Source organism: Schistocerca americana, chromosome 2, assembly GCF_021461395.2.
Source record: "Schistocerca americana isolate TAMUIC-IGC-003095 chromosome 2, iqSchAmer2.1, whole genome shotgun sequence".
Lineage (NCBI taxonomy): Eukaryota > Metazoa > Arthropoda > Insecta > Orthoptera > Acrididae > Schistocerca > Schistocerca americana.
The window spans coordinates 773,391,210-773,463,298 of NC_060120.1; the positions used below are offsets into that span (position 1 = coordinate 773,391,210).

Sequence of the window (72,089 nt, forward strand, 5' to 3'; positions counted from 1 at the left end):
TTTAAATTTGTTTATTCACATTTATGCACAAACCTTCAATCCCCTTTAAAGTACTCTCCACTTGCACTAAACACACTAGTCTAACCTTTTAATCCAGTTTTCAGAACATTGTTTGAACTCCTCTTTTGTGATGCTTGACAGCACCTCAGTAAATTTTATTTTCCACCTCAGTGAAATGCTTTCCTTTCATGTCTTTTCATTCTAGGAAGCAAACAGTTGTGCAGGGCAAGGTTGGGTGAGTATGGGGGGTGAGGGACAGGGGTCCTACCAGTTTTGGTCAATAATTATCATACAGACTATGCGAGCAGGGGCACTGTCATAATCGAAATTAAACAGTCAGCCGACTGCCATAAATCAGGCCATTTCCATCACACATTGTTGCACTATCTTTTCAAAACTTAAAAGTAGAAAGCCAGGTTAACTGATGGACCCTGCAGAACAGACTGAATGGATGAAACGAATCAGTATTGTCTTAATGTTTGATTTCACCTGACAAGCTTTTTTGGAGCAAGGCAAATTTTTAAGTCTTCCACTGGCTTGACTGTTGCTTTGATTTAGGATCTTAAGTGTAGCACTAAGTTTCATCACCTGGGACAATTTTTGAAAAATGTTTGAATCATTTCAGGACTATTCTTTCAAAGCACAGTGTGCTTCCATGAAACGTTGTCTTTGTTCAGCAGTCCGCGATCATGGCACAAATTTGGCACCCACCCTTTCCACTTGCATTTGCAAATCTTCTATCACAATTCACTACACTGAACTCTAAGTCACTCCCAACAGCTCCACAACTCCTTCCATCATCATCATCATCATCATCATCATCATCATCATCATCATCATCATCATCATGTCTTAACTGATGATTGCATAAATGTCTTCAACATTTCCATGTGCTCAGGCTGTGGAAGGACGAACAGGAGGAGATTTATTCAACAATTGACATTTCATTTCACTATTTTTGAAACTGAAAATAACATTTGAGTTTTCCCCATAACATCATACTTGTATGCTGCTTTTAACATTTTAAGAGCTCCTGTTCCAATTTTTCTGAACAGAGAGCAGGACTTCAACACCACACGCTGTTCACAAAAATCAGCCATTGCAAAAACAACAATTACACAAAACAGTTGTCACTATGAATGCTGCCAAAACTAGTCCTGAACTCCATCAGTGATGGCACTCTGTTCACTGTGTCTAGAATGTTTTCTCCATGCACTACTAGCAGCAAAATGCAGCACTACAAAAGCTCTGCACACCACCAAAAAATTAGTTCAGTTTCTTTTGGGTGCGTCCTTACATATGGTATCACTACAATTTTATGTAGTTACATTATGTATGTAGTTAATCAATGTAATATCATGTGTACTTTTATACTGCACTTTTTTTAACCAACTAAAGCAATTAAAGAATTTACATCATCATTTGACTGAAAAACTTTAAACACTAAAGTTGTGTGTCTGCATATGTCCTCTACCAATAACATGACAAATACGGGGAAAAAAGTTTGATCTCAATCAAGTTAATGTCTAGTTCCCTGGGAAGTCAGTGCTCTTTTTGAGGAACACTATTAGCAAGTAGAGAATCAGCATCTGGAGTTGACTGCAGAATGATTCTACAGCCGTCAATTTACACTTTGCTTAAGGTCCATGAAAATAAAATACAAGAAATTAAGAAGCATTCAACAGTTATTTTTTTCCTCGCTCTACTTGCTAGTGTAACAGGGAAGGTAATTACTAGTAGCAGTACAGGATACCCACTGCCAAGCTCACAAAGGTACCAAATACCACAAAGGCTCCTCCAGTAACACCACACTGTTTCTTTCATTCATATTTACAGAAATGAGTTACTTTTATTCTACATTTGCTATATCCTTATTTTCATATTAATGTTTAAAAAATCTAATATTGAAAGAGATGTGTCATGGATGTGTGCACTACAGTAATTTATTTAAATGAAAATTATCCCTGGAGATATAGTAAACAGTGAAGTAAACAGTTTGTGACAGGCAAGAAAAATGAGCAAAAATAACAATGAGTGAATGATTTAATTATATTTATAATTATGTGATCTCTAAAAATTCTCATAATAATAAATAAACAGTCAAGATTTTTCATTACATGTGTGTGACTAGCATGTTACATAATTTTCATACACGAAATACGTTTTTCTGTAAATAGAATTTGATATCAAGACTTGAGATGGCATGATTACATTGAAGTTACACATTATATAAAAAAGAAAAAAGTTAATAAGGAAAATATTACTTTTCATGTAACAAAAAGTTATTTATTATAATCAATGTGACAGACAAAACATTAGAATATTTTAACAATCAAAATGTGCAATAAACTTTTTAATATCTAGTTACACTGATTATTTTCTTAAAATATACATCAATACTATCAAATAGAAAACATTTTTTTTCAAAAATTTGACAGTAATTTAGTATGAGATTTTTTGAAAATATTACAGCAAGGCCAAGGTGGATGGAGATGAGTAATTGCAATTTAATGCAAAAACAATATGGTTCCTTTGTCCAGAACAGATCACAATAGTTGCTGCCATGGAACAAGCCCCTATATCACTTAAAATACAATCAACATTATAGTGAATTATTTCTCAGATGGCTACAGATGAATCAGTATGGAAAACAATTTAAGTTTTAACAACTTAAGGAGATGGTTATCAGAGAGAAAGTGACAGCATCATAAATGTGGGTGAGAGATGACCAACACCAGAAGGCAGGAAGTAGCACAAATGAGTGGAAAAAAATTTGTTGTTGCACTACTATATATGTGAAGATAATACCTGAAATATCAATCTGTCTAGTAGTCTTCCTTACTGCACACATTTCAGCTATTAATGATGAACAACAGATGTTTCTCATTTTAAGTGTGTTGTATTATGTAGTAAATCTTGCAGAAAAAGAATTATCTGAATGACACTGTTACGCAGAGAACTGACTGTTCAAAATTTTAAATTTTCAGTTACAGGCACAGCCTTGAATATGAAAGCTTCCATTAATTACATATTCAGTAGTTTACATGCAAAGCAGTGTAACAGAAACATAAGCTGTCATTACAACACAGCCAAGCCATCGTTTTCTCACAAAAAGCATTCAAGTTAAATAATGCTGAACTCTAGTGCTGTGACAACACATGAAAGTCACTTCCAATTATTAATTAGCATGCCTCCTAAACGTTCTACACAATAGAGTTAGCAATATGGTTATTTTCCCAAGTTGGAGAGTTGATCCTTTCTTTTCATGAAAAAACTTTAAAGTGATTGCTGAATACAACTTGTAAACGACATCTTATTTCAATAAGCATGCCTCTGAAGTTCTCGTAACACCTGGAGTGGACAGTTTAGTCAAACAGTTTATTATGAAATGTTATAGGCAAAAGATACCATTAAATATTGTATTATAAAAATATGTATAGCTACATTTAATGTAATAATTAATAAGTAACCATAACTTCAGTCTGCAGTAAAGCTGTACCAATCCACAATATACCCATTGCATTTTAAGCTGAACTGAATTAACCATTCCACATCAAGAGGTAAGACGCCTAACTAAACCCAGTTTTTGCAGCCAAACAAGTTATTCCTCTAGGAGAGTGGCTTCTCTTCTGGTATGGTTGGTGTTGTAGCAGGTGTTGAAGCACCGTTACTGGGTCTTCGGTTTGCCTCTGCCTCTCTCAGAGCCTCATCAAAACTCTGAGTTGAGTTGGAGCGTGAAGTCACCACTTTTGTCTGTAAATGAATATTGAAAAGTTTCTCACTTCATTCCATCTTATCGAATACTCTGGCAAATTACTATGGAATTTACTTGTTTTAAATACAAACAACAGTTAAATATTTTAAAGAATATAGTTTGTATGCTGCTGTTCAGTAGGATCTCATTAGACACTTTTGCACCAACCTTCACATTCTCATATGCTGACCCAACCTTCTCTTCTAAAGAGCGAAAAGAATCTGAATTTTTCAGCTGCCCAATTTTTGTTGTTACACTGGAGCCTAAACCACCTAGAAGAGTAGTAGTTTTTTCAGCTGTAGTTTTAATCACAGATTCAGTCTTCTGATACCTAAAAGCAAAAGAATGAAGAACAGCCAATGACCAAACATGCATTATGAAGCTAAGTTCATCATAACTACTTGCTATGCATGGAGGCAAATGTAACAAATCATAAAACACACACACACACACACACACACACACACACACACACACACACACACATACACACACAGTTACTTGTTGAGAAGTTATCTTCGTTTATCAATGTGAATTAAATTTTATAGTAAATTATTTAGACATTCTGAATTTCAACAAAGAAAAAATTTATTGATAACTGGACTGAAATGATATGTAACTAATCTTTAAAGAAAAATTAGTATTACCTATCTTCTCACAGGATAAACTATTAGAGTAAAAGGTAGAATAATTTAGATAGCTAAGTATAATTACAATTTTTTACGCTGCACCTGAAGTAAACGCTTTAAAAATGAAGCATTCACTTAACACAGAAGTAGCACTAATGTCATGTCTACAAGCACATAAAGCAAACATTAGAAACACAAAACTGAAGGAATTTCATGTATGAAAGTAAATCAGATTGTTTCATAGCTACACTTAATGGTAAAGTTTGTGGACTGAGATTCCAACAACATGAAATAGTACAGAAGAGGTGAGGAACCATGCACTGTAGGTATACATTTTTCGATAACAAATTTTCAGCACTGAGAGATATAGGAATTTAGAATGACATTATGAAGACATCAAACAATGAAGAAGGGTAAATTGCTGTACTCATCTAAACTGGTTGTCATTAAAGAGCCATCATAAAAACTCAATGTGAATCACACTGGGCTTTCATAGCAAGTCTCTAGGTGATGGCAGCAATCTAAGGAGGCAGGGTGAGGGAACACTGGCTACTCTGGCAAGGATACATTACATGACAAACACCCGCAACAGAGGAAACATCAAATATTGAGGAAAATGACAAGTGACTGAAGGAACAGGACATCAAGAGCCACCAAAATGTCACAACTTATGTCTCTGTAACAGCAAATTGTTGACTGCTTAAACTGCAATAGCAATGATGAAGGATAAATCAACCTAAAACATGAGGCAATAAACACACCTAGTAACTAAAATTAATTATCAGTGAATGTCCCTACAGATAAAGCTCAACAGTTACCATGAAGTGAGCTTATGAGATACTACATGAGAATATCTTATTAATATTTGTAGTCAACAGATAATGTATTACCAAGCCACTTGGATCATAAGTTGCACATTGAAATACGTACAAAAGTGCTTCGAGTAATCTCTCCGAAATATTAATGGGGTTTCCTCCCATTTAAATCATCTTTAACTGTTTACAGTCTCATACACAACTTTTTCTATGAAATAAACACTTTATATCTAAAAACAAAGAAGATGTGACTTACCAAACGAAAGTGCTGGCAGGTTGATAGACACACAAACAAACATAAACATACACACAAAATTCCAGCTTTCGCAACCATCGGCTGCTTCGTCAGGAAAGAGGGAAGGAGAGGGAAAGACGAAAGGACGTGGGTTTAAGGGAGAGGGTAAGGAGTCATTCAAATCCCGGGAGCGGAAAGACTTACCTTACGGGGAAAAAAGGACAGGTATACACTCGCATACACACACATATCCCTGGGATGTGTGTGTGTGTGTGTGTGTGTGTGTGTGTGTGTGTGTGTGTGTGTGTGTGGGCGCGCGCGCGCAAGTGTATACCTGTCCTTTTTTCTCCCCTAAGGTAAGTCTTTCCGCTCCTGGGATTGGAATGACTCCTTACCCTCTCCCTTAAAACCCACATCCTTTCGTCTTTCCCTCTCATTCCCTCCTTCCTGACAAAGCAGCCGATGGTTGCGAAAGCTAGAATTTTGTGTGAATGTTTATGTTTGTTTGTGTGTCTATCAACCTACCAGCGCTTTCGTTTGGTAAGTCACATCTTCTTTGTTTTTAGATATATTTCTCCCACGTGGAATGTTTCCCTCTATTATATTCAAATAAACACTTTATATACACAGAACACGGATAGGCATGGATGAAGGTACGTGTAGCGACAAATTCCAAATCAAAATTGATAAGTTTTGAATCAGGAATTATGCCATCAGTCTCTTGAAACATAAAAACAAATTGATTTCAATAGGTATTATTTCTCAGTTCAAAACTAATTCAGTTTCCAACTGATCACATTACAGCAAACAACTAAAAATAGGAAAGTGTGCATCATGAAAGTAGCATTTACAGTACTTACAATGGTGCTTCTGTAACAGCCCTGCTGAACTTCCCTAGTTTGTCTTCAACATTCTGATAACTGTTACGATAAAAATAAAAATAAGCAAGTAAGGAGTGCAGAACACAAAACTGAATGTGTGTCCATAATCTATGTGGTATTTTCTTTGAAATGTTATTTTCATTCCTTACTAATATTTACCTCTATTTTAACAAAGTTCCCTCAATGTATAAGACAGGAGGACAGGTGACCACTTGCCTGCAAATCAATAGCAATTTTGAGCTTTCACTCATCTTACAGCTTTGGTGTGTGCAAATACATCCAAAAGATGCAAGAAAGCAAAAAGCTAGTAAAGTTATCTCGTCTAAGGTTGCACCACCTACCATTCATCTGCAGATGGGTGGTAACAAGTCTGTATTCTTTCTGTTTCCATCATAATATTACCATCAGTCTTATTTAAAAGAAAACAGTCTTAATGACAAGTATGACAATCAGGTTCTGGATATTCTACTTACAAATAGAAAGTATTTCACAACACAGGCGGTGGAGGTACCAAAAAAATGTCATGTTTCTTTATTATGGTACCATCTGAAATACATGAAGTGTATTTTGGGACAGTAAGCATAATTCTTTGTTGCGTCACATTAATTTAAAAAGTCTAGAAAGTCAGCCAAGGAAAAAAATTGATTGATCTTGGTTTTCTTCTTTCTCTTTTTTCCCCCTAGCATTTATCCTCTCTAGCACACGGTCTGCTTTTTGGGAATTTAGCAGTATTATTTAACTATGTGATCAGATGGACTTCCTAATGTCCCAACTGTCAGTGCAACCTAAGGGATCAGTAGTGCACTCCATCAGTCTGTGAATCATGTAAATTTTGTTCTCTGTGTAAGTTAACTGTTTGTGTATCGTATTCTCTGAGGCAGAAGCTAGTGACCAGCCCAGAATTTGCCTAAATGAAACTTGGAAACAGCTGAAAACCACCCTCAGGCTGGCCCAGGTAGCATCCCACCACATTAATCCATTGCACACATTCTGTATGGAAGTGGCCTACCTTCCTGTCTCAGAAGGTAGCACACTGCACATTATGCTGAATGAACTGATCTTTAATGTTTGTTTTAGTAATGAATATTTAGTGTTTTTTATTTTTTGACTATGGCCAGATGAACAAAGTAATTTGAATTTCAGATTACGCTCTGAACACATTTCTAGGTAATTAGGCCACACGAGTGCACAGAATGACAAAAATTTCCCTACTGGCCACATTGCTCTAGGTATCCATATACAACTGTTTATGTCTCAACCACTACATCCATTACTGCTGTACACAATTGCAAGCCGAGAGAGTATGCCGTGTGGCTTTCTTTAATAAGATAAACAAAGGCACTTGAATTTAAGTCAGAGAAATAAGGGAGATTCAGAATCCTTATCCACTGTCCAGACACAAACGTGACCACCTGTCAAAATACTAACCTTTTCCAGCGTGGGGCACTGTGAGACATGTAGGAAGAGTGTCAATGATATTCCGGAAGGTACCAGTAGGGATGTGGAGCCATGATGAGTCCAGTACTGTGGCCAGCTGTGCTAAGTTTCTTGGATAGGATCCATGGCATGAATAGTCTGAGGTTGTCCCACAGATTCTCAACCATTTTTCTCAATTCCATAAATTTTACCAACAGCCATATACAAAACTTCCTGGCAGATTAAAACTGTGTGCCCGACCGAGACTCGAACTCGGGACCTTTGCCTTTCGCGGGCAAGTGCTCTACCAACTGAGCTACCGAAGCACGACTCACGCCCAGTACTCACAGCTTTACTTCTGCCAGTACCTCGTCTCCTACCTTCCAAACTTTACAGAAGCTCTCCTGCGAACCTTGCAGAACTAGCACTCCTGAAAGAAAGGATATTGCGGAAACATGGCTTAGCCACAGCCTGGGGGATGTTTCCAGAATGAGATTTTCACTCTGCAGCGGAGTGTGCGCAGAAGTAAAGCTGTGAGTACCGGGCGTGAGTCGTGCTTCGGTAGCTCAGTTGGTAGAGCACTTGCACGCGAAAGGCAAAGGTCCCGAGTTCGAGTCTCGGTCGGGCACACAGTTTTGATCTGCCAGGAAGTTTCACATTAGCGCACACAGAAGTAAAGCTGTGAGTACTGGGCGTGAGTCGTGCTTCGGTAGCTCAGTTGGTAGAGCACTTGCCCGCGAAAGGCAAAGGTCCCGAGTTCGAGTCTCGGTCGGGCACACAGTTTTAATCTGCCAGGAAGTTTCATATTAGTGCACACTCCGCTGCAGAGTGAAAATCTCATTCTGGAGCCATATACACTTTAGGTTATTTTATTTTATATTGAACACTACCAGTTTCAGCAATTCATTTTGCCATCTTGAGGCCACATATGCCTTTATCGTACCAAAAACCTTATTGTATGATGCCATAAGACTGGAACCATGAATCCGAATCGTTATGCAACTGATTCATAAGAAAGGGCGACACTGGTTCAACTGGTAGCATTCGATATAAAATAAAATAACCTAAAGTATATGGCTGTTGGTAAAGTTTATTGAATTTTGAAGTGTGTATCAGCCGGTGTCCCCTGGCCATAACAGACCAACAGAAACTGGAGCTATGCAACACATTGCATTGTCCTGATGTCCAATGTCATCAAGTCAAGGAAAAACAAAATGCATGTGGAAGTGGACATGGTCCTTAAGAATAGATGTATACTATTGTTGATCCACTGTGCCTTCCAGAATTACAGGATCACCCATGGAATCCCCCAGAACATGAAACTTCCTCCTCTGGCCTGGACCCTTCCACCAACAGTTGCAGGGTGTTAGCTTTCATATGTTTTGTGCTAGACACTCCAACAGTCGTATGTCTGATGGAGTGTAAAACATGCTCCATCTGGAAAGGTCACCTGTTGCTACTCAGTGGACATCCAAATTAACAGCAGTCAGCATTGGCGCACCAGCCAGGTGCGTGCTTGCAGAGGTCAACGTGCGGTAACATTCATTCACTGAATGGTTGCTGAGGAGATACTGTTGGCGGCCCCACGGTTCACCTGGGTGGTCAGTTGCTGAACGGTTGAACATCTATTTCCCCACACATGTCTCCGCAGCCATCATTCACCCCTGTCACCTATGGCCTGTGGTGCACCACAGCTGCTTTGGCATCGGTTTTGCATGGCACCATTTTGCCGTGCACAGTATACTTTAACCATGGCGGCATGCCAACAATTTACAAACATAGCTGTTCCGGAAATGCTCCCACCCTTGGCCCAAAAGCCAATGATCGTGCTGTTCTGAACATAAGAAATCGTTCCATTTCTGCATTACAACAATGACTGCACTGTTTCCCACATCCTCTGACATGCTTTATGTACCCTCCACTGCTAGTGCTGCCATCTGCTGCTGTGAGCGGTTATGGCATATTTATGTCTAATGGAGCCAGTGGCCATATTAATGTGATTGGAGTGTGTAGAACCTCTAATTATCAAAACTCATTCAAGACACCACATTTGTCCCATAGGAAGAATGTGACTACAGCAGCATACAAATAAGAAACGTATATAATTATCAACTGATCACTTCAGTGTGGATGCACACCGTTCTCAAACTCTTAATGGAAATCTGTGAAATGCTGTGAGTAATAAGAATAATAGGCAAGGGGCATTACATTAGTAGTGTGTGCCTAAGTTGAGAATTTGGGCTTGATAGGAAGCTTGCTAGTGTAGCCATGCAGCTGCGATGACCACTTTCCCAATTGATTTTAATCAATGCCTATTGGCAACTAATACCATTAATTTCTTTGTGTCTTACTAAGACAAGAGTGACAAACATGCAATTCATTCCATTACTCCATTAATAAATTATTATACAATGCTTCTTTCATCATATGACTTTTCCTGAAAAATTAATGTGTAGTGCAGATTTTGCATGTGACTGTACATGTTACCAGCAATGGAAAAAGGAAATTCAGTACCAGAGAGAAGATGTATAAAAGTAATCTACAGATGACTTGGAACATTTGTCAAATGCAATACTGTGAATCACAATAACTTCACCATTATGGACTGCACAGTTGCATAAATTACTTTCACTAAAATTCTCAGTCAGGTAAACAAGAAGCGTAGGATATCACTCTGAGAAAACAAGTTTATAGCATTGTCACTGTAGATGATATTCTACGCAATTTACACTTTCATGATCTTGGCTTGTAATAATAAAAACTACTGCTGCAACCACTACATAAGAACCATATTTTATTAGTGTATAAATTCTTGAGACATCAACTAAGTCATTGCTGCTAATAATCAAGACTCAACCTAGTTATAATTAAGGAGAACAACCTACTAAAATGTCAGAGATTACTGAAAAACTTAGTCATTATGCAAGGGAGGCGAAAGGGTGGGGGGTGGGGATGGGGGGCTGTCAAGAGTCCTGACAGCTGTGGTGACGAAAGCAATTCAGAAATTATTTGGAGACAAGCTACTAATTTCTACAATAACAAGAGTTTTATGGTTACTGTCAAATTATACATGCCTAGGAAATACAATTTTTAAAAATAATGAAAGTTACAATCATTAAAGAGAACAAGTGATTAAAGTAGATTGGCTAGGGGGGTCGCAAACAGTATGCTGAGGAGAGAAAACAGCAAATATCTATGGCAACTTTGTTTTTCTTACATCACTTCCTTGCAGCCATTTTCCCCAATATGAAAAAAAGAGGGGGACAAGTATAATAAGTATGCTGTTTGCTTTTATTTACATGAAATGATATTATTTGGACCCGTTTCATTAGTAAAAATTAAAGTTATCTGCAGTCTTTGGTTTCACCTGTGCTATGATCGTAATCATCATCATCATCATCATCATCACCACCACCATCACCATCACGTAAGTTTATGGCCTGCACTGCGTACAGATTAAGTTTCTGATTGTTGTTTCCCTGCTTACCTTTTGCTAATATAAACCTTGACTAATTCCACATCCCCCAAAAAGCTATTGCTCATAAGCTAGTGTAAGTGCTGTTTTCACACACTGATCCGCTGTTTCCCTTATTTTACATATTTCTCCATTCATAATTTCCATTCTTGTTTTACGTGATAATTTGAAACAACCCCAAAACTTCCTTCGCTACAGTTTATTTTGAAGTCTTTCCCATCATTAAAAAAAAGTGAGTCGCGTTACTCTTTTTCATTTTCTCAAAACCAGAAAGTAGTAGTTATTTTCATCATTCACCTTTATGAGAAAACTAGCTAACTCGGCAACGCTTCCCATCTGCTAAATATGCATGGCAATTGGATGCTCAGTATATTCTGTAATATACCTGGGAATTCTGCAGGGGACAAATTTCTGCTCCTTCACCATTTTCAAATTATAATAAATCATATAGAATCTGAATAAAAAGACTCCTTTGTTTGGGTTTTTAAGTCCCTGTTTTTAATTTTTTGTATATGATACAAAACTTCATAATATACAACATATTTCATTTTTTGAATACTGTGTGGTAAGAGTATGAAATGATTTTTTGCACCACCAGTTCAGTTCATGAAAGAGCAACATACAAGTGACTATGCAAAAATTTGTCTAATTGTTTAAATGCCCCACTATTACAGTTAACACTGACTGTGAACAAGAATTCAAAACAGTATATCTAATATAGGTTATTGTTATGTATTAACTGTTGTTTAAAAAATATTTAGCACATGCCCCAATATTGTATAGTTTTAATTTTTGGGATACTGTGTGTCAGGAGTTGGTTAAAGATCAGATATAACTGACAATGGTAAAACACTGATCATAAATAAACTCCAGCGTGTTTGAATGTTGGATCTTGAGCTTTCTTTATTGTTACTGCAAACGAAACCTGGAGGGGTAAACTGGTTGGGACATCAATATACAGAGTATGAGAGAGACTTCTCTACCTGCTGGCTCTGTGAGGAGAGCACCTTCAATGACATCATTACTTTGCATAGTTTTAATCTGGGAATGGGTAGCGTTACAAAGTTTTGGATGATTCAGATTGCGTAGTAGTATTCTTTTCAAAAACCCGTAAGGTACAAATACAACATTATTAACATATAGGTTTTCTGTTAAAACTGGCAAAGGAAGAGATCAAAACAGCACATAGTTGTGTACATAATTTTTATTTAGAATTTTATATACAGAAAAGCAAAATGTACGGTGGAAAAATTTGTCTAATGGTTTATACACTCTGCTATTGTAGTTACAACAACTGTGAACAAGAAAATACACTTTCAAAGCATAGTGCAGCATTTTCTTTCTTGCAGTTGGTTTTAACAGAAAACTTATACACTGTTTTTTTAAAAGAACAATATAGCCTATGTCCGTCCGAATGTTTATTAGAGTATTGTGTCAGAATTTGAAGTAAATCAGTCACGAACATTGAGATTTTTTGAGACAATATTTCCTTTTTATATATTAATATGGATTAAAGATCATTGCAGTCTTTAAAGAAAAAACTTGAGAGAAATTGCTTCTTCCTTCTGTATAAAATAGTATCTATAAATAATTCCTTTTACAGTCCCCTTGTGCTACTTAGGAACGATACCATGTACACACATCAAAAAAGAGTCTTTCTCGGTTCCAAGAGTTCCGGAACACGTACAGAAAATTGGAATAGAGAGCAACATAAATGTCATTTCCGCCCTTTTTAATGTTCATGAAAATCACAAATTGCATGTTGTACCACCATACAGCAAGACCTTCTGAGATAGTGGTCCAGATTGCTGTACACACCAGTGCCTCTGACACCCAGTAAGACATCCTCTTGCATTGATGCATGCCTGTATATGTCGTGGCATACTATCCACTAGTTCATCAAGGCACCGTTGGGCCTGATTGTCTCACTCTTAACGGCAATTCAGCGTATATCCCACATAGTGGTTGGTGGGTCACATCGTCCATGAACAGCACTTTTCAATCTATCCCAGGCATATTCAATAGGGTTCATGTCTGGAGAACAAGCTGGCCACTCTGTTCGAGCGATGTCGTTATCTTGAAGAAGTCATTCACAAGATGTGCACAATGAGGGCGTGAATTGCTGTCCATGAAGACAAATGCTTCACCAACATGCTGCTGATATGGTTGCACTATCGGTTGGAGGATGGTACTCATGTATCGTACAGCCATTACGGTGCCTTCCAAGACCACCAGCGGCATACGTTGGCCCCACATAATGCCACCCCAAAACAGCAGGGGACCTCCACCTTGCTGCACTCACTGTACAGTGTGTCTAAGGCGTTCAGGCTGACCAGGTTGCCTCCAAACACGTCTCTGACGATTGTCTGGTGGAAGGCATATGCGACACTCATAGGAGAAGAACGTGATTCCAATCCTTAGCGGTCCATTAGGCATGTTGCTGGGCCAATCTGTACCAGACTGCACGGTGTTGTGGTTGCAAAGATGGACCTTGCCATGGATGTAGGGAGTGAAGTTGCGCATCATTCAGCCTATTGCACACAGTTTGAGTCCTAACAAAATGTCCTGTGGCTGCACGAAAAGCATTATTCAATATGGCGGGGGTGCCGTCAGGGTTAACCCGTAGGTAGCGGTCATCTACTGCAGTAGTAGCCCGTGGGCAGCCTGAGCGAGGCATGGAATCGACAGTTCCTGTCTCTCTGTATCTCCTCCATGTCCAAACAACATTGCTTTGGTTCACTCCGAGATGCCTGGACACTTCCCTTGCTGAGAGCCCTTTCAGGCACAAAGTAACAATGTGGACATGATCAAACCGCGGTGTTGACCCTCTAGGCATGGTTGAACTACAGACAACACGAGCTGCATACCTCCTTTCTGGTGGAATGACCGACTGATTGGCTGTCGGACCCCTTCCGTCTAATAGGCGCTGTTCATGCATGGTTGTTTACTACATCTTTGGGAGTGCTTAGTGACATCTCTGAACAGTCAAAGGGATTGTGTCTGTGATACAATATCCACAGTCAACATCTATCTTCAAAAGAACTGGGAACCGGGGTGATGCAAAACCTTTTTTTTAATGTATGTACTACAGAACTTGCTTCATGCAACAACAACAAAATACAAAGTACAAACTGATTTACACACTTGCTTCAACTCTAAGGCAGTCACACTATGAATGGACCCAGTGCACTGCTTTCACACACACACACACACACACACACACACACACACACACACACACACACACACACACTGCCCCTCCCTATCATTTCCGTAGATTCTACACTGAAAATTATGTTAGGAAATGGCAATGATAGGTCAACAATTCATATGTTATTGATCAATGAACCAACAAGGCACACCCAAGTATAGTACATGAAAAAGCTGTAAGAAACAGGATTCTTCTGAAATTTGCAGTACAGTTTAACAGCAGGAAGCCCTTTATCCCTCCACACCATCACATTTTGCCTCAGCAATTGTGCAAGCCAAATTTACCGAAAGAAACTGACACTGAGCAAATACTTAAAAGTCCTCAATGAAAAGCATAGATTATGAACACACAAGCAAGAAAAACTAAACTACACTAATTTAAAAAGCAAATATGAGCAATAAAAAGGAAGAAAATAACACTGCTTAAGTGCTAAAGGTGAATAAGTGACCGCTACAAGTGTCATAGAACGTTATGTTTCTCTTCGTTTTTCTTGTGATCGTATTTATGTACACTGTTAATTACAGATGTCAGTTGCTTTTGCTGGGTACTCCCATGCAAAATTACAACCATCAGTAAATGGTATCATTGTTACCTAACTGAACAGCAAACTACCAGCTGTCTATCTCAAAAACAGTTATACCCATTGTAAATTGAAAATCGTGTATAAACATAACACATACAACTTTCCTTACATGAAAAAATGCAGTGGTCCTTAAACAATTCATAGGTTTACCATTAGTGGTTACAACACGTTGCCATGAATTCCCGATCTCATGTGTTACAGACAAATTAAGTCTATTGTTTATCGAAAGGCCTACTGCCCAATTGTTAAGAGGTTTTCATACAAGTGCCATTTTTAAAAAAAATTACCTTCTTTGTTCTGTTTCTTATTAAAGAAGGAATATCCTGATCTAAAGTTTGGGACTTGGACTCTACTCTTATCAGTAACAATCTATCAATAATTTCACCTCCTGCGAGTGTGATTTTGTTCCTTATTTTTTTAATAATGTCTTCAATGATATTTTTATTTAGGTACAGAAATATAATTACAGCAGTTATGGAGAAGACTATGATTTTTGGGTTAGGTAATTTAAAATGATGGCATTATTAACACAAAATGATAATCCCGCAATGAAATACAAGTACAAAGTATGGTGTCATCTCAGATTAAAAAGACCTGCAGACAAATTTCTTAAAAGATAAGAAATGCATTTCAATTGTCTGTAACCCTTGCTGGAGGGTGACAGGCAGCACCATAAGAAGACACAGCAAATTTGAGTTTGTCTTCTTAAATCTGAAGGACGACTTTACATGAAACCACAGTAAAATTTCCCATTTTTTATTCACCCTCTATTCACCCAGTCATTAGTAAGTACTGGTTCACTTGATGAGAACTGGCATATCATATACACTTTATGTCCCATCCCAAATTTTCCAACAATTAATACTGAGAAATCTACTAAATAAGGTACTCAATCCTGAATCTTTACACAACACAGACTGCAGTTTTGTGCTCATATGTGGATCAATAGGCATGACAAAATACTTCATGATTCGTAAAGCACTTTAGAATTCAGGCTAGCTGATTACATTAAATTTCAGTGATAAGGCAGCTTTCCACCTGATCATGACTGTCAGTAATCAGAACTTACAGATTTGAGGCATGTTCTGCACAATGAGGGGGCTCTTTTTTTCTTATCATAGCCCACTACTAAGTATACATGGTAGCCATTCAGCTTATAACGTCTAATACAGCAGTTTAATACGACCATGTTCCCACCCGCATGTTTACCAATAGTGGAGTAGTACTGGACCAGTCACGTAGGAGATTAGGATTTTATTCTCCTCCATCACTGCTAGTTTTAACACCTCTGCCTATGTTGCTAAGTCACCTTTCTTGTAAACCCACAGTAAATGAAGTCTGAAAATGTGCATCTCCTACACAACATATCTGATACTGTGTAATATGGGAACCCCACATGGAGAGATGTGGACCACTAGTTGGACATGAGTAGGTAACATGGTATGGCACATATCAACCAAAATTTACTGAAAATAAGTTTAATTTGTGGTTCTGTACCATTACAGTTTTTTGTACATCAGTTCAATAAAGAATTATCATGCTTTACTTTTTGGCTCCCTCTTTCTGAATAATACTGTACATAAATAAGCCACATTTAGATTAAATATGCTGAAGCAATGGTTAGTGAACAGTTCTAAAAATGAACTTCCGTCTTTACATTACCTTATAAAATGCGTCTATTAATAATGCGTCTATTAATAATGAGAAAAATATTAAAGTTTACCAGATATGTTTGGAATTTGAAATAGACTGTACACAACATTCATTTGTTAAGAAGGCCTTTTCCTTGGCAGTAATTATTTGTAAACTTTATGAACTCACTACCTAAAGTTATAGAATTGGAAACACAAAGGAAGCTAACATAAATTAAGGGTATTGCCCTTAATTATGATTCTAATAATTAAGTAATTCTGTAGTAACTAATCAATCATGCATCTATTTATGATATGATATATATTGAAGTAGCATCTATTGGCAGTCACCTAAGATACTCAAGCACATGCTCTACAGAATATTTACAAAGACAAAGGCAGTGTATAGCCTGTACTAGAGTGCATGAGAATTAATAATCTGCTACTAAACTACAATTCAAAGTTTAAAAAGTGTATCTGTCATCATAAAATAATCAGTAAATAGGTACACCAGCAAATTGTGAACAAATTAGTCATTTTCAACCTGTATACTCACATATTTGATTCCTTCACATTTCGAATGCTCTGTGACATATCATCTTGAAATTCCTTCCACACACTTATCCCAAGTTTACGTTTAAGTTCTTGAGAATGTTTTATTTTTGATGCCAAGACATGGCGGAGAGTCTGAATTTCCTCTTCAACCTGGAAATGAAGAACGTCACTAACATTTTCAAATAATTTTTCTACCTCACTAAAGGAGATTATGTACTTGCACATTTTTCACCTAGATCGCCTGAACACTAAATTGGACACAGAAATTTTTTATAATCCTAGGCATCAATATATTCATAAAAGGCTCACTATTTAGGTATAAGGACTTATTCGTGCATAAATACATTGTTGTATTGTCTCAATCTGTGACTTCATTCGATTGATAGGAATAAATAATCAGATTGATACAAGTGTTTTAAATTGTATTTGTACTCTGTATTCTTGCTTTTCATTATTTAATCACACTGCATTTCAGAATCTATGATCCACCTTCAGGTGGTATTCAGATTCTTTTAATGTTTAATGTACTTTAGTTTCTAATGACATAACCGAATTATCCTTTTATATAGAACAAAAATTCTGCCATTCAAATGTAACAGTGAATTTTGAAAAACATCACACATCATGATTTTTAAGCCTGCCAGCAGCTGGCAATCCTGCAAATGGCAGGGTATGTGCTGGATTTCTTGTCTGAAACACTGTTGTTCCAGCTTCAATTTTAAGCACTTGTCAGTCAAGAAAACTTTTCACCACATTTGCTTTTGTTTGACAGCTAGACATCTGACATTTATGGAGGAATTTTTTAACTAAACATCATAGCATTCAGAACTAACAACCTCGAGTTATGGTATTGTATGATCTTGTCTTCTGGGATATTCTGATAGTGTTATTTGGTGGTGAAAGTTGTTTTTAATGCATACGTACGAACAAACAAAAAATTACTAACTAGTTTCAGGTAACTTTTCTCACCTTCGGATGGGCCAACAAATTGTGTGTATTGAAGTTCATGGCTAGCACATGCATGATTTTTGGGAGCTTCACAATTCCACACAAAATGACTCATTTATTAACATTGTTTATTTGGCTTCTGACAAATATCTGTTATTTGTCCTCTTAAAAGGTACAACCACTGACATCTTTTTATGCAATGTCCTCTGTTGTAAATCACATTGTCAGTAGTTCTCATTTTAATGCATGTTTATACAAGTTATTTAAACTTGAGTCACGGCCCTTCTACAAGCTGAACAGTAATCTTTCCAAGTGTGTGGCATATACTGCTAACCAACCCAAAAGAAAAGTAACATCATCCACTAGCCTTATTAGAATATCACAGGGTTTTACTTGACATCATACTGGGAGCTACCTTCCCGTGATCTGACAATTATCTGTAATTTGTCCTCTTAAAAGGTACAACCATTGACATATTTTTATGAAATACATTTCATTAAAACACACAATACAAAATTAATAAAAATCACCAGTTTAACAATGGGCTTTCTGGTACACTAAAGGCAAAAATTTTGATGGAAATAATATGAAGAGAGGAATAGAATGGTAAACAACAGTATGGAAGTGCAGATTTATCAAAAATAATTATTTGGTAGAAAAATAAACTCTTTGTAAATCACAGCACTTGTGCAGAAATTCTACTATCAGTACCCTGTTTCTTTCTGACTTTGTGCATGTCAACAGTATGTAGTTAATTTTACCTTCTGCAGACATTGTGTGGTCACACTATGAGGTTGGATTGATTTGAATGCAGCGATGGTGTGGTAAATTATAACAACACAAAACAACAGACTTTCAATAGTTGGTGTGCTGACTAGATGTATATAATCACTTTGTGGGGAGAGGGCCAAGTATTTGTACATATAGTTATAAAGTGCTTATGCTACGAGGATTTTTGTGGTCAGGTGACACAAGGTTTGAAATATGTGGAGCATGATCTGCTATACTATTTTGGTAAATCAAGATGACGATTTGGGTTTTGTGATCAGATGGTTTTTTGAAGTAAGTGTTTCTGTATGTAAGAATTTGCCTGCCAGTAGCTGTCTCTGAATATATAATGGCATTTCTGTAGCTTCAATTAAGACGGCATTTGTGGAGGTTGAGACCACAGCATCCAATCACTGACAAATACATCTAAACTTAAGTATGTATAATTTCCACAGGCTATCCTTGCACCCACTGTGGACTGCCAAAAATCTTAGTCCATACTGTATGGAATCTTGTAGAATCAGTGGTGGTAGGGTGCAAGACAAACCAAACCTGGGAGACCAGATGATATTTGATGCCTTTTCAAGATCGATAATTTTGGTCTTCATGTAAGGAACCCATGAAAACTATGAATCAAAAACAATTACTAAATATAAGGACTTCTCTGACACTAGGCATCAGTGATGTAGCAGTATCTTCAGGAAGGCATGTGTATCATCAGGAAGGCATGGATATGAAGGCTTAGAAAACCCAATAAGATAAGATTTATCTGTCAAAGCTTACAAGTCGTTAACTCATCGCCAGCTTTTCACTGATGCAGCGACTACATAGTGTTAAAGACTCTGGATCGTTCCTTGTAGCAGAACAGTTTAGCCACTGCAAAGGAAAAATCAAATCTTATTTTCCATAATCACACAGTCAATTTTGCAAATATCTTTTTCCATGAAGCCTAATAACATTAGTTTGTGTAGTAAAATGTCCACATTTACTTGGTCATATGCTCCTTTGATATCCAGGAACATACCTTGCTAACTCTCTCAAAGAGACACATGATTGCAACTGTCAGATGACAAAAGGACAATATTGTCAATTGCACCTTTTCCCTTCTGAAACCAACCTGAGAAGAGGCTGAGACATTCTGCAATTCCAGCCAACACCCTAGTCCTTCATTTCCCTAATTGTTCCAGTCTTTTAGCAAGACAAGAGGAAGATGCAACAATTGGTATGAAATTGCTGTACCATTATCTTTTCCCTTTTTCGAAAGTGAATAATCATTCGAGTTGTTAGACTTCCTACATTGATTATGTTTGCAAAAGGTGGAATAAATGTTTAAAGGTATTTCATACCATCAAAGCTGGAAGGTATTCCAATGCCAGCGAAGCCATCTGTTGATGAGTAAATACTCCCTCAAATTCCTCTAAAGTAAAGGCAGAAGTTAAAGAGTCTTCAAAATGTGGATGTCTGGATGGTAAAGGAAACAATTTACTAAGTACTGAAGAGTGATATAATTGAAAATGTTTCGAGACAAGCTGTTTCTCCATTACGAGTGTTAACAGAATGTTTGTTTTTAAACACATTTATCTTGTTCCATAACTGTGATACTAATTTTCCTAGTTAATATCTGTTTAATATTTTTTCTCAAATAACTTACTATTTAACTTGTATGGTTATAAAGGAAAAATTACCACACTGAAAGCTAAAAAACACCAAGATTTGTTAGTAATTATGTGTCTGTGATCTTTACATTTTAGTAATTAACGTAATTTCCTGAAAGAATGTCCAGAATGTGGGACTTAACACACTTTTTAACTGTAAAGAAACATCTGGTACCCTCACAGTACATGAACACAGATGTGCCTACACACTGGTTTTAATTAAGTAGTGTCTTTAGAAACAGTAGCAATATGACTTCCAGGTCCATTTCATTATTCACAACATTTTCTTTCTATAGTGCATTGCACAATTTGCATTTTGTCCTTTATTTTATAAAGAAATAAGGAAAAAAATACATTTCACTTTCTTCCAAAGGAGAGAAACTCAGATTATTATTTACATTCAAATGCAATTGCTGTGCTGCTAAGAGAACACACCTTATTGAGAGCAGCACTCTTGTGTCATCAACAAAAAATCTCCCGTGTATCTTTCTCCCAGTACCTTTTGAAGGGTCTCTGCTTCTGAATACAAATATTCATTTTGTCTCACTGATGTATCACCAGCATTTCCACTCCAACATTGACACTACTACTGCGGAACAGCTTCCAATAGCACGTTGAGTACTTCAATGATGTGAACTGCCTCACTGTCTCCCAATCAGAGACCAGCATGCTTCCGGTATTATATCAGCAGCACAGCTACTCCAATATGTGACTGTTTTCTGTTTGATAGTGGGCCACATAATACATTACATATTTTTTCACTGTATCAACACTCAGCAAAAATTTTATTTGACTCAATAAATAAACTAATTCTTCTTTTGAGCAATTTTCTTATAGCTCACCTTGGGTTCATCAAACCCTCAAGTTGCCCAATGAAGCTACTGATAACCTTCAATGTTTTCCTTTCAGGATACTGATTTTATATGGTTTTTGTCTTTAAATGTTAATTTTGAGCACTACACTCATAATAATTTGACTGAGTTGTTGGACAACTGTGGCAGTCAAAACTAACCGAAGATATTTTGAATACAGAATACTGACAACACATTTCATTCTCCTCACAGTTTAACGACTTTAACACCTCCCCACATAGTGGAACATACTTCTGGTGAAATATCAGCTTATCTAACTCATTCTTCTGTTCTGTTGATCTCATCTCCAGGCTGGCTGTAATGATGCCATGTAATATCTGAACTGGCTGAAAATTACACCCGACTAGCAGAACTGCATGTTTTGATATGTTCATAATTCAGCTTTTTTCTCTTATGATGATCTCATTATGCTTTATGATGCACCTCTAACTATCTGAAGAAATATCCTGTTAACAATGAGGTCATTAGACATACTGCAATCATGTTTTGTCTAGTGTGGTAAATACTAAACTGCTTCTGTTGAAGCTTACTTGTACATTAGAGAGAGATACCTTTACAAGCTCCTGCTGCCATTCCTGTTTCTGTCTCTCTTGTTCCTCAGGACTCAAACCCTGAAGTTCATTGATACCAGAATCGGGTGAGACGTCCGTAGGGGCCTCCTCAGCTGTAAACAGAAGAGGATATTTTAAATCATCTTACTTGTAAAGATTTTAGCTGTCACTCATGTAAAATTATTCAGGCATCAAAATGCCTGCAAATATTCCTGCCCTGTTCTACAACAACAACCATTTACAGGTAATAAAAATAAAAAGGTGTAACATTATTCTACTTTTTTTTGTATCTGCTCTTTAAATCTCCCGCTGAAGGAGATACAGTTAAGAAATCAGCTTTTCCAAGTGAAAATTAAAGAAGACTGCCAGTGCTGAACTGTCTGTAAAACAAAGGGAAATGTGCTACTGTAACCTTTCCACAGGTCACTTACTTCTGACAGTTCATACAATTGTTTCATTATATCAGATGCTATTAAGATAATGCAAAAAATACCAGCACAAAACACTAATGCGGAGCGAATATTGTAACCGCTCAAGGGAAACTTTGCTATTATTTATAGAAGCTATATGAGCTGTAATTAGTGCACGTGAATACAATATTTATGCATGCACATGAGGAGGAATATTTATCTCAACTTCATCGATCTACCTTGAATTACATAAATGTAAAGAAACCCTACATGTTTCCTACACAGCATAAAGGTATTATTATTAGACATATAAGAGACACTGTGAAACTGATGGCAAAAATCAACATGTTCAGCCTAGTGCTATAAACAAATCTTAAGTTTCAATAAATTTGTGACTGCTTACTGGCAGAAATCTTATCTATAGTCATGTAGTCATTGCACGACTGATTTTTCATTTGATCATCTCTAACAAACTGCCATTCACTCAAAACTGTGTGAGAACACATGACAATTGGAATGGCCAAATATCGAAACTGTATGCTGCATTCTTCTGGGCCTCTAGCTGAATGCTCTGAAGTGAACCAGACACATTATGTGTGGGAGATTATATTTCTATGAACAACAAGAATGAGTACGCTCAATTTCTGAGTCAAGTGTTTGTAGTGGATTTCTATTATTACACATGAGAAATACGAGTAATTTTCAAGAACTTAGTTGTCACTGCCACATTGTTGCACCTTCAATGTGTGTTTTGTATCTGTGTCCAGTTCATTTTAACATCAATGGAGGTATATAGCTCTTGCTAATAACATGTACTTTCATTTTAATCTGCAACAGTGAACTAAAACTATGGAGCACAGTCAGTACCTCTAATATCCCGCAGTTTAGAGACAAAAAATCTCTTCCACGTGTTATTACTTGCAAGAAACATTTTGTATTAATAGCAAAAGTCATAATTAATAAATGACAATTTTTCTTTATTATGAAAAAGTTACAATCCCATTAGGATGCAAATTCACCGAGTGAAATGAAACAACATATGATAATAAAATAATTTTAAAATAAATACAGCTCCCATTTAAATGCAGTGAGAAAAATTTAGGTTGGAGTGGAAATATGCTATATGCACAAATTACTGAACACTGTCTGACATACAGATTGCTAAGTAAGTATGGACAAGATTGAAAGCAGATGTTGCAGCATTTTCTTTTTTTAAATTCTCTTTCACACACTCAAAGATGAATGCTGCATTACAAAAACTGAATACCTTTCACAAGTTGCAGAAAACGCCTGTAGTTTTTGGGGCTGCTGACACGAGCAAGATAGGGCTTTGAAATATCTTGAAATGTTACTTTTACATTATGTGGCTTTTTCTGAAACTCCGTTTCCACACTACATGACTCTGTTTCCAGGGATGATTCATCATGTTCATCAACAATACAGAAAGTACTTGAATCTACATCATCTGGCCAATTATGATCAAAACTTGGTGTTCCCGATCCTGATATGTATGCATAGTAGCAATCTTCTTCATATTCGAGGGACTGAGGCTCATCATCCATATCTTTGGTAGTTTAAAACATTATAATGTGTTTAAATAATATTCATTTGGATACTATCAATTTAATCAGTGGTTCTCAGTCTATAACCTCCTATGGGTCTTTTATGCAAACTATCATGCATGTGCACTGATAATGCTTCAACAGTTTTTAAAAGACATACAGATCTGACTGTAAATTCTCTCTCTGGAAGATTATATGAGAGGTACAAACATTTCAGTATACACTTTAAATGCAGATGCAACTGCATTTACTATGTGATCTGTAATGTTTTATTTACAAATTTACTTACTGGCAATTACAGCCAAACAAACTGTCAACTTTTTTGATTTTGTATTTCTGCAAATAAACTAAGTTCCTTTGGAAATGTGTGTGACGTTTTAAATCTAAGGAAATGAAAATGGGCACACATTACTAGTTTGTGGCATAAGCATTAAGCTAATCCATTATAGTTTCTCATATTACACTATATGGGAATTACTCAGTTACGCTTGAGTCAAGATGAGCAGTTAAAAAAGAATGTAACTTTTTTTTAACATACATGCTTCACTGGCTTAGAAAAATGGACCTCAAGAATAATAAATCACGGAATCTTGGCTTAAGCTCCGACTGAAAACTGGGGGAGAAGCAGAGTTCTGACTGAACCAATTAAAGTTCAACGCCTATAGCTGCACAATTGTTAATAAAATTTGTCAATGTTGGATCAAACAATGCCTGCTAAACATTTTAGAAAGCGGAAATATCATTCAGTGAGCTGATATTCCTGATCTATTTACTGTCAACGGCATCTTTACATCAAGACCACCGAACTGGGACGCAATATTTTTTGCTCTATGTTCCGTATTTGTGCCCCTGTCGTGACGAAACACTCAAGTAGCTTCACTGCAAGTGATATACTCGCAACGATGTAAAGCGATAACAGACTAATTTCCGGAGGCCGAGCTATCCCTCCATACGAAATGTATCATCACTGGTGCATAGTGAATTTCAACAATTCCACACGCAAGTGCTCTGTAAAACACTTTAAAAGGAAAATCGTTTACTATACGGCGTTGACACCTAGTGCAGAGTGCCTGTCAGAATGGACTCCGCACTGAATGCCACGTGTAACGGTACACAACGGCGCAGACCACACGCGCACTATTCGCAGGTAAAACAAGACTGACCCGGCACGCTGGATCCAGCTGTCTGGCATTCTCCTCCCACGTTTCTTTTTCTCCAGCTGGCAGCCGCTACGTCACCACACAGGTATTCCGCCCCGCCAGCAACTCAACTCTCAATTCGCCCTTGTGTACCCAAACTATTGGAAGGAGTTTTGCTGTAAGAGATATTTTTAACAGTGTCCTCTGTGTTTCGAACCACCTTCTCCACACAACTTCTGTAAGACACCGTAACCAGGACAGACTTTTATTCGCATCAAATGAGGCCTAAAGGATTTATTGGTGGCCAACTCCTTCTACTCCATTGATGAATTTCTGAGGAAAACCAACTGATTTGTATATAAGTACAACATAACTTCTGCACAATTTCAGTGCAGTAATGTGTTCACTGAAAATTTGTGTGTGTGTGTGTGTGTGTGTGTGTGTGTGTGTGTGTGTGTGTGTAAGTATAATCTAACTTCTGCACCATTTCAGTGCAGTAATGTGTTCATTGTAAATAAGTATTACAGTAGTTGTATTACATGTTTCTTACCTTATAAATAAATATAAAACTTTTTTATTTTAAATTCAGTGCAATAGTATTTGTAAAATGACTCTTAGTGTTCATTAAAAAATGACGATCATTCCACTTGGGACCTGTGGAATGGTACATTAGCTTATTTGTTTTAGTTTAAATATTTGTCATGTATTGTTGTTTTTCTGACATGTTCCACATCCTGGAGGACCTCCTCACTACGGATCAATTGGAATGAAAGTAAATCTAATCTAATCTAATCTAATCTAATCATAAATGTTGCACGCAAATGCATTTTGCATTAAAGGTCTCCGTTACGCTGACTCATTGTGCGTTTACGTTTTTTTCCACGAGGGAAGCGCTGTTTCCTCCCTCCAGTCACAAAAATGGTTCAAATGGCTCTGAGCACTATGGGACTTAACTACTGCGGTCATCAGTCCCCTAGAACTTAGAACTACTTAAACCTAACTACCCTAAGGACATCACACACATCCATGCCCGAGGCAGGATTCGAAACTGCGACTGTAGCGGACGCGCGGTTCCAGGTTGTAGCGCCTAGAACCGGACGGCCACTCCGGCCGGCCTCGCTGAGTATCCCTGAGGTGATACAGACCCCATGTAATATACACCGGATACATTTGCAGCATTTTAATGATGTAACAAACACGTTCATTACAGTTCTTCAAACTAACATTAATGATTCTATTTTAATAAACATTAAGCTCAAGAAACAAAAGTAAATTTAGGTTGGGGTCCTACTGGCCCCAGTGGTACTCAATGCAAAAACCATGAATAAATTTTAGTGTGTTGCAAACATAAAAATATATGAAACATCAGTGGGTGCAATTGACTCAGCATATGAATGTCATATTTTGCAAATAATGGCTTTGAAAACACGGGAGGTATGTATTTCCAATGTGCTTGTGGGGTCATATTGAACACAGTGGCATTAGGAGCGTTAACGTGGATTCAGCCCTCGAAGTGCACTCAGCGATTTCATACGTAACTTTAGAATATAACTGCTGCTTACAGGTTCATGTTTTAGTCTCTGGTTGTATAATCTGCAAGTGCTGACAGATTCTGAGGGTCGTGCAATAAGTAAAGCCCCACATTTTTTCTCACTACATATTTATTGTTAAGAGTCAGAATTTGGTGACAATATACCATCAACATGTCTCGTCCCTGTCCAATTTATCTAGGTAGTCTCCATCACGTGCTATGGCCATACGCCAACGTTGTGGAAGAACATGTATTCCCTGCTGGTGAAAGCTGTAGCCCTGTACGTGTAGCCATGTTTTCACTGCATAACACTCCCGTTATCTTCAAAATGTGTTCCCTGTAGAGAATTTTAAGCGGTCCAATGAGATGGAAGTTCGAGGGTCTGAACTGAAGCGTGGATGAGGCAATGGTGTCCAGCCCAATTTGGCGATGTGTTCCCAGGTCCTCAGACTTGGTTGTGGGCATGCATTATAGTGTTGGAGCAAGATTTCAGCTGGATTCTTGTCTGATCGAATACGTCGGAAACGATTCGTGAGTTTATTCGAAGTCTTCACGTATACCTCTGAATTTATGGCTGACCCTCTTGGCATCACATCCACGAGAATGACGCCATCACAATCCCAGAAGACTGTCAGCATGACTTTTCCGGCAGAAGGGGTAGTCTTGAATTTCTTCTTTTGTGGTGAATAACGATGATGTCACTCCATGGACTGCCTTTTTGTTTCCGGCGCAAAGTGGTGCACCCAGCTTTCGTCCCCTGTAGCGATCCGTGACAAAAAGGCCTCTCTCTCTAGGTCTCAAAATGCTCCAACAATTCACATGAAATGGCCTTTCTTTGAATCTTGTGGTCCGCTTTGAGCATTCGGGGAACCCATCGTGAGCACCTCTTTGAATATCCGAGATTCTATCATTGCACGCGCTTCCAATGCTGACCGACAACTTAGAGCCATTATAGAGTTGTGATGCGCCGATCGGCACGAATAATGGCAAACGCACTAGTCAGCATGTCTGGAGCAGTGGCTGTAACAGGACGTCCCGAGCGTGGCTGATCATGGAGCTCTGTTTCTGCATTTCCTGAAGCTTTAACTTTCTTTACCCATCGTCCAACTGTAGTCCTATGAACCGTAGCATCGCCATACACTGCACACAAACGTTTACCGATGTTCAGCACGGTTTCTATTTCTGCACACAAGAATTCAATTACAGCAAGCCGCTTGTAACGTGAGTCGAATGTAGACGCCATTTTGTCTGCCATCTGCCAGAACGGTTCGAAACTTCACCGGCGCACAGAACATCAAATGTGAAGCACAAGGACGTTTGTTTATTAATGTCTTTTTTTAAACGTGGGGAATTATTTATTGAACGACCCTCGTATGCTGTTCCGCTGGTGATATCTGTGCTGTTGCCGGTGTTGGCGGCGAAGCTGTACGTGATGCTATTCCTTTCGCTGCTGCTGCTGGTGGTGGTGGTGGTGGTGGTGGTGGACGATTGATGCGCATGCCGTAAGGCAAGACGAAAGGCAATGTGTTATGGGCCTGCCTGTTAGATTTCAACTTACCTTTACAACGACGAGACAGCAGCATTTAAATCAACAAACACACTCTGCAAACCACTGGAGTGCAGCACCTGGTAGACGCTGACTAGCCAGGTACATGTTAAGAGTTTCTTCTGCTTACAATATCTTACGGAGTCCGGTAAGAACGGCTGTTCAAAAGCCTCCGTACGAGCTATAATCAGTCTCATCTTTTCAGTCCCTACGGGAGTGATCGTAGAAGGATGAAGAATATCTCTAGATTTTTCACTTAATATCAGTTCTTCCATGTAAGGAGGCTTTCGTGATATACCTAACCGGTGGCATCTTCAAGTGCTTCCCAACTTACGTTTTTCAACATTTCCATAACGCTCGCCTGCGAGTCTCACAGACCTGTGACCACTTCTGCCGCTCTTCTTTGTATAAGTTCAATGTACTCTGTTAGAATTCTGCTGAAGTGTATCGGGCCAGGACTAAGATGGGACGCACTTGTGATTTGTGAATAGTCTCCTCTGCAGAACATCTGTGTTTTCCGGAGTACCCTGCCAATGAACCGTACATAGTCTGTCACCTGCCTTACGTACAATTGGGCCTTTGTGTCCAATCCATTTCATATACCATACTAGGTATTTGGATGGGCTGACAGATTTTGTAGTTATAGGATCAGCTCAATTACTAGTTGCATATTGTAGCAAATAAATAAATAAATTAGAAGTACACGATCAATGTTGCTTTCTTTCATCTAGGAGGCACAGTAATTATTAACAAACCTTTCTGATGTGAAAATTTATTGTCCGACTGTTCGGAAGAGACCTCCATCCCCTCGTACGCTTACGAATTTATGGGCAGCCCAGTAGGATTCATGGTGTCAATTCTCTCCAGCACTACTTCAGACATTAGTCGAGTCCATGCCATGTCGTGTTGCAGCACTTCTGCGTGCTCATGGGCGCCCTGACGATATTAGGCAGGTGTACCAGTTTCTTTGGCTGTTCAGTGTATAAATGATATGCCTTCTAGTATTACTGGTAACTCTAAACTTTTTTTGCTGGTGACACTAGCTTGGTAGTAACGAACGTTGTGTGCAACGTTCTCACTGTTTCAAATAGCGGAGTTCAAGATATAATTTCATGACTTGCAGTAAATAAACTAACGGTGAACCACAGTAACGCCTAGTTTTTACAGTTTCTAACCAACAATTCAAACCTGTCGTTCGTATTACACAGAATGTGCATATTATTTGTGAGTCTGTACAGTTCAAATTTCTGAAGTAACTGACAGCTCGACGCGAAAAGTAGTCTACTTTGCTTATTTTCATTCGCTTATGACGTATGGCATATTTTTGGTTAACTCTTCTCATTCTCAAGGGGTATTTTAGACTCAGAAACGGGCGGTTCGGGAAATAAGTGGTGTTAGGTTCGCGAACCTCTTGTCGACCCCTGTTCATTAGTATGGGTATTCTGGTACCGGTCTCTCAATATAATTATATATTCTTTACAGTAGTGTCTTGTTAACAATTTTATCTTATTCCCAAGCAGCTCTCACTCAGTGAATTCTAGGCAGAAATTCAATCTGCATTTGGATCGCACCTGCGCGTCTCTTGCATCGCAAGGCGTGCAGTATTCTACTGAATCCGTTTTCAATTAATTGCCACAAGAATCTTTGCAGTGGTTTTCGTGCTTTCGAATCCAAACTGGTTTCCTCATCTGTCACTCCTATTTTGCCAAGGGGTTCCTTGAAAAATTAAGCTAATTCTCGAGTTACATTGTTGACCGCGCTTGTGTAAACTTACAGCTTGTCTTTAGGATTCATAAGCATTTTATTTTACGTATTATTAATTTTCTGTTGTAATTGCATGTACTGATACGTTCTATGACCAGATTTGCTCCTCAGTTCTGTCCTACGTAACTAAGCGCGTAAAATAAAATAGAAGTTTAACGTCCTATTGTGCCGGCCGAAGTGGCCGTGCGGTTAAAGGCGCTGCAGTCTGGAACCGCAAGACCGCTACGGTCGCTGGTTCGAATCCTGCCTCGGGCATGGATGTTTGTGATGTCCTTAGGTTAGTTAGGTTTAACTAGTTCTAAGTTCTAGTGGACTAATGACCCCAGCAGTTGAGTCCCATAGTGCTCAGAGCCATTTGAACGTCCTATTATGGACGACTTTACCACATACGGAACAGGATGGACTGGTTGTGTAAAGAAACTTTTCTCGGACTAATTTATTTTCTCGAGAAACAAATAATACGAGTGGTGAGATCTTGATCATCTTTAGCCTTTCTATTTTTGTATCTACATACTGTGCGAAGCTGGGACCACAGACCACATTTATTTTTCTTCGGGTGAAATTACTCGACGACTACACCATCTCGCTCCAACTTTTTTGTACAGAATTGGACGATATCGGACTCTTGTTTGAGAAGATGGTATTTCCAATGCTCTTCCGGTCACCCAGATGTTGGTTTCTCGTTGCTTCACTAAATCTCTGAAGATAAATGTCAGGGTAATTCCGTTAAAACCATGCCCTGTCCCAGTGAAATGATTTTATTGTTCAAAAAATGGTTCAAATGACTCTGAGCACTATGGGACTTAACATCTATGGTCATCAGTCCCCTAGAACTTAGAACTACTTAAACCTAACTAACCTAAGGACAGCACACAACACCCAGCCATCACGAGGCAGATAAAATCCCTGACCCCGCCGGGAATCGAACCCGGGAACCCGGGCGTGGGAAGCGAGAACGCTACCGCACGACCACGAGATGCGGGCGATTTTATTGTTGAAACGTCAAAACAGTCAAAAGATTTTAATATAATACGTACGAGAAATAGTACGAATCATTTGCGTCGTGGTGGCGGTCGAATATTATAAAAAGGGAGAGACAGTGTGCCAAATGAATGATGTACGCTTTATTAATGAAGTTTTTTTCACCCCGCTTGACGTTTGAACAACAAAATCATTTCACGTTTAACAAACAGGTTTGTTATAACCGTCTTAAGTCTTGCTCTCCTCGTATGAAGTGGCGCATGAAGTTACCACAAACAGCACCGCTGTGAGTGAAAGGCATGGATTCAGTCACCTAAAATAGTCAAAGCATGGGCAACTACTACTGCAATGTCACTATTGCAATACTTTCGAATTAACCCTAAAGATGTCAATGTGGTGATCAGGACCTGTGTTTCTCGACACGTGGTGAATAATGAAGTTCTTCCTACCGTCATGATTCGTACTTGAGCAAAACTCGAAATCTCGCGTCAGAGCGACCACGTTGCCCTTACAATTTCGCTTCATCGACCAAAGACACGGGCGCTACGAATCAATAGTTTCCAGTAACACTTTTCGGCTACCAAGAAACTATTTTTGACAAACTTTATCAGGGACTTAAAAGTCCGTCCTGTAAGAACTGATACACAGACTAGTTCAGCGATTCATGCTTTGGAAAAAGATATTGTCTTTTCTCTATGCTTCGTCAGATTTTGTTTCGCTAATAAGGCACGCTTTCCTCTTGTTGCTCCGTCTTGCACGTATGACCCCCTTGTTGAAGCAGGACTACCTTGCCAGCTTGTAACCTCCGTCGTGTGGCCATGAGATGTTCCCAACGAAACACTGTGGAACGCTGCAGGGCATAGTAACAAGAATACTGAATCAGCGGTGAGCGTTCGAGATCAATAGAAAGACGAAAGATTTTACGGGTCACCCACAGACAAGTGATTTCAGATGTTATACACGAAAGTGTCGTAAGTCTCTGCACTTTTTGGACGCATATTAATAATAAAGCGGATAATATTTGTCTGCGGATGACGCGGTTATCTATGAGGGAATGTTACCTGATGTAAAATCATTGCAATTCCTGTCACATCTTCATGAAATACAAACGTATTAAAAAATGAAAAACCACAAGCAATCAGCTCTCGATGCTGAGAAATGTAGACTAATGTGCTTTAGAAAACAAAACTGTAGTAGCATTTCCGTAAATGATTGGTGAGTCTCAACTGGAATAAGTGAATTCATCTGGGAGTGAAAATGTGTAAGAACACGAAGTGCGTCCAAGCGACGGAACTACGTAAGTGACCGACAGCGTCTGCCACAACTGTGACCAATACAGTTGCAGCAAGTGCAAGTAAAACAGTTCCCAACTCAGAAAACGTCTGTGGGGAAGCAGATGCAGGACTCTTGCATCGCTGTTCATGGCAAGGTCTTCGTGGAGGTGATCTGCCTCTTAGATTTGTTATGAGTGTCAAGTGTGAATGACCTGAATGTGTGTACAGTGTAGCGCTGGGTTTGTGTTATGGATGATGATAAGGGAGAGGGTGAAACCGGAGACAGCACACAGCTACCTCCTCTCTGGAAGTATAAAGGGGGCCGCCGAGGTAAACGTCGTCATTAAGAGCGTCGTCATGCTGTCACTTCATGAGTCAAGGCAGTGAGGCTTGTTGATCAGGAACTTCAGGCTACCAACCCCCTCCTTTCGTCGTAAGGTCAAAGGAAAAACTGCCAGTAGCGCTTGGCACACCCAAACGGTCACCCACCCAAGTACTGCCAACGCCCGACGTTGCGTAACTTCGAAAATCCGACGGGAACCGTGTATCCATCGCGGGCTGTTGGCCCGCTAAATAATTAATACTCTTATTTACTTTCAGTTTTTGAAGCAAAAATAAGGCCGAGTTTTATTATCTAAATATGCTCGTCTTTCAACTGCTTTGTTGCTCTTTGGATTGTGCAATTCTAAAATAGAAAGTGATCAAATGATCCATTAATTTAAAGTCCGTGAGAACTATTCTCGAAGACACTTATTTTAAGTCATTATATGCGATGCGTATTAAGTTTAAACGTACGTGGCCATGACGAAGCTTTACTAAAGAAAGTAATTACAGCAACCAGCCGAGTATACAGGTGCAGATTATCCGTGCATAGTTCGGCGATTTCTGGAAGGATGAAATACACTGTTGTAATTAGAACAAATGTTTTCGTTTACTATACACTATTATGCTCGAGACTCGTGTTTTACCGTGGGAAGACGAGCCCAAATCCCACCTTCCGAGAGCCCTGAAATACTTTTTCGTTGTTCCCATTTCATCTCCACGTAAATTCAGGGATTCTGTCCTATTAACATGCTCGAAACCGATTTCCTGTTCATATGTTTGCCTAGCCATTTCTCGAAGAGCTATAAGTCGATCGTTTCCAGTGAGCAACTCGCAAATAATGATTCGGATTCAAATATGAAGTGCAACGTGTCTTGTACATTCAGCACATAGCAGTTTTCGTTAATGGCTCTGAGCACTATGGGACTTAACATCTATGGTCATCAGTCCCCTCGAACTTAGAACTACTTAAACCTAACTAACCTAAGGACATCACACACATCCATGCCCGAGGCAGGATTCGAACCTGCGACCGTAGCAGTCGCGCGCCTCCGGACTGAGCGCCTAGAACCGCTAGACCACCGCGGCCGGCCTAGTTTTCGGATTATCCGTGCAATATGGGGGTCTGCATTACACCAGATAGTCGGGAGCTTGCTGTATGCAAAAATTTCCTCATTGCCCGTCAAAGCTACACGCAGGTGTTACCTATTTGTTTATCTTTTGCTTTAGCTGTAGCAATAATTTGTCGCTCTCATTCAAGATACCAACGTGGCTCACCCAGGAGTCGCACGTTCTCTCGGTTCCGTCGCTCTTTTAACAAGCGACCCAAGGTTTTAATGGCAGCACTGACTTAAGTGACAGAGTGATACGCGTACAAGGTATAAGGAGAATCGACCACTGCCTGGGGATGCTTAACATGATTCCGGCTAATGTGAGAACACTGGTGCCAGCAACATCAATCCCTTTTCCACAATACTGTTAGGACAAATGTCACAGGGGCGCGTCAGTTGAATGGTCGGTGATAAGCACATTCCAGACTAAACCGAGAGATTCGTGAACAGAACACTACCGACACTATTCCTGAGAGCACCCGCGAAGTACAAAGCACCACGTTCGCTTATGCAAACAGAGTGCTTGTGAGCGGAATGGATTTGTCAGGTAGATGCGTATGCAGAGTAATCTCTTGAAGCCGAGAATACATTCTGACGAGAGCTGAGAGACCCAGAGGCTGCACAGAAATCTCCAGCCCCGAAGTAGGTGCTATGCTGGTTGGATGTTTACGCCCGTACTGCCGTTGAGTATTTATTACGTCTAGGAATCTTGTCCGTAGCCGCAACATAAAACTACGGACGACATTCAATTCGCTATCCACCTCGTGTCAACTATGGCTAGTCTGCAGTCTGACAATGACACGGTGACGCCTATCATCCAGTTGCCACCACTTTGCCATCCTGCTTCTGCACGAAGCCACGTTGCCTCACAAAAACAAAGCGCCCAAACACGGTCGGCTGTCAATGTAACTTCGCACACGTACACACCAACTGCGGGTACTTAAATGATCAGAGTTGCAATTATTTGTGACAAGTAAAATGATCAGAGAACATTACTACTGTTGTTCTTGTTTCGTGTTCTTATCGGGGCTGGTAAGGCTATATGGGCGTGAACAGCGTCAGATGTCGAGTTATCACTGAATGACACGGAGATCGGACGTGACTTCAGCTCACGACTGGTAGTGCTTACTGGAGCTCTGACATACCACTGTACCGTCAGACATCCTGTGTCCTCGAGGGTTAGCTCTCATGCGACAGTATCATGGCGCCATTTTTCAACAGCAAAATGCTCTTCCACTATTGGACGTGTCACTATGAGCGTGATGTTGAGGTACCCATGTGGCCAGCAAGACCCCCAGATCCCTGGCCTGTAGAAAGCGTGTGTTGGACAAGTACGGATGTCACTTACGTTCCAGTGCCATACCCAAGGTATCAAGGACCAGTTGCAAAAGGATATCATAAAACGGCCTTATGACAGCCTTCCCAATGGAATGAAAGCATTCATCTCTACCAGAGTAGGTGAAACGTCGTAGTAATACGTGGCTGACACTGTAAAGCTGACTCAGTTTTGTAATCAATGCAATATGACGTAATCACTCAACCCGTATAGTTTCACTAAGTTTCCTTCCCCCATTCTCTGTGATTCACTTTTGTCAAGAAGTGTATACAATGCGATGAGAAAAGTCATGGGATAGCGATATCATAACATAGATAGCGATATCATAACATAGATAACGGCAATATCACGTACTCAAGGCATAAAAGGCAGTGCATTGGCGGAGTTGTCATTTATACTCAGGTGATTCAAAAAATGGTTCAAATGGCTCTGAGCGCTATGGGACTTAACATCTATGGTTATCAGTCCCCTCGAACTTAGAACTACTTAAACCTAACTAACCTAAGGACATCACACAACACCCAGTCATCACGAGGCAGAGAAAATCCCTGACCCCGCCGGGAATCGAACCCGGGATACTCAGGTGATTCGTGTGAAAAGATTTTCGACGTGATTATGGCCGCACGACGGGAATTAACAGACGTTGAACGCGGAGTGGTATTTTGAGCTAAATGCATGGGACTTACCATTTCGGAAATTGTTAGGGAATTCAATACTCCGAAATCCATAGTGTCGAGCGTGTGTCGAGAATACAAAATTTCTGGCTCTTCCTCTCACCGCCGACAATGCAGTGGGCGACGGCCTTCACTTCACGACTGACTGCAGCGGCATTTCCGTCGAGCTGCCAGTGCTAACAGACAAGCAACACTGCGTGAAAACCACAGAAATCAATATGGGGCACCTCAAAAATATCCGTCAGTACAATGAGGCGAAATTAGGCGTTAATATACTATGGCAGCAGTCGACCGATTCGAGTGTCTTTGCTACCAGCACGAAATCGCCTACAGTTCCTCTCCTCGGCTTGTGATCATTTCGGTTGGACCCTAGACGACTGGCCGGTTAGGCGAGTCCTGATTTCAGTTTGTAACATCTGAAGATAGGGTTCGAGTGTGGTGCAGACCTCGCCACGCCATGCATCCAAGTTGTCAACAAGGCACTGTGCGAACTGGTGGTGGCACAATAATGGTGTCGACTGGGTTTACATGGAATGGACTCGGTCCTCCGGTCCAACTGAACCGATCACTGCCTGGAAATGGTCATATTCGTCTACTTGGAGACTACTGGGAGCCATTCATGGACTTCATGTTCCCACACTACGTCAACGCGCCCCAACTGTTCGCGACTGGTTTGAAGAATATTCTGCACAATTCCGGCGAATGATTTGGCCACCCACCACCCGATATTAATCCCAAGAAACATTTCTGGGAGATAACCAAGAGGTTCTGCACAGGTTATATAGGCAGCATGACTGCAGGGCATTCTGCAGGGGCTTCCAATGACAGAGTCCATGCCACGGTGAGAGTTACTACACTACGCCAGGCGAAAGGATGTCCGACACGATATTAGGAGCTTTCCGGCGCGCGCGCGCCTACACACACACACACACACACACACACACACACACACACACACACACACACAGAGAGAGAGAGAGAGAGAGAGAGAGAGAGAGAGAGAGAGAGAGAGAGAGAGAGAACTTCTCTTAAGTTTTTGAAGGCTGTAAAGCTGTGAGGGTGTGACGTGAGTATTGCCCGAATAGCACAATCAGGAACAGCATTGTCCGGGAAAGCTAAGGTTCAGATTTCGTGCCTTGTCCCAGCAATTTTCGCTTCCCACGAAGTCCCTAAACAACGCACACTCCGCTACACAGTGACAGATTCATTCCAGCTTAGAATTATTTTCGTAGTACGTGTTTTAGATACTGTTTAATGCCGAATGTCGTTTTGCTCTTCGTTTGCCTTGTTTTGCGACTGATTTCGATGTACTGTTCAAGAAATATGCTCTCATTTCTTTATTCTTAACTTTTAGGCACCATGGCAACTCGTAAGAGGAAGCCGCAAAATGATGATGCGCACTTTTACTATTAGACAGATGTACCTCATATCTTGTAACAATGTTAGCTTAAAACCAAATCTACTTAACCCAAATAGTGCGTCGATCGCAAAACGAACAAACGATATTTTGTCCTACTCGCAGTGCTAATTGAATTCCGTCACAGGTAATAAGCGGTTTGCGTCATATGTGCGTGATGCTTTCATTCCTGGCGACAGTTCTGTGCGCACGCAACCCTAAACGGCAAACCGCTTCTGAAAGCGCGTCGCATGCCTTTACAGCAGCAGGCACGTATTTACGGAGAATTAACTTTCGCTATGGATGCATGATTAAGCTGTGACTGTAGTTTCCTACATCGACACTTTCCAGCACGGTTTCATCGTGAATACAGGCGCGGCTTCCAACGCCTTCTGCAAACATACTACAAAAGTTTTCTCGGATGTTCTCTAAAGCTTGAATGCTAACATCTCTCAAACTCTCTGAATTCTGTCATATGCCAAGCAATGGAGACAACTTCAAATCAATGACACACTGTCGGAGTCCCAGTGCCTATTCGCAAATAACTTTCTACTCTTTTACTTTGCTGCAAACATTTCCTTTCGTTAACCAATTAACTTCTGCGGTTATACTGGTTGGAGGGACAAGATCTTTTAGTTACATTTTATGTATGTACTTACAAACAAACACGTCTAAACAGAAACCTGCAATGACCTGCTTGTCTGGAGTGTCACACTGTAAAAATTTCCTCTCAGTTTTGAGCTAATACACTTCCATGAGATGAATAAGGTTCTTTGCTTTATGAGTTTAGTTGGGTAACTTCTATTTAAGTGCATAAAGCTTAATGAGTGAGGAGTCATCATTCGTTCGTTCGCTCGCGCGCGCGCGCCACACACACACACACACACACACACACACACACACACACACACACACACACACACACACACTTATTTCAATTGCCTCATACTATAATCTGAGCCGGCCGAAGTGGCCGCGCGGTTCTGGCGCTGCAGTCTGGAACCGCGAGACCGCTACGGTCGCAGGTTCGAATCCTGCCTCGGGCATGCATGAGTGTGATGTCCTTAGGTTAGTTAGGTTTAACTAGTTCTAAGTTCTAGGGGACTAATGACCTCAGCAGTTGAGTCCCATAGTGCTCAGAGCCATTTGAACCAAGCCATTTATAATCTGAGACTTTTCGAACCGTTCCACGTGTCCACCTGTATACTCTAAGCCTGCCTTAAACTGCAGATGGACAGGTAAAGTGTCTTAATTTCGGCAAGGCGTTCGATACCTTACTGGAATTTTTCTGACAGCGAAGATACGACTATAACAAATACTTTCTGAAATGTGACGAGCTAAAAATACTTCTGACTGACTGAACTATGACATACGGGGGCGGCGGATGTTCAACAGAAACGAAAGTAATATCGGGTGTAGTCCAAGGAAGTGTAGTACGCCCACATTTCTTATGTGCGAGGTGTGATTAAAAAGTAACGCGAAGTTAATTTCGCGGGCTTTATACATCCAATTTTCAGTTTTTATCTTGTCGGTATACATGTTCCTGGCGTATGCTTGCCTTTTCAGCAGTTGTTGACAGTCGGAAAAGTTATGTGTGCTTTTGAGAGCTCGGAGAACTGTTACTTTCAAAGAAGGCAGATCAAAGAATTTGCATTAGATTTTGTTTGAAAATGGAATAAAACGCAGCTCCGCATTCAAAATGTTTACAATGGTTTTTGGTGAATCTACTACGCGTAAGATAGGAGTTTACGATTGGTATAAATGTTTAAAAGAGGGCCAAGAAGACGTTGAAGACGAATGCTGCCCTGATCGCCCTAGCACAATTACTGACGACACTGTGGAACAACTAATGAAAATGGTTCTGGAAAATCGTCGAATCTCCATCAGAGAGATTGCTGCTGATGTCTGTGTATCCGCTGGCTCATGCCAAGCAATTTTTACGGAATGAAACGTGTAGCAGCAATGTTCCAAAAATTACGCTGCGTAGACGTCGCTCAGGAATTGCTGAATGAGTTCGACAGCGATCCAGAACTTCTAAAGAAGGTTACAACAGGTGCCGAAACATGCGTGTATCTGTACGACGTTGAAATCAAAGTCCAGCCGTCCCAATGGAAACTGTCTCAAGAGGCAACACCGAAAAAAATTCGACAAGTTCGACTACATGTGAAGGTTTACCTCATTGTTTTCTTCGATTACAATCGGATACTGCGCCATAAGTTCCTGCCTTATGATCGTACGGTCAGTAAGGAATACTAACTCTAAGTTATGTGTCGTTGATGTGAAGCATGAAGCAGTCCAAAGAAAACGAGCAAGATTGTGGCAAAACTACTCGTGGAAACTGGGTCACGATAATTCTTTCGTTCACACGTCCATGCTTAATCGCGATTTTTTCGAGGGGAAAAAAAAGTTGTGCCTTAGCCATTGCATTCGCCGGCCATGGCCCCCTGCAATTGCTTTCTATTACTGCGTCTCAAGAGAACCACGAAAGAACGTAGTTTTGCCACCATTGATGAGATGGTAACTGTATCGCTGAAGGAGCTGAACACCCTAACGAAAAGTGAGTTCCAGACGTGCTTCCAAGACTGGAAAAAGCGCTGACAAGTGTACTGTATCTGAGGGGGGGGGGGGGGGGGGGGGGGGAGAGAGATTACTTTGAAGGGGACAAAATTGGTACTCATAAATAAAGGTTTTTAAGAAAAACTAAAATTTCCGTTCCTTTTTGCTCACACCTAGTATAATTCATCAAATAATTTCAAGTAGCACACTCCGGTTTCTTGTTGACGAACCTGTTGTGTACAGAAAAATATCGTCGCTGACTGGTTGTACGAGCAAACGAAAAGACAGCTATCATTAAATGTGGATTAATGCAAAATAATGCCTCTAATAATAAGAAGAAGGAGCAGAAACTAGCGAAATACACAAAGCAATCACTTATATAAATACATCGGCTACACCATTGCAATTTCATAACCACTTCTACAACCCTTTAGATCACATAACATCAACAGATACGAAGAAAGTAAATTGGAAAAAGAAAACACTATAAGGCAAGCCCCCGTATCATCTAACACAGCCACACATCGATAAAGATGCATCAAACACATGGCTAAGAAAAGGCAATATATACAGTGAGACGGATGGATTCATGATTGCAATACAGGATCAAACAATAAACACCAGATATTACAGCAAGCATTTTATTGAAGATCCCAATACCACAACAGATAAATGCAGACTTTGCAAACAACAAATAGAAACACTAGATCACATCACAAGCGGATGTACAATACTAGCAAATACAGAATACACCAGAAGACACGACAATGTAGCAAAAATAATACATCAACAACTTGCCATACAACATAAACTAATAAAACAACACGTCCCCGCATACAAGTATGCACCACAAAATGTACTGGAGAACGATGAATACCAATTATACTGGAACAGAACCATTATAAGAGATAAAACAACACCACATAACAAACCTGACGTCATACTCACCAATAAAAAGAAGAAATTAACACAACTAATCGAAATATCCATACCCAATACAACAAATATACAGAAGAAAACAGGAGAAAAAACTGAAAAATACATCCAACTGGCTGAGGAAGTCAAGGACATGTGGCATCAGCATAAAGTTGACATTATACCAATTGTACTATCAACTACAGGAGCCATACCACACAATATCCAACAGTACATCAACGCAATACAGCTACATCCAAACGTATATATACAACTACAGATATCTGCAATTATTGATACATGTTCAATTACCCGAAAGTTCCTAAATGCAATATAACATATACCGTACAGTTAAAAGGAAGTCACACTCGATCAAGGTTCGCGTCACTTTCCATTTTTAACCAGACATAACGTCTGAGAAAGGAAAGAAATAATAATAATAATAATGATGAAAAATATAGTACCTGGTTATATGGTTACTGATGAACTTCTAGAGCCCATCACATCGCTTAAATAGCCGATGGTAATAGCACGAAATGACCTGCCAATGAACATGTATAATCCGTAGTAGCGAAAGCGAGTGGAAGACTTGGTTCTGTCAATTGTGGGAATATGGCGTGCACCTATTAGTAACACGGCATTCTTGATAAGGGGCCTAATCGAGTGAGACGGACGAAAATATCTAAGAAACAACAGCGAGCTTGTTACGATCGTAGGTAGCCGTTGCAGCGCATATTGAAGTGCAACACATACACAGGAAGAAAGGCGACTGTTCTGATGCAACCCTCTTGGCTATATCTAGGGACGCGGTATCCAAGGTAGACTGCAACAGTCCAAAGGATATTTCAAGTAATGATCGTGATAAAAGTGTGAATATGGTGCATATGGGTGCACACAGAGAGCCATTTTTCTCTTATTTCGTACAAGAACTTGATACAGCGTTGTGACTATACTGGTACAATGAAACCTCCGTCGAGCAACGTTTATGGGACTTAAAATACAGAGTTAATACACAGTTTAAACAATGGGTGGCTTTGGGGATTTAATTGTTTCGTTCACTACAAAGCCGTTTTCCCCTGGCGTGCGCACCACACAGGAGGTGACGGAGAGCGAAGCAGTGTGCTGCTTTCGCCAGCTGACCGGAGTGCCGAAGTCTGTCGACCGAGACGTATAAGAAGAAAGAAACAGAGCAAAACTGTAGTTTTCACGAGTTGGCCATACTGGAGAAAGCCCACTAGTTCTTGTATGGAGAAGGTGCGACGAGTTTCTTGTAAGTTCGCAGCACCAGTGCCTGTTACAATGCATTCGTAAGTGGCACAAACGAACTGTGTGACCAAAAATGTAAGGAGCGAAAGGAAGACCTGCACATAAATTAATCAATTGTCTTTTACTTCAGGACAGTGCCAAAAAATAATGAGGTATTGCACAATGATTGAACATATGCTAGCATCCATTAGTGTTTATTCACAGTTTAAAGAATGACTCACAAGGAGATTCCACAGATCAAAACTATTCACAGCAATGCTACAGAAATTTGCAAGTCCTTATTATACTCTGAGAATCAAGAAGGAACACTGCTACCTGTAGCGTTTACGTTTCCCGATGGTATTGCACAGTTTGACTCAAGTGTAATGATCGTCACAACGTATCGGACAGGATAAAAATAAGCCCGAAGAACTAGACAAATACTAAAATAATGGACAATGAACAAACAGAGAAAAAATTTGTTTAAGTTAATTAACTCGCGGAATCTACTAATGAGTTTTTCGGTGTAAGACTGCGACTTAATAGGCACTAAGAGAAACCAAACAAGAACTGGGTTTGACGCCCCGTTGGCGACGAGGTCACTGAGGATAGAAAATAAGTAACTGTAAGAGTAAAACCATCCTGAAGTGCTTTTGTTGAATTACATAGTTTTAGAGATATCTGAAAACGAAACTTGCTATTAGCATATGTCACTAGTTTTTACTTTCGATCATGAGACACAAACTTAAAAAAAAGAAGAAGAAGAAACATTCAAAATCTGAGGACTAGCTCAGGCATTACAAGAAGAGACAGGTAAAAGGCATGGATCAGGGAACGCACCCTAGGGGAAACCATGTGGGAGGTCGGTCTACATGTAACAAGGGCGAGAGATTGCAGATGGCCCAAAAAAGTTCTTTGTTGGCTTCCAATAGACAACAAAAGACGGTGATGACGTAAAGGTAATCCGGTACGTGCCATCATTAGGAAACATGTGGGAGTAGTAGAGTTTTCGTTTCAAGAATAATCCGAGTTTAGTCGTTACCTAAGTCTACAGGGTACTTTTTGTAACTATTTAGTTGTCCATTCCTGTTCCTGAACCGTAGCACCAGCCACAGTCACAATGGATACCTAGACTTAAAATTATCGTCTTTCCCTGTACTGTGCGGTTCTCGTTTGGAGTCTGCATTGTCAGCAGATAAGACGGTCTCTCCGACAACGTAGGGAAATTTTAAAATATCCTCGTTATGCCTTCTCGTTGGATGAACGAGTTTTTCGTGATTAATGAACTTCAACGCAACAACTACAATGAGGGTACACTTACAATATTTATACCAAACTTTCGGTGACAAAAAAGTGGAACGACAGAATACTTAAAAACACCACTAACTGACGACGAGAAGCAAATGGCTGCGTTGTATGGAAATAACCTTCGACGAGGAATGGTGTTGAAGTTAAAATCATCTGGGTAATTAGGCCGCGTCATATTTCAACTAACATGATCGACGTTTCGACCCCTCTGCTGGGATCTTCCTCAGGATCTTATGATGTCCACTACTGCCGGAACACAGTGTTCCAGCAGTAGTGAACACCATGCCTGGACACTTCCCTTGTTGAGAGCCCTTCTCGGCACAAAGTAACAATGCGGACGTGACTGAACCGCGGTATTGACCGTCTAGGCAAGGTTGACCTACAGACAACACGAGCCGTGTACCTCCTTCCTGGTGGAATGAACTGATCGGCTGTCGGAGCCCCCTCCGTTTAATGGGCGCTGCTCATGCATGCTTGTTTACATCTTTGAGAGGCTTTAATGACTTCTCTGAACAGTCAAAGTGACTGTGTCTATGATACAATGTCCACAGTCAACGTCTATCTTCAGTTCTGGAAACTGGGGTGATGCAAAACCTTTTTTGATGTGTGTATTATTCACAAGTAGCATGAATTTTGTGTGTACCATCTTTACACTTTCAGAACAGGACCGCGACGAGTACAAGCAATTTTTTGAATTTTTATTTGCTTTTCCAAAAGTATATACAGAAATTCTGAAGTTTGCTGCACCTGAACAGATGATGAAAAGTTTCGATTAATGTGACTGATTGTTACTTTCTGTGATTAAAGAATAGACTGTCGGGTCTCGACTTGGATAGGATGTTTTAAAGCTTATCTGTAGCTTTAGACAAATGAATACAAAGACGACGCTGTTGCTAAGCTGACAACTGGAAGATTCTCTCTGCCTGCCTGCCTGCGCGCACGTCGGTCGCTGCACGTCGTCACGGACGGTCTGGTGTCGACGAATGTGAATACTGCATCGTTTTTGGTAACAAAGACGAGTTTAACGGCCCGCCGAGGTCGAAGTTACAGGAAACAGAACAGGTTCGAGATAAATAATAAGAGTGCAGCAGGACGTCGACTGGAACCTAACCTCGTTGAAGGGATCATCCAAGCATTCACTATGAAATTATTTGGGGGTGGGGTGGGGTGGGGGCGGAGGGTATCGCATATAAACATGTGCTCTTCCGTAAGAAAGTTCTTCCGATGACTGAAGGTGAAATGACAGAAACAAGGAAGGCAAATAAAAAAGAACACGAACTGCAATAGCTGTATGGGTAAATGTTTCTCGGCGCTTAACATGACGGTGTTTACCATCGTCAAATCAAGTATGTGAAAAATTGTTGATCTACGAGGACCGTTCGATAAGTAATGAAACACATTTTCCCTCGGCCAATTTCGGTTGAAAAATGCGCAATTTATTGTGAGATCGCGGAATACACACGCTTAACCTTCTATATGGCTCTGAGCACTATGGGACTTAACATCAGAGGTAATCAGTCCCGTAGAACGTAGAACTACTTAAACCTAACTAACCTAAGGACATCACACACATTCATACCCGAGGCAGGATTCGAACCTGCGACCGTAGCAGTCGCGCGGTTCCGGACTGAAACGCCTAGAACCGCTCGGCCAAAGAGGCCGGGGCTTATCATCGTTTCGATTTCCTCTGTCTACAATTATTTATCGTTTGTAACATCTGTCATTTCTGGAACGTTATGGGCCAAACTTATTTAAGGAATATGGAAATTCGGCAGAGGTGACATTTTAAAATCTGAAACCAACTATATTACTGACGAATACATTGTTTTCTGGTTTGCTGGACTGACTGGTGATAGCCCCGATGATATTTCTCTCCTCACTGGGCGTATTGGAGGGGGGGGGGGGGGGGAGGAGGATGTGACACCCAATTTATACTACAAACAGCTAATCAGCTAGTATGTTCCGAAAGAAGATAAAATAACTTCATACATGTATGCACACACACACACACACACACAAATACACTCCTGGAAATGGAAAAAAGAACACATTGACACCGGTGTGTCAGACCCACCATACTTGCTCCGGACACTGCGAGAGGGCTGTACAAGCAATGATCACACGCACGGCACAGCGGACACACCAGGAACCGCGGTGTTGGCCGTCGAATGGCGCTAGCTGCGCAGCATTTGTGCACCGCCGCCGTCAGTGTCAGCCAGTTTGCCGTGGCATACGGAGCTCCATCGCAGTCTTTAACACTGGTAGCATGCCGCGACAGCGTGGACGTGAACCGTATGTGCAGTTGACGGACTTTGAGCGAGGGCGTATAGTGGGCATGCGGGAGGCCGGGTGGACGTACCGCCGAATTGCTCAACACGTGGGGCGTGAGGTCTCCACAGTACATCGATGTTGTCGCCAGTGGTCGGCGGAAGGTGCACGTGCCCGTCGACCTGGGACCGGACCGCAGCGACGCACGGATGCACGCCAAGACCGTAGGATCCTACGCAGTGCCGTAGGGGACCGCACCGCCACTTCCCAGCAAATTAGGGACACTGTTGCTCCTGGGGTATCGGCGAGGACCATTCGCAACCGTCTCCATGAAGCTGGGCTACGGTCCCGCACACCGTTAGGCCGTCTTCCGCTCACGCCCCAACATCGTGCAGCCCGCCTCCAGTGGTGTCGCGACAGGCGTGAATGGAGGGACGAATGGAGACGTGTCGTCTTCAGCGATGAGAGTCGCTTCTGCCTTGGTGCCAATGATGGTCGTATGCGTGTTTGGCGCCGTGCAGGTGAGCGCCACAATCAGGACTGCATACGACCGAGGCACACAGGGCCAACACCCGGCATCATGGTGTGGGGAGCGATCTCCTACACTGGCCGTACACCACTGGTGATCGTCGAGGGGCACTGAATAGTGCACGGTACATCCAAACCGTCATCGAACCCATCGTTCTACCATTCCTAGACCGGCAAGGGAACTTGCTGTTCCAACAGGACAATGCACGTCCGCATGTATCCCGTGCCACCCAACGTGCTCTAGAAGGTGTAAGTCAACTACCCTGGCCAGCAAGATCTCCGGATCTGTCCCCCATTGAGCATGTTTGGGACTGGATGAAGCGTCGTCTCACGCGGTCTGCACGTCCAGCACGAACGCTGGTCCAACTGAGGCGCCAGGTGGAAATGGCATGGCAAGCCGTTCCACAGGACTACATCCGGCATCTCTACGATCGTCTCCATGGGAGAATAGCAGCCTGCATTGCTGCGAAAGGTGGATATACAATGTACTAGTGCCGACATCGTGCATGCTCTGTTGCCTGTGTCTATGTGCCTGTGGTTCTGTCAGTGTGATCATGTGATGTATCTGACCCCAGGAATGTGTCAAAGTTTCCCCTTCCTGGGACAATGAATTCACGGTGTTTTTATTTCAATTTCCAGGAGTGTATATTACTCCGTCGGCATTGTGTCTAACCGGCAAAACTCGGGAGGAAATGGCAGTCGATCAAAAGATGAACAGCAGGTATGTATCACAAACGCATCTTAGAAACTGTTTTATCTTGTCTGCGATATTACAGAACTACCTTCCTACAAATTCTGGCAGGCATCTTGCCTCCGTGCCAAATGTCAATGTTTTCATTACATATGTCATTCGGAACCGGAGTTATGTTGTTATCTAGACCCAGAGATGACCTCTTATCTGCGAACACTGTTTCTATCAGAACTAAATCCTATTCAGTTTCCGCAAAAGGCCATAATGCCGGTGAGCAAGTAGACTTGAGGTACACGCACGAACTACCTCTGTAAAACGCACAGCTGCCAGGAACAAATAGCGGTTCACTAATGCAGACCTGTAGTCTACGTGAGCACCGGTGACTAATGGTAGTTTCGATGCCTCCATCAATCTTCGTCATCTAACTGAACACGCATGGAGTGACAACGTGTCAGTAGCGCCTGTAGTGACCGGGTGTTCCAGGGAAGTGGGCTCGCGTTCCTCTCTCTAGACAGGGGCCCGCTGGACAGGTTCCGGTTACCCGAGGAAACAAAAGAGCAGGAGAGCGCGGTGCAGTGTTTCTTGTGGAGACACCGAAGCGGGCATCAGAGCGCGACGACGAGAAAGTGCAGCTCAGCGGGAAACGGCACGAGGGGGGAGGGGCACACTATTCCTGCATTGCAACTCGTCCACAGGTATATCGATCCAGTTACCTATACTGTCAACAGCACGAAAACGCACCTACGAGAACTCTGGTGGCAGAGAGAGACCATCTTCACGTGTTGTCGTTGTGGTTTTCAGTCCAAATGCTGCTGCTGATGACGACGACGACGACGACGATTTGTGGGGCGCTCAACATCGTTATCATGAGCGCCCGTACAAGTCCAAATCTTTCCATTTCCAGTCTCGCACTTACCGAATGACGATGAGGACAAGACAAACACCCAGTCCCCCGGGGGAGAAAAACTTGCGACCCGGTCGGGAATCGAACCCGGGACTCCATGATCCAGAGGCAGCAAGCTGTTGTACCCAAAATCCATCTGAATCTGCTTACTTTAGCCAAGTCTTGATCTCCCTCTACCATTTTCTCCCCTCCCCATTTTCCCCTCTAATTCGATTCCGCCTTTCTTCGTATGCTACTCAATCTACCCATCTGATCAGTATCCATCCATCTGTAGCATCACATTTCAAATCTACTACTGTTATCTGAACTGTTTATTTGATTGTCCGTATATCAATTCCGTACAAGCTACACTTCAAATAATATCTTCGGACAATAATTCTTAACATTTAAATTTCTATTCGATGTCAAAGTTGTGTAGTGAGGCCACGCTCCTTAAAGTGAAGCAGCAACAGAACTGGTGGTACGGGTGGCAACTGTGGAATACTTCAAACATTATGTCACTCGTAAGACCTCACAAATTAAGTTTATGTAAAGCATCGACCACGAGCAACCAAATAAGGTATGATGGATATCTGTTAACTTGTCACCGACAGAACGTCCTCCAAAACTATTTCTGAGTATGTATCTACCCTGTAATCAGTACTACGAGGCGCAAACGCCTAATTTGAGGCTTTTAAGTATTTCTTCCGGTTCGTCTTCGCGTTTTCCGAGAACCTGGGCCGGCTACCAAATTCCATTCAGATTGAGCTGTGCCCCCAGCAGGCATTTGGAGATATGAAAACATTCGCATGTTAATCGTGCAAAAGTGTGCCGAAGCCTATTTTGCACTATCCCTCACTAACTTTTGTTGGTTTTATTCTATCATTGCAAGGAGGAAGGAAGATTAGGTTTTAACATACTGTCGACCAGGAGCTCCTTTAGAGACAGAACACGATATGTCTCGGGGAGGAAACCGGCCATGATCTTTCAAAGGAACCACCACGGCAATTGCCTCAAGTGATTTAAGGAAAGACAGGAGAACCAAAATCTCGATGCCCGAACTGGGGTTTGAAACAACATTCTCCCCATTAAGAACTGTGTGGCTCACCAATGCGACATTTCACTCAGTTTTTGGCAGCCACGGGTTATTAGTACGTTCGGAGCAGCGGTAACTGTTTTGTGTGTGAAAAATGGCCATCTCCAAAAACAAAAACAAATCTAAAGTTTACTTTTTCAAACCTAACAATTTTTTATATATAAATATTACGATATACCGAAAATATCGCTAATTTACTTTTAACATACGTTGAACGAAGACATTCGCTTTACCAAAAATCGATGCTTCAAAAAATTGTGTGATATCTATGTCAAAGGGTCCGAAGAACAGGGGTAGGGACGGAGGGGACGATCGCTCTCTGAGACATGGGATTGTCATACCGTGACATTTCGGCTCTTGAAGGGCAGGTTGCTACAGCAGCAGTGCGTGCATGGAACTACCAGTGGAGACGAAAGGCTTGTAAGCAGATACGAGCCGGTACTGGACTACCCAATCTTACTACCGACGCTCTGTCAGCATTGCCATAACGGGCCTCATAGCATCGTCCAGAAGTGTTGGCTCGACGCAGGAGCGTGGCAAAATAGACGTGGGCCTGTCTGGATCGACAGTTCGATGCCGTCTACTATGGGCTGTGACTGGCGGTGTACACACCTTACGTAGGTTTTAACTTCCCTCAAAAGCAAACATGCCTGCGATCGTAACGGTTGCACGACCGCAGTTGCTTCCGTGCTCGGAAAATGTAATTTCCTCGGTCCAATACCGATTCAATGGCTGCACACTTGTTACTCACTACCGCTTTGACTGGAATCTAGCATTCTGTACTGTCGACCGACAGAGGATGAATGTACAGTGTAATTAACTTTTAGGGCCACTGATTCCAACATGCAATCCGAACTCCTATGTACTGAAGGTATTCTGAACAGCAAGTGCAACATCAGGGACATTTTATAACCCCCCCCCCCCCAAAAAGATACTGCCCATTTTCAAGCAACTCCGCATGCTACATTTGAGCAAGACAAATGGCCGACTACAAGCGTCAGAGAATGTGGAAGCCGATCACGCAGAATTACACTTTACATGGCATACACGTTCGCTTGACATGTCGTCCACTGCGAATCACTGGGAAATGGTTGTGCTCCAACTTCATCACTACGGTCTTCCAGCAATCACTGATGTTTCGTGGACTACCATACAAATTGAGTGGAGGGAGGTTTCACAGGAACATTTTCAGGTTCGATTCCATTTCACGAAATTGTGACATTTATTTAATTATCAGAGAAAATTGAATTCTCATGCTGGGAGACCATGCATAGCCTTGTAATGCTAATACTCTTATTTTCGTGCACCTAATCTATATCATAAAATAGTTTGGGTCACCTACAGCCTTAGTGTTGGAACTGTGATAAATGACAGTATACATCGTACGTAAGCCACTGTACATGACAGACGTTTGATTCAAATAAAATGAAAATGTTGTCAACAATGTCTGTATGGTTCACGAACAATTACAAGTCCAGTATGCATCGAACTTCGGAAGAATGAAAGATTTTATGGATGCTACAGGTCGCCCTACACCAGTAAGTGGATCTCCATACTCTCATTTGGTGCAATGCTTGTAGCACCATTCTCAATGACATACGATTGTGATGCAAAGAGCTCGCATGGCATATATTACTTGTCCTAAACATAAGTATTTCTCAAACCACAATACAATACACGAAGGAGATTCATTCACACACTTATTATTTGCCTATATCCTACATTTATGTTCCATTCGCTTACTTACGAGTAAGATTATTGCTCATCAGCCTCAATATGTCTTCGTATTTTGGCCTCATATTCCTTAAACGCCATCTGCGTTCACGAGAGAGAGAGAGAGAGAGAGAGAGAGAGAGAGAGAGAGAGAGAGAGAGAGAGAAGAATCACATTCGTCCTAATACAGTGTTTATTTACTTCCCAGCCTTGATGACAGGTCGGATTCGCTGAGGTATGGCTGGGTCGTGCAAGCGTGTACGAGGTACCCAGTGTCTGATCACTGCTCCAACTCCCCCACAGGCGTAGGAGACTGCTTGGATGCCGTCTCCAGCGTTCTTCGGCGCCGTCCCAGACACTCAAGTGCGCTTCACATTTGAAGACTTTACAGGACACATACGTTTGATTACTTCTGAACGCTTTAGTCAGACGGATGGAAGGCCTGTTGACTTTAAAAGCGTTCTTACTATTAGGGCCCTCTTTATGACCATTAAGATCCAGCAGCTTAATACAGCCATTGCGGTCTACGCTGTCACCCAGAGAACCCATTTCCGCGTAATTAAACGTCACGCAGTTTTCTCGATTTGGCCCCACTCCGCTCGTTGTCCGCATCTCTGACGGCTTCATTAGATCTACAACAAACACGACGCTGTACTTCAGCTCGACACAACGTTCATCTAAGGTGGTCTGTCCTTTCAGACTTTCACTCTCAATTACTCTTATCTCAATTTAATAGAGCCAAGTGAAGCCACTACCCAGAACAAATGCCACCGGTCACAGTAGGCCTTGCTCGTATATCGCGCAGCATCTCCGACGGTGCTTTGTACGCTGGGATGCGCGCTACAGCCAGTGAAACCGTAGGGAAGTACGCAGCGGTACACCTCAGACATCCATCACACGATGGCCTTTGTTACGCTCTAAGGTGACAGCCCGTATTCGCCATCACATCGCCCTTGCACGCTACACAAGAATTAGCACAGCGCTGTATCATCTCCGTGATCATACTGAACACTTCTCCATCAACTGCCCTCCCCTCATCCCCTTTACCACGTTCTACACCAGTTGTAAACAGCTGTAGTTATTAGTTTCAACGAATCCTGAAGATATTTCTGCAATAAATTCACGGAGAAATCAATGAAACAGTTTTACGACAGATATGGCCAATTGCATTTTTCAATTTACTCACCAGTATTTCGCAGAAGGACTATCATTTTTCTTATAATTCCGATTTTCGTTTACTGAGCATACACACAACATTTTCATGCGACTCAAACTGGTATATTTTTGTACTGTTTGTAATACATGGTTCTTTGAAATTGGTTATCTACTTATGACCCCTTTTTTTTGCTGCTACATCACTGCTCAGCAGTGTGCAAAATAGTGTCCCTTCTCATGGAAGTTCTAATGATTCAATTGGTCTAGTTGTAGAGAGGTTAAGTCGCGCGCCTATCGAACTTGGCAATCTAATAAAGAAAGATGTTAGGCTTTACAGTTGGGCTCAGAGCGAAGCTTGACAGTGCTTCAGATATTGGACTCTCATCCGCGAGGGCTATAGTTAAAAATCCTCTTTCGATGAATTGGATTTAAGTTACCTGCGGTTACTCTAAATCGCGTAAGACAATAGTAGGAATAAATCATTTGGAAAGGACACTGTCGATTTCGTTCCCCGTCCTTGCCTAATCCAAACTTAATCTTTGTCTCTACTGGCCTTCCTAACTTCCTACCAATATTTGGCTGTTCTGTAAAAAAAAAACGGGCTAAACGAAAAAAAGAGCACTGGAATGACCGCGACCCACATAAGCTTAATAGTAGCATATTCTGCAATTACACACTAGACGACGAAAACCTCCGCCCCCAAGGTTCTAAGAAACTCACTTTCAGTGCACACTCCAGTCTGCTTTTGTGACATTAAAGAGGTGTTTATGCTTACGAGAAGTCGTTAGTTAATGGACATACAAAGGATCAAAATATGCCAGATAATTACTTTTAACGAGGGTGGGGGGGAGTGGGGAGAGAGAGAGAGAGAGAGAGAGAGAGAGAGAGAGAGAGAGAGAGAGAGAGAGAGACAGAGGGGGGGGGGGGAGGGGGGGAGTTAGGAGTAGAACTGAACTTGTGTAAACCAGATCCTGACGGTTAGGACCACATGTAGTTACCTTTAACGACGCTGACATGCCCACATCCGTAGAAGACGGAAGTATATAGATCACGAATCTATTACATTTATCAGCGTAAACATGCCTAAACTTTTAAAATGGCTCATTTTTTAAGGCACATATAACCACGGAAGTCTGTAGAAGTAGTGAGTGGGAATAATCCGCATTAACAGATGCAAAATTAAGGCGTTTGCGTGCGGTAACGACGCCTTTGAAGTCTTTCCCGCCTAGTGTTGCCGCAATCGGTCGATACCACGAACGTCCACCGGAACCAAGAACTTCTCCTTGACCCATGTTTGTGATAGCTCTTCCTACTGGCTTAATACCGGGTCGATCACGTCTCTAAATACTGTTTGAGAATAACTTAAATCCAATTCCGGGACCTGGCGTTAGCTACATTTTGTTGAGACGATAATTTTTCTACTAATGTGTATGGTAACTTAATCGCACTGTATCTCAGCACGTTGACAGGTGAGTGCTTCAATTTCGGTTTCGTTGCTAAGGAGCTCTACGAATATATTAATGTAGTTAGAAATCGACGGGCAACGCTCGATAACAACAGGGCACCGTCTGATGGCGATTGTACAGCGAATTCTCCCATTGCCTTCCCAAAAATGGTATGCTTTAAACCTTACTTTAAGCTATTGCAAATACATGAAAATGGCACGCTTCAATGACGTTGATTCACGTCAAAGTGTAAGTGTCTAACGTGTTCGGTGGACACGACGTCAACTTCAAGGAAAATGAGGGCACAACCCATAGCATCCTTCCTAGGAATTCAAGGCGCTGTTCAAATATCCCTTCGGTTTGATGACTGCTTCATATCTCATCCTGAGAACGTGGCGACAGTAGCAACATATTAAGCAAGAAGCAAGTTCCGAAACAAGTCAACTTTTCGGCAATAATGAAATGCGATCGAATAATGTTCAGTAACTTGTGTGTGCTGCTTAATCAAACGCGCAATGAATATAAAAACTCTCTGCATACCTCAATATTTTCACTATGTAACTTCTTGTCTGAAGCCCTCAATAATGAAAATTCCACTCTTTGAACTTCATGCTCTAGTCTTTAACTTTTATATTGTTCTACATATAACCTTTGCTCTTTTACGTGGTCTGAAAGCAATTTTATTGTTATATTACGTAGACTTTCTCGATCGTCAAAACCTTTACATTATCGATAAACGCTATGTAACGATAGATATTGAACACACTGTTTCTCGATAGTCTATGCATGACCACCTCTAACGAAAAACGTGACAAGTCTCCGACAGAAAGCATTAAGTATATCACTTGCAAATAATGATGTCTAAGTATTACAGTAGATGGTTCAAATGACTCTGAGCACTATGGGACTTAACATCTGAGGTCATAAGTCCCCTAGAACTTAGAACTACTTAACCCTACCTAAGCTAAGGACATCACACACATCCACGCCCGAGGCAGGATTCGAACCTGCGACCGGAGCGGTCCGCGGTTCCAGGCTGAAGCGCCTAGAACCGCTCGGCCACACCGGCCGGCTATATTATAGCAGAGTTTCAACTGACTAAACCCAGCTTAATTACTGCAATTCTCATTGCCTTATGTACAGTATGTAAATTATTGTTTCTTTCTAGACTTTCAATATTTTTTACGCAGACAGGAGGGAGGCCTTTCGTCTATTGACGGACTTACCTTCAGTTTTAAGCGAAGACGAAGCAATAAAGTAAACTGTTGACATTTTATATGGCGTCAGGACCCCTACCCAACTTAACTGGACGATGCTTTAAATGTGTTTTTGGGTGGCTGGCTCATCCTATTATTTCCACTATCAATCAGCCCTCTTAATACTATCCACTGTTTCCTTAATACTGTTAACGTATAACAACTGTAAGAATAGTTGTACTGGAGACTGTCCGTGAAATTGAAGTTATAGTGTTTTCCATTTTAGTAAGTGCGACTGCTCATACACCAGTTTCACAATCTCGAGATAGGGCGCTGATGACAACGCTGTCTCGCGCCCAAGTTTTAAATCTACCTATCCATCCACCTACCCTCCCATTTAATTGATACGATATACCAGGTATCTTTTTTTGTTTTTTCAACCACAGTACTGTATTGTTCTAGTGTCAACGTATTCATTGTTTTCTGCCATCCCGATATTTGTATCTTTCTTACTTTTTCCGTTAGTCTTTATTAAATATTTGTTAAAAGAGTGATTGGATTTATTGAGACTTTATCCACTTATTTAGATATGTAAATAGAGTTTATGTAATTTTTAAATGACTAGCAAAAAATATGGTTAAGGTTTCGCTACATAAGGACAAAAGCCAAAAGCAACATTACGCAATTACGAGCTGCAGCAGTGGGCAAGACTCTCTTCAAAAATCGTTACGGATATGCTCAGAGTGGAAGCAGAATAAAATCTTTGCGGCCAATATACATAGCCTTCACAATAATGCGTTTGAGATACTTACGATAACCAACTGCTCCTCCTGTAACGTATTTTGATTGCATCCGTAGATATAACAATTACTGAACACTGCTCTTACTAATCAATAAATGCCTAAAACCAAGTCAAAACAGTGTAATATTGAAAACTCGGTCACGCGGCAAAATGTAAACAAAGACCGTTATGTCAAAAGTCGTATAACATCTACCATTTGATATTTACGACGTGCGCAACATGTTATGCTCACTACCCATACATTCCTACTCTATGACATGGAAAAGGGCCTCCTAGACAAACTATTTGTCAAACATCACCTGTTTGTTAAATTATTTGACAGTCTGTCGTAAGTTTGACCATTTACGCATGCGTTTGTCAAACAATAACACGTTGTTTGTCCGACTATTATTTATAATTTTGATGTATCTCTGAGATTTAAAGGATGCTGTATCATGCATCCTGCATCGCATCTTTTACACTGTCCACAATGGTCAAAATATTTCGCTATACGATACGCAAAGTGCGGCAGCTGCTTCAGAAGTGAGGTTACGTTTGACGAAATTGGTGGTACGTCTGTTCGATTGTTTAACAAACCCGTGGATAACGAACAGCTAATTTGAAAAATTAGCTTTATCGCTTACAGAGGCGTCTTTAGACACTCACTGAGAAAACAACGCAACGTTGAAGATAAATGAAGAAAAGAACGAGTAAACGCGTCTGTAAATGGTCATACTTGTTCGTCAAATTCGCTATTTCTATCCACCGGTCTTGCAAACAAACGCGCTGAAGTGCCAACTGAGTCTGCCAAATTTAACCCACTTTTGAAGCAGCTGTCACGTTGTGCCTATCGTGTCTTAAGTATTTTGACACTAGTTGGTAATGTACAAGGTGCAATGCAGGATGAAAACAGTATGTTCGAAATCGGATCCAGTACAGTTCAGATATCTCAAAGTATAAGTTCGGCTAGCACCTGGCTATTGTTTGGCAAACACATGTATGTACTGTCTGACTTGGTGTCAAATCGGCCCTTCGTCAAAATCTCTCGAAACGTTTAACACAGCATAATATGTTCGACAAACAGGTCTAACAAACAACGCAATTGCAAGTTATTTGACAAACAAGTGGTGTTTGACATTTTTGATTACAGGGGCCTTAAATGAAGTCCTGTATTTAGAACGTTGAGAGACCGCTGTAGTTCTGAAATAGTATTGTGTGTTTGGTGCAGTGTCTCGGTGGGAAACAGGGAGACTACCAAGCAACAGGGAGACTACCAAGCAACAGGGAGACTACCAAGCAACAGGGAGACTACCAAGCAACAGGGAGACTACCAAGCAACAGGGAGACTACCAAGCAACAGGGAGACTACCAAGCAACAGGGAGACTACCAAGCAACAGGGAGACTACCAAGCAACAGGGAGACTACCAAGCAACAGGGAGACTACCAAGCAACAGGGAGACAAAGTTCCATTTGCAATAGGTGCTACGATTTTTTCCGTCACCTATTTTTGTTTCCTACATTTCTGGCAGTTATTCGTTAACGTGAACAATGTCGAGTTGCACCGTGGTTCAGAGTTCTCTAAAACTGTACGGCCTCTAATAACTTGCTCATTAAGTCGATTCAGTAACTGGAGGAAAGCTAGGGCATACCACCTACAATTTAACAACATGTTTATGCCGCGTCAAACCAACTCTTATTCATGATATACTATTCATAATTTTTGAAACGTTTTTGCATGCAGATGTTAATAAGCTGTCTACTAACTTTCAATGTTCTTCATGTGACGTGTTCCGTGCTACTGAACGAAGTACTCCAAGGACATCTAATAAATACAATGTGGCCTTTCTAAAATTCACTGTTTAGACTGCTCCGCAACTTTAGAAAGGGCAGAAAATTGCACACTTGCTACAAAAATACTATGCATAGAACGTCCCCTAAATCAGAAATTACAGATAAATAAAAAGTTTGTCACCATACGAAAAACCAATTCAAGGAGGAACCCTGAAGCGAACAACAGGGCTTGAACGCGAGAGAGAGAGTGGGGGGGGGGGCAGGGGCAGAAGGGGGAAGGGGAGGGAGGGAGAGATATTAATCCTGTTACAGTGGCACATATTGGCAAACCCGGGCGCACAACGATACGCGGTGCAGCGTATTACGAAGTTCATGCCTGCTACGTTGTATCCATTATCCTTGCGGACTGAACAGTGGAACAATAAATAGTGACTGACGCGACCACAGAAAGGAAATGGGGTGCGATTCATCGTCTCGTTGAGCACACTATTGTAGACTTGGCCTGCTGCAATGACGTACTATATACAACTGCGCAGTCTGATTTTAAAACCTAGCAGCATTAACAGCGTCCATGTGCTTAATTGGAAACAACCCGCATTAACTGAAACGCAGAAACTCGTTTTTAACTGAACACCGTTATCTCCAGAAACTATCCATTTTTTAAAAATATGCCAACATTAAAGAGGGCCTTGTGGATTCCTGACACTTTACAGAAAGCATGAAACAGACATATTGTAAATTGGAAAGAAATTGTGCCGAATGTACAGAACTCACTGACAGTTTGCAAAGCGCTGTAGCCGTCCTACAGAGTAGAACTAGAAAAATCATAGCAGTAAGTTACATGACCTATCTTTGTGCCCTTTATGCCACTTGGAAGAGAATAGAACACACACTACTGAGCTACGAATGAGGAACGGAAAACCTATGGGTTGTAACAAAGTTATCACCATACAGATTAACAATTTGAAATATAGTCTGACGAAACAGCCAATTAAAAAATGAATAAATAACGTATACTGCCGGTTACTATTGAATTATATGTTTGTATTAACGGACAGAGAGAAAAGCTGGAGTACTTTCTATAACCTAGCTGCATTAATAGATTAACTCTCCAAAACAAGGAAAATGGGTCCTGTTAGTTCCTATGTCATACTAATTAGTATGCCATAACGTTAATACAGAGATAAAAAAAGGAAAAGACTGACCAGCTTCAAGCCAAAAAGAGAATCAAAAGGATGGTGCAACATGGAGAAATGTCTGTTCTTATCAACTTGACACACATGCTTGGAATGACATGGGGTTTTATTAGAACCAAAAAAATACAAAAGTTCAAAAAAGTCCGACAGATGGCGCTTCATCTGATCAGAATAGCAATAATTGGCATAACAAAGTAAGACAAAGCAAAGATGATGTTCTTTACAGGAAATGCTCAATATGTCCACCATCATTCCTCAACAATAGCTGTAGTCGAGGAATAATGTTGTCTTTCAGCATCCCTAGAGATGTCGGTCGATCGCGATACACTTGCGACTTCAGGTAACCCCCAAAGCCAATAATCGCACGGACTGAGGTCTGGGGACCTGGGAGGCCAATCATGAGGAAAGTGGCGGCTGAGCACACGATCATCACCAAACGACGCGCGCAAGAGATCTTTCACGCGTCTAGCAATTTTTTTTTGTTCTAACAAAACCTCATGTCATTCCAAGCATGTGTGTCAATTTTTACCTCTGTATCTACATTATTCCGTGGTTTATTAAGTTTTCAAATTTATACTGACTTTTTGATCACCCAGTAGGTAAAGAGAAATTGCATAGAAGATGCTCTTTTTTGCATAAATTACATTCGTTTGATTTTATGTCACATCTTTACATTCTGTTTTTAAACATAAGTTGTTATGTGAGCGAATCATTATGTCTGCACACTAAGGAAGAGGGAAAACATCTGTTTCACTGTTGAAGTTTAACTATTCATCTTTGTAGACCGCAGAAAAATAGAAATGCCGAAAATACCTACAAGATTTTATCTGAGAGTGCCGTTTATTTGTGTTCCCATATACCACGTAAGGCTCGGTCCTTGAATGAACCCATCGCAAAATAAACTAACTCACATGCGTAGCACAGCTTCTGACTACTTTACAAATGAGTTACTGTATTAAATATTTGACGATGTGTATGTAGGTGAGATGATGTTCAGAAAAGATCTGAAATTACATGCTAACTCTGTTGGAAGTTGTTAAGTACTCTTTTTCTCAAATGCTGGATGTATATAGTCTGGGTATTTGCTTGTTGTAAGTTACAGTACCTCAAGACATAGACGCAGATTCTAACATCTCTCTGTGTAACGCTGTAACACATTATACTCAATGAGTAGATTATGACAGTTTTTTAAATTTTCAAATTCGGTTAACAACTGTATGTGATGCTAGCTGTTACCCGCAGATGCGCTCGCATATGAGTAGTTTTGTTATCAAAATGTTCAAACGTGTGTGAATTCCTATGAGACCAAACTGCTGAGGTCATCACTCCCTGGTCTTACACGCTACTTAATCTAACTTACGCTAGGAAACACACACACACACACACACACACACACACACACACACACACACGCGCGCGCGCGCGCGCGCCCCTGAGGGAGGAATCGAACCTCCGGCGGGAGGGGCCACGCAGTTCGTGACAAGGCACCCGAAACCGCGCGGCTGGTTTTATCAGCAGTGATGGTAAGTAAACTCCTGTATGAAATAACATCACCTGCCCTTACATGTCTACCTGTTCGGTAAGCATAGCTCGTGATGTGCGCCCTACTCCCTATCTCCGAAACAGTCCCAATGCAAGGTGCGTCGCCATACGGAGTGTGTCTGGCGAACAGTGCGTACAGAGATGCATGGTCAGGAGCGTGCATCTATACATTGTGCTTTTGAAATGACTATATATAATTCAACGTGTAAATTATGCAACGAAGTAAAGAAGTATGGATTAAGCACAGTGAAGATTTTTGTTGGCCCTGGAAGCCTTTAGACAGACAATCCGCAATTGGAAGTAGGTGACACTGCCCCCCGACAGCCAGAATAAAGAGCTCAAGTAAAGAAGGAAGAGGGGTGGCGGGGCTGACAGCCGACTGGTTTTAGAAATTTCTCTGTATGTCTGAAAAACCTATGTGCGTCGTGGTTCGCATCAAACGTTATACTATGGGACAACTAGTCTTTCCATAGTTAGAGGACCGGTTCTTTCTCCTTTTGCCAAAAATGGGGAGAGGGGGGGGGGGGGGGGGAGCGCGCTCCTTGAATGTAACAATTCAGTTAAGCAGTGGTGTGTTCAAATGGAGCATTGTGTAAGGCAAACAGGGAAGCGTATTTCTCCATCAGTTCATCAAGGTTCAAGTTTTTCGGGATCGCTTCACGCTTACGTCGGGATGAGTTATTAGATAATATCAGGGACAATCAATCTACCTACCCACCCTCTTCTCTTAACAGTTTTACTTTAGTAACATGCGTACTATCGTCCGTATTACCCTCGCCTGTTTTAAAAGCATGTGTAATAGGTCGAAAACGATACCATTTGATGGACTGTAACAGGAGCGGAGCCTTATTTGGAAAGAAGGAATTTAATTTTTTAGGGTTTTACGTCCCGACGACATCGAGGTTCTCAAGAGATTGAGAACAAACTCAGAATGATGCAAAGATGGGAAAGGAACTATCCCAGAATCTGCCTGGAGCGCTTTAAGGAAATTGCGGAAAACCTAAATCCGGAAGGCTGGACGCGTATATGAATCATCGTCCGCCCGAATGTAAGTCCAGTGTGCTAAACACTGCACTACCTTGGTGAATCTTATTCGGGAGCCGAGTATGACAGAATAAATTGAGCAGTTACAGCAAATACACTACATAACACTTGTGTTACAATTTGTCACGGCAGACTGTAATTTGTAGCAGAGGTCTATTTTTTTCGAGTCAACATCAGTGTTCTGCCAAACGGCAGGTTCTCACTTTGTAGTTCTCCAGGCTGTCCGGTCTTCAGATCCGCATAATTTCCTCTTCCCTCTATGTTGTCTGTCATTTGTCTTTCCTTCATCCTCTCAGTCTTCTCCCACAAACCAGTCCTTCCAAAGCATCTGCCAGCAAGCACTCTGTTCTCAATGAATGTCTCAACCAGTTCTTTTTCCTTTCTCTTATAACCTTCAGCAGACATCTCTCACCAACCCCTTGTAACACATGTTCATTATTCACTCTTTCCATCCAGCTTATCTCCATTCTCCTCCACATCTCATATGCTTCTAACCTTTTTACATCAACTCGTCTCAGCGTCCTTGTTTCTGTCCCATATAGTACCACACTCCAGACAAAACTTTTGCCAAGCCTTTCCCTTAGACATTTATCCAATTGTGACATAACAGACTCCTCTTTCTGTTGAATGCCTCTTTCGCTATGGCAATTCGACGTTTCACCTGGTGACATCTCAAGTCTTCAGTTATTGTGCTTCCAAGATATTTAAATGCACTTACTTGGCTAATGGCAACTTGTCCTATTTTAATATTGAACAGTCTGCGTCTTGTACTGACGACCATACTCTGTTTTTGCTGTATTTATTTGCATCCCATATTCCACGTAAGCTTCATTCAGATCTTTCAGCATGTTATTCACTGTCCGCTCACCTTCTGCCACTAATACCATGTCATCATCAAATCTAATACATTCTATTCTCTTTCCAATCTTTATCCATACTTTCTTATGTAAATATAGATTCTGTATCAGTCGTCTCTCTTTCCAATCTACTCCTTTCCTCTTCAAAACATCCTTCAGCTTGTTCCACTGAACTCTGTCAAAGCCTTTTCTAGATCTATAAAAACAGCAAATATTTCTCTTTTTCCCCTGAAGTTCTTAACAGGCCAATAGCATCTCTTGTTTCTTTTTCCTCTTCTAAATGCGAACTGATCCTCTGCAATCCCTCTGTCCAATTTGCCATATAGACTTCTATTCAACAGTTTAGCTGCATGAGAAATTAGACTGATGGTCCTATGCTCTTCACATTTTTTTGTGTTTCTCTTTTTCTCTATTGATATCGTAACTGCTGCAATGAAGTCCTCAGACCATTCCCCTTGTCAAATATCTCATTACAGAGGAAGACTTTCTTTTCTTGCCTCGTTTCCTACACTCTTCAACAGTTCTGCTGGCATATCAATTCCACATGACTTCCTATTCTTCATCTCCTTTTCTACTTCTGCTTCCAAAATGGTGAATCCCTTTCCATCTTCCGCCACATATTGCTCCGCTTCAACCTTAATTCCGCTTTGTATTTCATCCCCCTTATACAGACATTCAATTTATTCTTGGTATCTGTTCGAAACCTCCTGTGGTTCTTCTGCTAGAGTACCACCCGATCTTTCTATTTCCACGTTATTCATCTTTCTCTTACGAACAAAAACTCTCTCATTAGCCAGTCTAAACACATTTCATACTTTCCCTCTTTCTCCATTTTCTCTATTTCGTCGCATTTCTGTTTCATCCATTTTTCCCTTGCTTCTTCAGTTTCTCTTCTTAATTCATTATTCAGTTTGCTGTAACTCTTTTTACCTTTTCGGATAAAGTAATGTAAGTTTAATAAGATTCTTGAAATTACAAGCAGCAGCTGACTGTGATTTTATTACCTTTGCGGTTACACTAAATAGAGGTTTTTACACATTATCAGTAATTACATAAGTTTCGAATGAGTATTCGGTTGGTACGCCAAATATATTTTTGATGTTATGAATGTTCTAAATACAAAAAAGTAGGTTACTGCAAACTGATACGAAAATCAATCCCGTAATGTTCGAATATAGCATTAGTAGTGCGCTGCTTGACATAGTCAAATCGATTAAATTTCTAGGCGTGACGTGGCAAAGCAATATGACATGGAACGCGCATGTAATGACAGTAGTAGGGAAGGCTAATGGTAGCTTTCGGTTTATTGGGAGAGTTCTTGGAAAGTGTAGCTGATTAAAGGACGGCATCAAATCAATACAGAGATGTGCTGCTACATTTGTTAGAGTACATTCGATCATTACGGAGATGCTTCGTTAACTCAAATGAGGTTCCTTGAAGGGAAGACGACTTTTTTTCCCGAAACCCTACTGAGAAAATTTAGAGAAGCGCCATTTGCACCTAACTGCAGAATTATTCTTTTGCCGCCAATGTACATTTCGCTTAAGGGCCGCGAAGACAAAAAAACAGCTAAGTTCGGACGGAGGCATGTAGGCAGCCGTTTTCCCTCGCTCTGTTTGCGAGTGTAGCAGGAAAGGGAATGACTATGTAGTAGCGGTACGAGCTACCCTCCGCAATGCACTACGGTCTGCGGAAGTATGTAGGTATATTTTTCTAGATGTAGAATGGTTAAATATGGAGCGACTGCCGGTTGCCAAGTGTAACCCAACTTTCACTCTGTAACCTTCAATCAAAGCAAACTGTGTGCTGAGGCAGCTCCAGTCTATGCGTCGCTGAGTTACGAGCGCTGAAGAGGCATCCCCAAGCTGGTGTTGAGGTTAGACTAACTTGCTAATCCAGTTCTAGTATTCAAAAAAATATTGGATATTAAGGTCATTTGCTAGTGAATCTGCTTCAAAAATTGGAATTTTTTTCCATCTGAAATCAGTATTTAGAGTTTTGTGAACTTTATGGTAGCTAAATGAACCCATTCGGATATCGGGAACATATTTAAAAACAAATTTAAATATAAGTCTGTATGCGGCAACGACCGTGCTTCCGCTGCGGTCGGATGTCAAATGGCGTCCGTATTATTTTGTCACTTCGAAAAGATACAATGCGTAATCGTTTTTTGAGTTAGCAGCCCTGTTAGCACACACGCTTTCCGATGTTCGTTTGTTTTCCTTTGTATATTATGGTTTTCGAGAGTTGCTCGTGTTCAAACTTCTGTACGTTGTTGAGTACTTGGTGCTGTGTCATTCTCGGAAGTAGTTATGCCTCCAAAAAAGTGTTTTGGTACGTGAATACTTAAGTTTTATTGTAATCGATTTCCTTCGTTGGAAAGTAGACACTGTACTTACACCTACAAACCAATTGGACGTTATGTCGACTCCCCCAAGTGCCTCCATGCAGAAGCAAAAATATTTGAGCACCCAGAGAGACATTTCCATAAAATAAGAACAAAACAGTGTAACGGAATGTGCTTCCATAATTGCTGAATGTTTCAACCATGTGATATGGGAACACCTGCCTAAAACTGTGTGTGTTGGTTTCAATACCATGAGATTAGGTGTATTAGATGCAGTTATTTGCTTTAATGATGGGGCAGTCAGCAGATGTGATGTTTTACAATTGTTAGGACTAACTCCGGGTATCAATATGAGGCAAGCACTGATGGCAGTTGACTCCTTACGTTTGGCTGAAGGCGAAAATGGGTTCTTGAGGCAACTAAAGAGGCCAGAATAGCAAACAGGAGCAAGAAAAGGTAGAGAGAAGATGAGGAACACACAAACCAAGAATATTATGCAATTGGAGGGTTTTAAGAATAACAGAGGTGAGTAACAGATGAAATGTACCTTTAAACTGAATTTCCCAAGAAACTAAATTTTCTGACATGTTTACTTTATGCAAAAAACTATTCAAGCTAGAGGTCTGAAATTTTGTGACATTTCAGGCTACCATTTGGAGAAAAGCAGACTACAGGCACCAGTTTACTATCACCAGGAGGAAAAATATACTCTTATTAATTATAAAAAATTACCTTAATTTTGATTGTCTAATTTATGTATTTATAGTATAAAAACTATTGTTTGAAATCATTTGACTGAAGTCTACTTTTTAGATAACAATGTCATAAATGTATGCACAAAGTTTTAAGCATCTAAGAAAAGTAGTTAATAAGACTACAGAGTTCAAACAGACTGGCAGGAAAAATTTTAAATTACTGACATAAATGTTTAAATAATAAAGTTTATATCAAAGCTGTTCTGGTTATTCCTATACCAAAATCTTCATCCTTAAAGTACTTTCATTGTCCTAAAGTTTCTTTGTATTCAGAGTTCACATTATGTAGTTAGGCCCTCATAAGCTTCATGAGAATTCTTACTGTTTTTCCAGCCGTACACTGGCAAGTTACTTTAAAGTTGTTTTAGGACACACACATACTTTACATAATCTTCATTTATTACGACGCATACAAAATTAAAACTTACCCTCAGGAGCCGATGCACCTCCTTGAGGGTTAACAACTACCGGGATAGTTCGGCGCCAAGCTTTAGTTTGCTCGGAATGTACATTTATCGTTTCTTAATTCACGTTTGTTATTTAAATGGAGCCGAAGATGGGTTTACTAATCTAATAATGTTTCTGTTTTCAATACCGTTAAGTCTGCTCTTTTAGGTAGTGCAGCTGACTGCTCATAGCTGACTATAATAAAGAATTGCAGGTGAGTACACGATTATTTAGAGTGTCCACTGCTTGTCTTCAGGAAAGATTGTCAGCGGTTTTTCTGTTCTTTCCAGATACAAAATTCCGTCGTATTTCGTTTCAAACACTGTTATAACTTGTCAAGGAACTTGACTATAATTCAAGCAGAATTAGTTCTTGAGCGTCCCAAGTTCATTACTTTTTACAGGGTGCTGTTGCCTCTGGCGCTGTTGTCTCGCTCTAGCGACGGAAACCGGTACCTGTGATGTCGAAATCTTAACGCGGCACATAATCAAACGCTGCCACACAGCTCGCGAGAAAGTGCCATTGCGCCGCCGCCGTGTCGAAATCGGCAGCGGCAGCAGTAGTTCTAATGATTCTTACGTACTTAAATTTGGAAAGTAGTAGTCTGCAAGTAGCTCGAACGTTTTGATCCTTTCAAAGAGGAGGGGAAAAAAGGCCAACTGCGAGTGGAACTCACTCTCTTACGGTTCCGTACGGAGTTACGTACACAGATAGCTACTATATTTCATTCATCCCGGGAATCTAGAATCTCTACGCTTTTTGCCTGTTATCAACATCGACCTGGTTAGATATCAGTACAGGGAATTTAAAGACTTTCGAAAATGTTAAGTTCTTTGTGATTTCGTATTTGCCATTTTAGCTCCTGAGAAAATGGGATACAGACGAACAGATAGGGAGATAAATGACAAAAAAATGACTTTTTCGTGTGATGTAAATACAAATTAACAATTATCAGATTTTTTCCTTTACTTGTACCGTGAAACAATGCTGCTTACCAAATTTCGTGATCCTAAGTCATCATTTGATGAGTGAGTTTGCGACTATTAAAATATGTGATATAAATTGCCGTATCTTTTGACTGCATTGACTTTGAAGAGTTTCCTTCGTTAAAATTACCGGTTTGTGAAATTAACTTTAGAACCTCCTTTACACACACCGCCGGTCTACGTCAGTCGACCACAAGACGCATGAAGCCATTTGTGGGAACGTACCATTATTAAAAGGTTTTCCCCATTAGCAGAATATTCGTAGTTTTGAAAACATTGTTTAACACAATATAATGCTTACAATAATTGTCATATCTATGCGGGTGATAATACTGAATTGTGAAAACGTACATATTTTAGACTTAAGTTCCTGCTCCTCTTATTGCTTTTAGTAAACGTCTCTATGCATTTTCTCCGATTTTATCACGCGAAGTTTATTGAAGTCAACTGCTGCTCCCAAAAGGTCTTTTTTATTTATTTTCGTAAGGGCTTAACGCCTAGGCGGCGTAGAGATTATCAGAGATGGTATTGACAATGCTCTGAGAAACGGGGACACGTATCGTCCGTGGCCTTTTGAAGAACAGTCAAATGGAAATACATTCACGCATTGCATTTATTTACAACGAAGAAACATTTAAATATTTTCAATTTAAGCTCTCCTCTCTGTGACATTCTGTCCTGGGTACCAGTAAATACCAAATGGAATGAACGAACACTCGTTACTTCAGAAACGTACTTTAGGTTTTATAGACAGACGAGACATTTCATTTCAAAGGAATAACATATCTTACTAGTGTGTGTGGGAGTGGGGGGAGGGTTTTTTTAATGCAGGAACTGTACTATAATCTTTGAGTTTTAGGACGAAGAGAATCTGTATCGGAATGTTTGATCTCGATTCCTTTGGAATACGAGTCCTTAAATGTTAATAATATATCACCCTGGCCAATACTTTACAAGATTGTATGGTACTGCACCTGACCAAGGAATCCCATAGCGGCTATTATATTTGGGTAACGTGACAGATACGAGGAGTTAATACAGGGCTCTCCTGAGCCATGGACCTTGCCTCAGCGATACAGATAGCCGTACCGTAGCGGCAATCACAACGGAGGGGTATCTGTTGCAAGGCCAAACGTTTGGTTCCTGCGGAGGAGCAGCAGCCTTTTCAGTAGTTTCAGAGGCAACAGTCTGAATGAATGACTGACTGACCTGGTCTTGTAACGTCAACCAGAACGGCCTTTTTGTGCTGGTACTGCGAACGGCTGATGTTGTTGTTGTTGTGGTCTTCAGTCCTGAGACTGGTTTGATGCAGCTCTCCATGCTACTCTATCCTGTGCAAGCTGCTTCGTCTCCCAGTACCTACTGCAACCTACATCCTTCTGAATCTGCTTAGTGTATTCATCTCTTGGTCTCCCTCTACGATTTTTACCCTCCACGCTACCCTCCAATACTAAATTGGTAATCCCTCGATGTCTCAGAACATGTCCTACCAACCGATCCCTTCTTCTAGTCAAGTTCTGCCACAAATTTCTCTTCTCCCCAATTCTATTCAATACCTCCTCATTAGTTATGCGATCTACCCATCTAATCTTCAGCATTCTTCTGTAGCACCACATTTCGAAAGCTTCTATTCTCTTCTTGTCCAAACTATTTATCATCCACGTTTCACTTCCATACATGGCTACACTCCATACAAATACTTTCAGAAACGACTTCCTGACACTTAACTCTATACTTGATGTTAACAAATTTCTCTTCTTCAGAAACGCTTTCCTTGCCATTGCCAGTCTACATTTTATATCCTCTCTACTTCGACCATCATCAGTTATTTTGCTCCCCAAATAGCAAAACTCCTTTACTACTTTAAGTGCCTCATTTCCTAATCTAATTCCCTCAGCATCCCCCGACTTAATTAGACTACATTCCATTATCCTTGTTTTGCTTTTGTTGATGATCATCTTATACCCTCTTTTCAAGACACTGTCCATTCCGTTCAACTGCTCTTCCAAGTCCTTTGCTGTTTCTGACAATTACAATGTCATCGCCGAACCTCAAAGTTTTTATTTCTTCTCCATGGATTTTAATACCTACTCCGAACTGTTCTTTTGTTTCCTTTATTGCTTGCTCAATATACAGATTGAATAACATCGGGGAGAGGCTACAAACCTGTCTCACTCCCTTCCCAACCACTGCTTCCCTTTCATGTCCCTCAACTCTTATAACTGCCATCTGGTTTCTGTACAAATTGTAAATAGCCTTTCGCTCCCTGTATTTTACCCCTTCCACCTTCAGAATTTGAAAGAGTATTCCAATCAACGTTGTCAAAAGCTTTCTCTAAGTCTACAAATGCTAGAAACGTAGGTTTGTCTTTCCTTAATCTTTCTTCTAAGATAAGTCGTAAGGTCAGTATTCCCTCACGTGTTCCAGTATTTCTACGGAATCCAAACTGATCTTCCCCGAGGTTGGCTTCTATCAATTTTTCCATTCGTCTGTAAATAATTCGTGCTAGTATTTTGCAGCTGTGACTTATTAAACTGATAGTTCGGTAATTTTCACATCTGTCAACACCTGCTTTCTTTGGGATTGGAATTATTATATTCTTCTTGAAGTCTGAGGGTATTTCGCCTGTCTCGTACATCTTGCTCACCAGATGGAAGAGCTTTGTCAGGACTGGCTCTCCCAAGGCTGTCAGGAGTTCTAAAGTAATGTTGTCTACTCCTGGGGCCTTGTTTCGACTCAGGTCTTTCAGTGCTCTGTCAAACTCTTCACGCAGTATCATATCTCCCATTTCATCTTCATCTACATCCTCTTCCATTTCCATAATATTGTCTTCACGTACATCGCCCTTGTATAGACCCTCTATATACTCCTTCCACCTTTCTGCTTTCCCTTCTTTGCTTAGAACTGGGTTTCCATCAAAGCTCTTGATATTCATGCAAGTGGTTCTCCATTCTCCAAAGGTCTCTTTAATTTTCCTGTAGGCAGTATCTATCTTACTCCCGGTGACATACGCCTCTACATCCTTACATTTGTTGTCTAGCCATTCCTGCTTAGCCATTTTGCACTTCCTGTCGATATCATTTTTGAGACGTTTGTATTCCTTTTTGCCTGCTTCATTTACTGTATTTTTATATTTTCTCCTTTCATCAATTAAATTCAATATTTCTTCTGTTACCCAAGGGTTTCTACCAGCCCTCGTCTTTTTACCTATTTGATCCTCCGCTGCCTTCACTATTTCATCCCTTAATGCTACCCATTCCTCTTCTACTGTATTTCTTTCCCCCATTCCTGTCAATTGTTCCCTTATGCTCTCCCTGAAACTCTGTACAACCTCTGGTTCTTTCAGTTTATCCAGGTCCCACCTCCTTAAATTCCCACCTTTCTGCAGTTTCTACAGTTTTAATCTACAGTTCATAACCAATAGATTGTGGTCAGAGTCCACATCTGCCCCTGGAAAGGTCTTACAATTTAAAACCTGGTTCCTAAATCTCAGTCTTACCATAATATATATGCAGTGTTCTTCCATGTATACAACCTTCTTTCATGATTCTTGAACCAAGTGTTAGCTATTATTAAGTTATGCTCTGCACAAAATTCTACCAGGCGGCTTCCTCTTTCATTTCTTACCCCCAATCCATATTCACCTACTACGTTTCCTTCTCTTCCTTTTCCTACTGTTGAATTCCAGTCACCCATGACTATTAAATTTTCGTCTCCCTTCACTACCTGAATAATTTCTTTTATCTCATCATACATTTCATAAATTTCTTCAGCTTCTGCAGAGCTAGTTGGCATATAAACTTGTACTACTGTAGTAGGCATGGGCTTTGTGTCTATCTTGGCCACAATAATGCGTTCACTATGCTGTTTGTAGTAGCTAACCCGAACTCCTATTTTTTATTCATTATTAAACCTACTCCTGCATTACCTCTATTTGATTTTGTATTTATAACCCTGTAATCACCTGACCAAAAGTCTTGTACCTCCTGCCACCGAACTTCACTGATTCCCACTATATGTAACTTTAACCAATCCATTTCCCTTTTTAAATTTTCTAACCTACCTGCCCGATTAAGGTATCTGACATTCCACGCTCCGATCCGTAGAACACCAGTTTTCTTTCAACTGATAACGACGTTCTCTTGAGTAGTCCCCGCCCGGAGATCCGAATGGGGGACTATTTTACCTCCGGAATATTTTACCCAACAGGACGCCATCATCATTTAATCATACAGTAAAGCTGCATGCCCTCGGGAAAAATTACGGCTGTAGTTTCCCCTTGCTTTCAGCCGTTCGCAGTACCAGAACAGTAAGGCCATTTTGGTTAGTGTTACAAGCCCAGATCAGTGAATCATCCAGACTGTTGCCCCTGCAAATTCTGAAAAGGCTGCTGCCCCTCTTCAGGAACCACACGTTTGTCTGGTCTCTCAACGGATACCCCTCCGTTGTGGTTGCACCTACGGTACGGCTATCTGTATCGTTGAGGCACGCAAGCCTCCCCACCAACGGCCAGGTCCATGGTTCATGGGGGGGAGGGAACGGCTGATAGCAAGGGGAAACTACAGCCGTAATTTTTCCCGATGCCTTTCAGCTCTACTGTATGGTTAAATGATGAAAGCGTCCTCTTGGGTATAATATTTCGGAGATAAAATATTCCACCATTCGGATGTCCGGGCGGGGACTACTCAGCAGGATGTCATTATCAGGAGAAACAAAACTGGTTTTCTACGGATCGGATATGGAATATCAGATCCAGGAGGAACAGAACTTGTGATCAGGTGAATACAGGGTTATAATTATAAAATCAAATAGGGGCAATGCAGGAGTAGATTTAATAATGAACAACAAAGTAGGAACACGGGTAAGCTACTATGAACAACATAGTGAACGCATTATTTTAGCCAAATTAGACACGAAGCCCAACCCACCACAGTAGTACAAGTCTGTATGCCAACTAGCTCCGCAGATGATGAGATTGAGGTTATGTATGATGACATACAAGAAAATATTCAGATAGTTAAGGGACATGAAAATTTAATAGTCATGGGGGACTGCAATTCGATAGTAGGGAAAGGAAGACATGGAAAAGTAGTACGTGAATATGGACTGGGGCAAAGGAAAGAAAGAGGAAGCCGTCTGGTAGATTTTTGCACAGAGCATAATTTAATCATAGCTAACACTTCGTTTAACAATAATGAAAGAAGACTATACGTGGGAAAGACCTGGAGACACCGGAAGGATTCAAATTGATTATATAATGGTGAGACAGATTTCGGAACCAGGTTTCAAATTGTAAGACATTTCCAGGGGCATATATGACCGCTGACCACAATTTATTGGTTATTAACTGCAGATTAAAATTGAAGAAACTGCAGAAAGACAGGAATTTAAGGAGATGGGACCTGGATAAACTGAAAGAACCGGAGGTTTTGGAGAGTTTCAGAGGGAGCATAAGGGAACGACTGACAAGAAAAGCGGGAAGGAATACAATAGAAGAAGAATGGGTAGCTTTGAGAGATAAAATAGTGAAGGAAGTAGAGGACCAAGTAGATAAAAAGGCGAGGGCTAGTAGAAATCCTTTGATATCACAAGATATTGAATTTAATCGATGAAAAGAGAATACAAAAATGCAGCGGGCAAAAGGAAATGGAAATGTCTAAAAAATGAAATCGACAAGAAGTGCAAAATGGCTAAGGAGGAATGGCTAGAGGACAAATGTAAAAATGTACAATCATATATCACTAGTGGTAAGGTAATACGGTCTGCAGGAAAATTGAAGAGACCTTCGGAGAAAACTACCCTGTACGAATATCATGAGCTCAGATGGTAAACCAGTCATAAGCAAAGAAGGGAAAGCAGAAAGCTGGAAGGAGTATATGGAGGGTCTATACAAGCGCGATGTACTTGAGGGCAATATTAAAGAAATAGAAGAGAATGTAGATAAAGATAAAATGGGATATATGATACTGCGTGAATAATATGACAGCACTGAAAGACCTACGTCGAAACAAGCCCCAGGAGTAGAATCCATTACGTTACAGGTACCGACAGCCTTGGGAGAGCCAGCCGTGACAAAACTCTTCCATCTGGTGAGCAATACGTATGAGACAGGTGAAGTACCCGCGGACTTCAAGAGGAGTATAGTAATTTCAATTCCAAAGAGGGCAAGTGCTGACAGGTGTGAAAATAACCGAAGTATCAGCTTAATTAGTCACGGTCGCAGAATACTAACATGAATACTTTACAGACGAATGGAAAAGCTCGTGGACGCCGACCTCGGAGAGGATCAGTTTGTATTCCGTAGATATGTATGAACAT

The 72,089-nt window shown here is 40.7% G+C and overlaps 1 protein-coding gene across 2 annotated transcripts; it reads right to left on the bottom strand.

Annotated features, from left to right (window-relative positions):
- Window positions 1-1,918: 1,918 nt before the first annotated feature.
- LOC124595166 (tumor protein D54) lies at window positions 1,919-25,107 on the bottom strand. Of its 2 annotated transcripts, XM_047133777.1 has the most exons (6): window positions 23,657-25,107; window positions 21,980-22,092; window positions 17,187-17,335; window positions 6,294-6,353; window positions 3,923-4,085; window positions 1,919-3,753 (listed from the first exon to the last, which is right to left on the bottom strand). In XM_047133777.1, exons 1-6 carry the CDS (start codon window positions 23,949-23,951, stop codon window positions 3,610-3,612), a joined length of 924 nt encoding a protein of 307 aa, XP_046989733.1. In that variant the 5' UTR covers window positions 23,952-25,107; the 3' UTR covers window positions 1,919-3,609. The 2 variants fall into 2 exon arrangements, with proteins under 2 accessions (XP_046989733.1, XP_046989734.1); XM_047133778.1 differs by lacking the exon at window positions 6,294-6,353 and having other exon boundaries at window positions 23,657-25,103.
- Between the last annotated feature and the right edge of the window lie 46,982 nt (window positions 25,108-72,089).

Excerpts from the sequence above, each read along its gene's own strand:
- LOC124595166 (XM_047133777.1), bottom strand. The coding sequence starts at position 23,951 with ATGGATGATGAGCCTCAGTCCCTCGAATATGAAGAAGATTGCTACTAT. Across the intron at positions 17,336-21,979 it reads GGCAGCAGGAGCTTGTAAAG|GTTGAAGAGGAAATTCAGAC; the intron begins GTATCTCTCTCT and ends CTTCATTTCCAG. Across the intron at positions 6,354-17,186 it reads AATGTGAAGGAATCAAATAT|TTATCAGAATGTTGAAGACA; the intron begins GTGAGTATACAG and ends TTATCGTAACAG.